We start from the raw sequence: 60,948 nt of genomic DNA, 5'->3' as shown, positions 1-60,948 counted from the left end.
GAAATTCAATTTTATAAGGAATTAAAAAGAATATTTACAGTAATACATTTTGTATTATTATTAAATCTATTACTTTATTCCAGCCAATTAGGCTGTTACCACATCTTCAGAGTGAACTAAATGGTTTTCTACCACAATCCATTTTCTAAGACAGATTGGCTTAAAAAAAAATCCTGCAAGTTTATATGCTTTTAACCAGCTCACTGCTATTTTGCAATTTTGTGTTTACCAAGATGACCACTAACTACTGACCTAATCACAAAACAAAAGAGAAAATAACCGAAGTACAAATATATTGCATCATACACTATTGTGTTGCTCATTTTAAAAACCTGGAAAACTTTGGAAATGCATTTATGAGAAGCATTTCATAAACATAAGTGCAATGTCATTAAAATAATGGCTTTTTTTTTACTGTAATGCTGGTTCTGCTTGGTTAAAGGGATTGTAAAAATACATGATCAGATTGAAAATCAATTTCTACTTATATAGGAACAACTTGTGAGTAGAAATCAAGTTTTTTTTTTTAAAGTTCATTCATCTCATGGATTTATCCACCAACATATAACCAAAACTCATAAAAGAGGAGAAATTCTGAATGAGTGTTAGAGGAGAAACAGGACAGAGTTGCTGCTTATCTGTAAACATCTGGGCTATCTAGTAACTTCACTCCCAATAATTATTCTGGATAGGATCATGCTCTCTCTGAAAGAAGTGGTCTGTGATATTGGGGTTGTCTTGGACTTGCATTTTGCTGGATCCACAGGTGAAAGCTGTGGTGGTGGGGCCTTTGCCTAGCTTCAAAGACTCCAATGTGCACTATTGTAATTGACTGGATTCCTCACTCTCTTATTCTTTTGCTACAAGAGGGGACCTTCTTCAGCACTCTGCCCAAGGTGTGCATCTAATAAATCCTTAACAATCTAATCTTGCTTCCTCTGGATCTGTTGTTCACTTGCTCCAATCTTGAGAGAGTGCTGCTTTTACCAGCTCTCACATCTTCACCCTCCACAAGGCATTATCTGTATCAATTGATCAAAAATCTCTGGCTCTGCTGCTGTCTCTCCCAGCTCTAAAACCCAGTTGTCGCTTGTTCATCAAAGACTGCTTTTTTATGGCCACATTCTCTTACTGTTCTCTTACAACTTTCTGTATAAAAGGTGACACAAATGCAGCTCTGCTACTAATGTTTGGATACTAATGTCAGCATCCAAAGCTTTATTATTCAAACTCTTTCCCAGTTCCAGGTCTGCATCCAATAAGCAACCTCTCCACTGATATAAATATTCCTCTTCCTCCATCCTACTACCTCAACTGCTTCCAACACACTCAATTCCATCTACTCCTACATCAATCCATTTACACCTAACACTTTTGCCATCCACAATCCTTCTCTCACTTTCTACTAACAATCCATTCATCCCTAAAATGAAATCCTGAAATAGCTTCTATAAAACTAACCTTGACAAAACTAGCTATACTAAGCTACCTAACCTGGGCACCACATTAAAGAAATAAAAGAATACATGGATTTTAGGAACCTGCATCATGTGGATAGAAATTCTGCCTGTGGGACATGCACCAAAATGTAAGGCTTTGTTCTTTCCATGGTTATAATCTGTACAAATATTTCAAATTCTGTTTAAGTTATTTTCTTTATGCAAAATAACTGAAAAGGAAGCTGGGGTGGTATCTATAATCATTCAAATCTTACAATTGATTTTGTATGTAAATAATTGAGATTTAAACACATAACACAAGATCCTGACCAAGTGCATTCAAATTGCTACCACGTGTAAGGCAAAATCTCTCAGTGAGATATTTTAATGATTATCAAAAACTATTCAAGTACTGCAGCTCAATTTATAACATCAAATTGCTAGCTTTGAACTGAAAAAAAATGGAAAGATCTTTAAGTTGGCTAAATACAATATAAAACAGATGTTCCATAAATATGCTTTTTATTACTCCTTTACTGTTAAAGAGATCAACTTAATAATCACAGTGCCAATCAAGATAAACTTGTGTCATGACCCAAATACTACCACTTACATTCTTGTGTCAGATGTTAGGATGTAGGCACTAAATGGCAGCATTTGTGTCACGAAGTCTTTAATACATGCCATTTTTGGATCACAGGGGCTTGCTGCAGACACCACTTATCGTGATATTACAGCTATCATATGCTACCTCATTCACTCATGTTTCTGTCTATTTAAATGCACTAAGGACAATTGGAATCAAACAGAGCCAGTTTTTATCGGCCTCGTTCTGATTGATTCTATGATTCAGTAGATAAACTGAAGATGATAAACTCTACAACATTTTCAGATACAAAATTTCAAAGATAATTGGGCTTGGCCATGAACCACATCAGTAAACCAGCTTCTTTCTCATATAACTATACAGTATATATTGCCTCAGCTTCTGAACGAAAAGACTAAGACGGATGGGTGGAAGTTGACCACTTTGCAATGATTTTGAGTCTGCAATGGTCAGTTTGACAACGTAAGAAAGCATACTCTTGGCTCAGGAAGCAAGTCTGATCAACTGGATTTGAAGGAGGAAGTTCTTTGTTATGATTCTTTTCTAGGCATCATTTGCAACACTGTCATTCAAGCAACATATAAAGCCACACAGTTAGAAATATGTTATTTAAAGGCACTGGTATGTGGCTTGTTAATCAGGTTACTTCTTTTGCCACTTGTCAGGGGTGAGCTATGTTGACACTAATCATCAAGCAGATTTATTTCTGTTGAGCTGAAGGAAGAGATTCCATTTTCTGTTCAGCTTCTTCCAAAGCCAGAGATGTCATAGCACTGAGCATCATCAGGGCAGCATTCCAGTTCTGACCTTTTTGGTCTGTTCACCTGATTCATATTGTGAATCTTTCCTCTTATTTTTCTGCTGCTGAAGTCTCTCTTCTTTCTTTTTTAAATAAATGGACATATTATCAAAAGAAGTCTTGTAGAGATTTTGGAAGCAGCTCTCTTTCTCCACAGCACCTGCATAAGGTACAGTAAGTTGGGATTTTAAGTAACAGCTACTCTATAGCACCTGGCAAGTTGGTATACATTAACTTTATAAGCACGACATTTTTTTCATGCCTAAGATGAGGACAGAGACTTAAGTCCTTATAATCTGCATAACATACAAAACTGTCATGAGTACTGATGGTGAGCAGGAGGGGGCCCCTATCCAGGGGGGGAAACGCATGCGTAGTACTGAGGAGTTAAGCAGCCATTCAAAGAGACACAGATCAGACCCGCCTTAACTTTTGGGGTTTATCTGTCTGGGTTTTTCCCACGCTTCTTCAGTTTGTTAGGATTTTCTGTCTAATGTAGCAGTAATAAAACACTAGAGACCTATTCCTTGTCTCAGCGTGGTTCCTGGCTGTTAGGACATCAATCCTAACACACTCTACTACTCCCATTGAAAGAGGGAGGAACAAAAAAAAAAAAAGGAAGAGACATTTGGGAAAATGTCTTCAGAAAACCAGGAAATTCGGCAAGCCATCCAACAACTGGCAGCAGCATTGCAACAACATCAACAACAAGTAGATCTCCAGATCAACACATTACAAGCAGCCATGCTACAGCAGTTACAACAACCAGCTCCGATTAACCCACAACCGGTGCCAGCAGCAGCAGCAGCAGCTCTGCCAGTAGTCTTGAGATCCCAGGGCAGTCTACCAGAGAAGTTTGGAGGAGAAGCAGGACAGTTGAGAACCTTTCTCACACAGTGCACAATGTTTTTCGACAGCAGACCGGCAGAGTTTCCCACAGACAGAACCAGAGTCACCTTCATTTTAAGTCTGCTAAAGGGCCCAGCAGCCAAATGGGCTATTCCCATGGTGGAGAACAACGACCCAATTCTCAACGACTACCAGAATTTTCTGGCAGGGTTCCGAGCACACTTTGACGACCCAATCAGAGAGCTCACTGCCAGCCAGGATATTTGGAAGCTCAAGCAAGACAACAAGAGGGTGGGAATTTACATTGCTGATTTCAAGCTGTTAGCAGGAGATCTGGGCTGGAATGAGAGTGCCTTGAAAGACCAATTCAAACAGGGGCTGGATGAAGAAATTAAAAATGAATTAGTGCGCCAGGGAACACCAGCTACCCTAGAAGGTTTATATCAACTGTCTGTGGTCATAGAGGCCAGGCTAGAAGAGCTCAGACAGATGCAGCTGGGGAGAAACAGGGGCCTCAGAGCACTTCCAGGATTTCCAGCTCTCTCCACAGCATCTCTTTACTCAGGACCAGAGGAGCCGATGCAGATCGGGGTGAGCAGGAGGCTTATTTCCGAGGCTGAGAGACAGAGAAGGAGAGAGAGAGCCCTCTGTTTCTACTGCGGAGTCCAGGGGCACATGGTGAGAGCTTGCCCAGCGAGAAGCCAAGCAAATTCCATAAGAGCCCCAGGGCAAGCAGCAGAACCAAGAGCCACCTCCACTTCGACTTCCAACCAAGGAAACTCTGTTGGTCTCCCTCCACAGAGCTCAGCAGGGAGACCATCAATCAATTAAGAAGGGCTCATTCCGAGGATTCCAGGCAATCCTTTTACTACTTACCAGTCATAATGCACGTAAACCCAGAGCACCAGGTCAAGCTAGAGGCCCTCGTGGATTCCGGAGCTTCCACCAATTTTATTGATGTACAGACCGTACAAGACCTCAACATCCCGACCATAGAATTGCCACGTCCCATAGAAGTGGAGACCATTGATGGCCAGCCCCTCAAGGCAGGCCGATTAGAAGTTTCACAGAATCTTTGCAACTAACAATGGGAGACCACACTGAGTGGATCCAACGTTATGTTACTGCATCACTTAATGTGCCTATAGTCCTGGGCACACCTTGGCTGAAGATCCACAACCCATTGTTGAACTGGACTACGGGAGCAATCTCCTTCCCAGCTAAGGAATGCCAGCACCACAAGATTCAAGCCGCTCTCTCTCCAGCAACCAATGCAGTCACGGAAGCAAGGGGGGTCCAGTTGCCAGCCAAGTATGCAGATTTCACAGATGTTTTCAGCGAACAAGAGGCCACAGCACTACCCCCCCATAGGGACTGTGATTGCACCATTGAGTTGATACCAGGAGCCAAGATTCCAGCAACGAAACAATATCCCATGTCCCCCAAGGAACTAGCCACCTTAAAGGATTACTTGGATTCTAATCTCCAAAAGGGTTTCATCCAACCATCTACTTCCCCAGCGTCTGCTCCTACCTTCTTCGTACCAAAGAAGCCTGACCCATTGGCACCGGCAAACCAGGAGACACCCATGAGAGTGGTGCATGATTTCAATTCCCTCAATAAAGTCATGGTCAAGGAAAATTACCCACTCCCCCTAATATCTGATCTGCTGGATCGCTTACAGAAAGCACACATTTTTACTAGGTTGGACCTCAGGAATGCGTACAATCTGATCCAGATGAAAGAGGAGCATGAATATCTGACTGCCTTCGATACCAGGTTTGGTAAATTTGAGTACCTTGTTTTGCCCTTTGGTTTGTCTAATGCAGAAGCCATATTTTCCTGATTTATGCAACAAATTTTCTCTGATTTACTAGATAAGTATCTGGTCATTTATCTAGATGACATATTAATATTCTCTGAGGATGCTACAACTCATGTAACCCATGCACGTAATGTCTTACAAAGACTGAGAGAGAACAAGCTGATCGCCAAGCTAGAGAAGTGTGCCTTCGATTTAACTGAATTACATTTCCTGGGCTATAAAATATCAAAAGAAGGCATATCCATGGATCCTTCTAAGGTCCAGGCAATTCTGTCGTGGCAACCCCCTGGAAATGTGAAAGAGGTACAAAAATTTCTAGGGTTCTGCAGTTTTTACAGGAGATTCATAAATAAATTTAGTGGCAGGGCTAAACCCCTCACACAGCTTTTGAAGAAAGGATCAAAATTCATTTGGGGGGAGAGAGAGCAAGCAGCCTTCCAAGAATTTAAGCAACTCTTTGCAGCCCAGCCGCTTTTAAAGCACCCTGATCCCACAAAACAATTAATAATTTATTCTGATGCTTCATATTTAGCTATTGCTGCTGTTTTATTGCAATATACAAACAAAACAGAGAATACATTGCTACCTTGTGCATTTTTCTCCCACACGCTCTCACCAGCAGAGAGAAACTATGATGTTTTTAACAAGGAGTTGCTAGCAATTAAAGCAGCATTTCAAGAGTGGAGGCACTGGCTAGAAGGTGCAACCTTTCCTGTGAAAGTTTGCACCGATCACAAGAATTTACAGCTTCTACAAAACACCAGATCCCTCACCCCACGCCAAATCAGATGGTGCCAGTTTTTCACCTGTTTCAATTTTGTTATTTCTTATGTTCCTGGGGTGCAGAACTGTTTGGCAGATGCCCTCTCTCGATCCATTCAGGCAACCCCCGCTACTCACCAGGAGGTACAGGCTACTATATTACAACCTCACAACTTCAGCAGTCTATGAGGGGGAACCAGACAGAGATTTTAGCAGCAGGCAGACAAGCAGAGGACCTATTTACAAGAGTCAGAGCTCAGCAGCAACAGGACCCGTATGCCAGGGCCAGGATGGATGACCTCCAGAGGGGCCTGCAAGACACTGCCTCCCCATTTAATGTGGAGGCAGGATTCTTCTAGCATAGCAGGCGATTATACATTCCCCCTCATTGAGGGAAAAAGTACCAAGACTCTGCCATGACCATCAAACGGCAGGCCACGGAGGTGTTTTCAAAACTCTCCATAGAGCTCTGAGAGACTACTGGTTGCCTAAGATGACAGCAGACATAAAGGGTTACGTTGCTTCTTGTCATACCTGTAGACGAGCCAAGCCTCTCCCAGGGAAGCCCACAAGACTCTTGCAACCCCTACCCATCCCCAGTAGGCTTTGGGATACAATCTCCATCACTGATTTACCCCCGGTCCAGGAGCTGACTTCCATACTAGTGGTGGTGGACCTTTTCACTAAAATGGTGCATTTTATTCCTTGCAAGGGCCTTCCATCTGTGCAAGCCACAGCACAGGACCATGGACCATGTTTTTCGGTATAGAGGCATGATAAATCACTTGGTGAGTGACAGAGTCCCTCAGTTCACTTCCAGGTTCTGGAGGGCCCTCTTCCAGTCATTAGGGGTCCAGATCCACCTTTCATCATCGCATCATCCGGCTAGTAACAGGCAAGCTGAGAAAATTAACCAATGGTTACAGCAGTATCTCAGGTGTTACACCACTTATCAGCAAGACAATTGGCCAGCCCTGCTCCCCATGGCAGAATTTACTTATAACAACTCTGTGCAATCCTCTACCAAGATGTCTCCTTTCCAAGCACTCTACGGGGTTAACCCTTGGGTGTTGCCCACCTCCTCCCAGCAGGGAACTGTTCCAGCCGCAGATGATTTTCTTAAAGAGCAACAAGCCGCACAGGAGTTGTTAAAGGAGCAGCTGAACAGGGCAAAGAGTGCTTACAAGAGAGCTGCAGATGCTCACAGACAAGAGGGGCCAGCGATTGCAGTAGGAGACAAAGTGTGGCTCTCTACCAAGTTTTTGACCTCTACCAGGCCCTCCAAGAAGTTGGACTCTAAGTTTGTGGGCCCTTTCACTGTGGTACAGCAGATAAATCCAGTGGCTTATCGCTTAAAGCTGCCAGCATCCATGAAAATCCATCCAGTCTTTCACAGAGCCTTGCTAGCCAAAGACCCTCCTCCAAGTACCTTACGATTGCAAATGCCCCCCCTCCAATTATTGTGGAGGGGGAGGGGGAATACAAAGTCGAGGAAATTCTGGACTCTAGGAGGAGGGGAAGGGGCATCCAATATTTAATACACTGGAAAGGGTACCCTGAGGAAGAGCGCACGTGGGAGAATGCCAGAGATGTGGTTCAACGATTCCATCAGCTTTTCCCTCACAAACCCAAGCCTCGCACTCTACCAGAGATTCCTCACTTGACTGGGCAAGCAGAGGAATCCCAAGCAGAGGAGTTCGTAAGTTGGCAACCTCCACCCCCGCCTGAGGCTCTGAGGCCAGAGAGAGAGAAGGAGGGAGAGCTGCAGCCCTCCACCTCCGGCTTGCTTTTCCCAAGGGGGAGGGGGGAAGAGTCTTCTAATTATCTAGCTATTTTCCAGCAGCAGCCACCTGGTCCAGAAGCGTTATCAGACCTGGAGAGCAGCACTGATTCGTCCTTGGAGGACTTTTCCTTTGAAGAATTTCCATCGTTGCCCAGTTCCCATGGGAGCTTGGAGGGGGAGATGGACTCTCATGAGACCTCTGGAAGGGAGGGGGCTGAAATGGAATGTGAATCTGGAGGGGAGGGTGATGTCATGAGTACTGATGGTGAGCAGGAGGGGGCCCCTATCCAGGGGGGTGGAACGCATGCGTAGTACTGAGGAGTTAAGCAGCCATTCAAAGAGACACAGATCAGACCCACCTTAACTTTTGGGGTTTATCTGTCTGGGTTTTTCCCACGCTTCTTCAGTTTGTTAGGATTTTCTGTCTAATGTAGCAGTAATAAAGCACTAGAGACCTATTCCTTGTCTCAGCGTGGTTCCTGGCTGTTAGGACAAAAACCTAGACTCCCCAAGTATCATCAGGGAGAGAGAAAAGCTATTCCAACTTCAGCTAGGCAAAGTTGTGGGTCATCTGATACCTAGCAGTAATCATTCTATCAGGTTACCTATGTTGTTTCCATCCCATTGCTTTATGACAAGTATAACTTTAGCCCATCCTGGTTAACGATAAGCACGTCTGAACTATAAGCAAGAGAACAAGTAACCACATTTGGATTAGTCACTCTCCAAATTTATTGTCCTTCTACTTCCTGCAGTGCACTATTAATGTAGCTGATCCTCCCAGTCACTTGTCAAGGAAAGAGGAGGATAGTTAGGATTGGTTAACTAAGGAACACAAAAAGGAGAAGACAAACTCTAGCATACAAAAAATGGGGAGAGATGTCCAGAAGAAGCCACTATGACATTACATGCACCACGATATTGTTGTGTAAAGGACACAAATTATGTAATTTATATCAGTGGGAAATTTCACAGTGTGTGTCATTTGCATAATATGTTATTTACCCTCTGCAAATGCCCATGAGGACAATGGTAAAGGCAGTAGTTATCAGTGGCTATTAACAATCTACTTTAAAAAAAAGCAATAGATCTCTGGTTCCTTTAGAGCAGGGATGATGAGGAATGATTAACCTGCAGTCCCTGGGTAATATGTGCCTAAATATTCCTTCTTTGCAGCTTTGCTGAAAACCAACAAAAATTCATGCCATTTTAAAAAGGGAAGAAATGAAAACTGTAATGCAAACCCTTAAAATAAGCACATCACAGTTTAAAGATCAAAGACATCTCCCAAACTGCCCCCAAACCAAGCTCCACTCATATAAACGTTGTGGACCCCCCACCTGGCTGCCTCAGCCTCTCCTAAAACATTTAAGTGTGGCACTGGACCTCAAAGAGGTTGTTCATCATTGCTTGAGAGAATTATTAATTGCTCAACTATGAAAAATCAGAAACTGATCAATATATGTGGTCATTTTATGACCATTTCTTCTTTGTTCCCATGTTTATTTGTCAGTACACACTATAATTAAGTTGAGAAAAAGAAGCCTCCCAACCGGCGGAAAACTCCAGCCACCTGCTCTAAAAAGCGCCAAAGAGCAGGTGGAAGAAGAGGGGCGCGATCATGTCTCGGTGAGTGGAAATTTCCCAACGTTAACTGTGAGACTTAAGCTCGGTTCCCCTACAAAAACTGTGGAACTATGGGCTATGATTGATTCTGGATGCTCACGTTCCTTAATGCATCCTGATGTAGTAGCTGCTTTGGAGTTACCCACCTTCCCGTTGAAACGTCCCATGATTTTCACCCAATTGGATGGATCTATATCGGGGGGAAAACCAGTCACCCAGTCTACAGCGCTAGTGGCTTTGCAACTGGGTAGCCACTGGGAAAAGTTGCCCTTTGTAGTTGCACCGGTGGGTGGTCCCTTGGTCATTCTGGGGATGCCTTGGTTTGTTCAACAGAACCCTAGTATAAACTGGGTACACCGAACTGTTACTTTTGCAGATGGGTTCTATAAAGCCCCTCCTGGGGATGATGAGGAGGAGGATACCAATGTGGGGAGGGCAGCACTGTCAATGCTGCATACCCTCGCTGTACCATTGGAAGGGCTCCCGGACCAATACCAGGACTTTGCCGATGTGTTCGGGGAGAAGGAGGCAGATCGGCTGCCGCCTCATCGGAAAACTGACTGTGCCATTGAAATTCTTCCCAATGCCAAGTTGCCCAAACCAAGGGTATATGCAATGACCCCAAAGGAATTGGCTACTCTTCGTGAATTCATAGACAAAAACTTACAGCGGGGCTTCATAGAACCAGCCAATTCACCAGTGGGTGCTCCAGTACTCTTTAGATCAAAGAAAGACGGAACTTTAAGACTATGCACGGATTTCCGTGGGTTAAATGCAGTCTCCCTATTAAACAAATCTCCCCTCCCGGTCATCAAGGAAATGTTAGCCCACTTGGCGGGGGGGAAAATCTTCTCTAAATTGGACTTAAGGGAGGCGTATTATCGCATTCGCATTCGGGAGGGGGATGAATGGAAAACAGCTTTTAATTGTGCATTTGGGGCTTTTCAGTATAAAGTGTTACCGTTTGGATTGGCTGGGGCACCTGGGGTTTTTATGCAGTTGATAAATGAGGTCTTGCACGACCACTTGTTCAATGGGGTTTTGGTTTATTTAGATGATGTGTTAATATATTCAAAAACCATGAGGGAACATGTGCAATTGGTTAGGCAAGTGTTAACCAAATTGAGAAAGGCTGACTTGTATGCCAAGCTATCCAAATGTGCATTTCATCAAACACAAATTGATTATTTGGGGTATAGGATTTCAGATAAAGGCATTGAAATGGATCCTGCCAAAATTGAGGCTATTTTAGTATGGGAGCCCCCACGCACACGCAAACAGCTGCAATCGTTTCTCGGATTTGCGAATTTTTATCGTCCATTTTTGGAAAAATTTGCTGAGATTGCCTTACCCCTAACCGAATTACTCAAAACAAAGGGTGTGGGAGACACCCGCAAATCAAAGAATCCAGGGGCACTCCTAAAATGGACGCCTGCTTGTCAACAGGCGTTTGACCAACTCAAGCGACTGTTTACCTCTGAACCAATCTTGCAACACCCCGATCCTGACAAACCATTTGTGGTGCAAGTCGATGCCTCAGACTTTTCTATTGGTGCCCTCTTATTGCAAGGCAATGAGCAAGGACAATTAAAGCCTTGTGCTTATCTGTCACGTAAATTCTCTGAGACAGAGAGACACTGGCATGTTTGGGAGAAGGAGGCTTTTGCGGTGAAAGCCGCTTTGGAGAATTGGAGGCATCTATTGGAGGGGGCGGCACACCCTTTTGAAGTGTGGACTGATCATAAAAACTTGGAGTCCCTTACTGCCTCTCGTAAACTCAGCCCTAAGCAAGTGCGATGGGCTCAGTACTTCAGCCGCTTTGATTTTAAACTCAGATTCATTCCGGGAAAGAAAAACTTTTTAGCTGATGCACTGTCGCGCCAACCCCAGGATTCAGGAACAGCCCCAGATGTGGTGGGAACCCTCTGGACAGATTCCCAAATGGCACTAGCAGCAGTCACTCGCAGTCAGACGCGAGCGCAGCAACCTGACACCCCTGCCGGTCCTAGAGCGATACATGTATCCGTTCCTGCAGATTTGCAACAAAGGTTTCTGGCAGAGTTGAAATCGGATACTTGGTTGCAAAACAATCAGAGCGCGGTTACTTTGAAGCAAGGTTTGGCATGGAAAGATGATCGCCTCTATGTGCCTGTAACCTTGCGCAAAACCGTGCTATTCAGGTCTCATGACGATAAAACAGCTGGGCATTTTGGCTTTACAAAAACTATTCATCTAGTGCGTCGACAGTTCTGGTGGCCAACCCTCCGGCGAGATGTAAAAGCCTATGTCAAGTCTTGCCCTGTCTGTGCTACTGCAAAACGAAAAGGGGGGAAACCCCAGGGCTTTGTGCAGCCAGTGGCCAATCCCTCCCACCCCTGGGAGGAAATCTCTATGGATTTTATTGTGGATCTACCTCCTAGCCAGAGAAAGACTGTCATTTGGGTTGTTAAGGATTTTTTCTCGAAGCAAGCTCATTTCGTCCCTTGTGCGTCTCTACCATCTGCACAACAGCTGGCACGCCTCTTTCTAGTTCACGTGTACAGATTACACGGTAGCCCCGCCCGCTTGGTGACCGACAGAGGAACACAATTTACTTCACGCTTTTGGCGGGAATTTATGAAACTATTGGGCACTAAACAGGCGCTATCCACGGCTTTTCATCCCCAAACAGATGGGAATACTGAGGCAGTTAATGCCACGTTGGAGCAATATTTACGTGCTTTTGTTAATTATCAACAAGACAACTGGGTAGACCTCCTGCCATTTGCTGAAGTTGCTTACAATAATGCTGTGCATCAAAGTACTGGGGCGGTGCCCTTTCGTACTGTATTTGGCCATGACTTTGTCCCTATTCCTGAATTGCCTCCACCGTCTACTTCGCCCACCTCCCCGACCGATTGGGCCTCACAACTGGCAGATTCCTGGCCAAAACTACAGCAAGCTTTAGCCGATGCTCAAGCCACTTATCAACGACATGCCAACGAAAAAAGGGCACCACAACCTCTTTTTCAAATAGGGGATAGAGTATACCTTTCCACCAAATACATCAAATCCCCTCAACCATCCAAAAAACTGGCGCCCAAGTTCATAGGTCCATTTCCTATTGTTGCTCAGATTAATCCTGTTACCTTTAAGTTGGACTTACCTCACAATCTCAAGCGCTTACACCCTGTTTTTCATTGCAGTTTGCTTAAACCATTCGTGGAGTCTACCCATTGGCATCCTGAGCCGCCTGCACCTCCCCCCATAATGATTGATGGTCAACAACATTTCGAAGTCAAGGAAATACTAGACTCTAGACGTTTCCATTCCACTCTGCAATATCTGATTCGCTGGAAGCATTTCTCTCATCCAGAGTGGGTCCCTGCACAACATGTGCGCTCTCCCCACTTGGTTGCTCAGTTTCATGCTGCTTACCCTGATAAACCTGCGCCTTAACAATTAAGTTTTTTTTCTTTGTGGGGGGGCGGTATGTCATGTTCCCGTTCCGATGTTTATGGTTCCTCGTAACGTTTCACATGTCATATCTGCAGTTGCGTGCCTGCCTGGCCACGCTGGTAAATTTCCTTTGTGCTGACTTGTGATCTTCTGGAATGTATGTTTGGGTTATCTCTGCTGTTCAAGGTTACTTTCTCAGGCCGATTCTAACGGTTGCTAGCATCTGGGGTGGGTGGTTGCTATGCTAGCCTGAGGGGAGGGTTCGCAACGGGAGCAAGGCTTTTTAAGTTTGTAATTGGCGCGCTTTTGCTCATTCCCAGCTTTCTTCGTACTTTGCATACTATTCATTCAATAAATTAGTTTTCTCTAGTAATTACTGATGAGACTCCTTTTATTGGAATAGGCAATCATTACATTAGCTCCTTACTGACCAACAATGTCACAGGAGTGCACTTGTCATTCTGGCAAAGATCCTTACCCATTAAAATAGTTAGGAGTTATGGTAAGCATCACACTATACAAATTTAACCAACAAGATGAATTTAAGGATGACATTAGCTGGTATTTTACTCAACTACTATGCAGAAGTAAAAACAGCTATCATTAGGACTGTGTTACTTATCTGACCCAGCAAAGAAGATAATCATCTCTACATATCTATTAGTCTTTTCATCTGACTGCACAAAATTAAGTCTACGGTGGATTTTTGATTCCAGCAACAGTTCTAAAAAATGGTCAAAATATTCATTCCCACCCACCTTGCCCATTTTCAACATGCTACAGCAGAAGAGATACTTTGTTCCTCTGATGAAGGGGAGGGAAAAGAGCTATTAAAATGCTGGCAACAAAAAGATATAGCAACCATCATTTCCATAGGGGTAGACATTAATTAGGCATTAAGAGCAGGACTCATTAACCAGCTCTCTGATGTTAATTATCTGCAATAATCACTGTCGTCTTAATAGTCCCCTTTCCTCATCTGCTGATATAGTTAAGATCTGTGCACAGTATTCTACTTCTTACCAGGGTGGGAGGAGGGAGGAGGGGAGGGGGCTAAGTAAGTAGGAACCATTCCATTGTGTTCTCATGTTATTCTGCTGCTCTTTGTTTAACCCCTGATCCCTATGGGGCTTCCAGATAACTTCTCCCACCTCCAAGAACCAATGCTCATGCAGAAACCAAAGCTAAACCTAAAGTCAGATTTTATGGAACTTCAGGGATGGATTCTCCAAATCCTTGTCTGACTCTCCATGTAAAGCATTTGCTTGACTGAAAAACTCATCTTTCCTACCTTCAAACACTGTCCAATGATCACGTATGTACTTTGACATTTTCACTAATTCTTCCTTGTCAACAACAGGCTGAAAGAAAAAAACAGTAGCTTTTGAAAATGTCATAGGAAGCAGGAGGCTTTTCATACAAGCTGGCTTGTACTGAGAATAGTCCACATAATCTTTTGTTTTGCCTGACCCATTTCCATCTCTTTATGAAGGTATACAGCAACAAAGAAGATATTCCACTTGTACTTTTAGAAGAAAAATAAATAAATTAGGTCAATGCTTCTGTTTCCTTATCAACATGTCTAGTTTTTGAGTTTAGACTGCTGTGTATTGACCCACAATACACTTGGTTTATAACTACGTACCCATACATATAGAGTTCCCAGCTTGAACTGCTATACCCCTCCTCATTTTCTTCTTCCCAAACTTAACTGAGAAATCTTCAAACTAAGGTAGTATATTCTGACAAACCAAAAGCCCAGCTGCCAAGAGAATGGCAGGACAGATGTGAGGAAGAAGTAATATTCACTGTGCTTCTGGTCTTTTTCTGACAATAACAACAAAAAAAGAGCCTTCCTTTGAGTTAGATGGAAGGTAATTTAATCTAATCAGCCTAGGGATTACTCTAAATTTTCCACAAAACTGGGACATGGCAGACAGCTAGCATCCCTTGTGTTTGCAATACAAAAGAATATATATTAAAAGCTACCCCACAACCAAAGAACACTCAATATCACGTACCTATACTTTTTATTATGTGTTGTGATAAACAGATTTAGTGTCTAAAGAAAAAATATTCCTCTGATTAAGGCGCCAATCAAACCAGCTGGTACCGCTTTGGCGGGCAGGTAACGGCGTTCTGTTTAGTCATGCCAGCCACATGACCACGGAAGTGTCTACAGACAAACGCCGGCTCTTCGGCTTTGAAATGGAGATGAGCACTGCCCCCTAGAGTCGGACACGACTGGACTTAATGTCAAGGGAAACCTTTACCTTTACCTATGTATGTCTGTACGTCATATTTAGTTATGTTTAGAACTGAGCTGCTATATCCCACTCAACATAATGCTCAATTACATATTGCCTAACAGTAGTCTAAATTTTAATCTGAGGGAACAATATTGAATTATATTTTCTTAGGAAACATTTAGAACAAGCAAAAACAAAAAAAAAAAAAAAACAACCGGAAAAAACAACACCATAGAAGAATCATGGAAAGCTGAAGAGATGAAGTATTACAATACAGAAATGCACAGTATCCCAACCATAGTAATCAGCAGGGGCTCAGAGTCCTTTGCCAGATACCACAGAATTAAAAATACATGTAGCAAAATGTGATCATAAAAATTCACTCACCTGCCACTGTCCATCCTCAGGTTGGTAGAATAGAAGAGGTATTTTCTGATTCTCCTGCAGTACCCAGAGTCCACCTGTTTCTTCAAATGCAACATCCCAACCTTTGTGGTTCAAGGATATGTGCTGTCTAGAAATTAAGTTCTGCGCATCGGCATCAAGCTGGAAGATGGATACTGCAGGAATACTTTTAAAAGCAACCAACATTAATTGGCATGTTACATTTACCCATCAGGTTTCCTACATCAAAATTACTCTCACAAGGTGAAGAATATGGTACATCAAGTACAGACTGGTTCACACCTAATCAGAAGTAACTCCCACTGAATTTATTAGAGCTTATTCCTAAGTAAATAGGTATTGAACCGAAACTTTAGAAGCTCTGTATAAAAGGCTATCAGATGTTGCCACTCTCCACAAACAGATTAAATTAGATATATTCTCTTGAGTGTAGGCTGGTATGTGCAATATGGCCACCTTAAGGAACTCCCAATTTTTCAGGAAATAATTTCCATTATCTGCCATGAACACACTGGAGCAGAAGTAAGTTCACAATGTCCGCATTTATTAGAAATCTATTATAAACCCTTATTATATTACATTAATTCAAACATGTATCATATAAAACATGTAAAATATCATCACCATGCACAGAGCCGTATCCTAAGACATCAATCAATCAGTTGATTCCACAATAAGTATAAACTTGACAGAAATCAGACATAACTTGTAATGAACGAATCTAACAGTTCGCTGCCTCTACAGTAATTTCATTTTTTCTCCTCTTACCAGTCATATAAAATGGCAGTGTAATTTCCTTCACAGCAATAAGCTATTCTTGAGACTGCATATTTCTGAGGAGGAAAAGAGATTTAATCATATTCTGCAAGAGCTGAAGAGGTAGAAAGAAATAGAAGAACAGTAAGAAAAGCCAGTATGATCTAGTGGTTAAGGCACCAGGCTTGAAACCAGGAGCCTGTGAGTTCTAGTCCTACCTTAGGCATGAAAACCGCCTGGGTGACTTTGGGCCAGTCACTCTCTCTCAGTCCAACTCGTCTCACAGGGTAGTTATTGTGGGGAAAATAGGAGGAGTCAGGAGTATTAGGTATGTTCCCTGTCTTGAGTTATTTATAAAAATAAATAATAAAGGTTGGATAAAAAAATCTAAAAAAAACCCCAAAACCTTTTTTTTAATGGAGTTCAAAGACTTACTCAAAATCAGAGGTGGGGGACAAAAACATACCAGGTTTTCTATAACACAGACAAGCTGTCTCTTATTCAGCCTATCTTCACTTTTGTTCTGAGGAAAGACAGGAAGATAAAAAAAAAAAAACATCTAAGGGGGCAGAAGTTGGATGGATAGTTAGTATGCAAAAAAGAAAATGTCCCTGACTTCCAGAATTGGTGCAACCACTAAGGAATCCCAACTGTTTAGTTACATTTTTTTAGAATATCAGCACACATCTGTCTACATGGTAGAGGTATTCATTATAATGGTCAGTACTGCAGAGAGAGAGGACATGTGTATCTGTCCATGCAAACAAATAGCTCTCAATTTAGTATTACCCAGACAAAACACTGATTATCTTCTCTGGGATCAACCGAACAGAATTCATGTAAAATTAATAGTAAAAAATTAAGGTAAGCCTCCAGTAACATGACGAAGAAACATTTCTAAACAGTTTATTGTTCTAATATTGTGAAGTGATTGCATTCTAAGATAGATACTTCTCAGAGTAACAGAATGTTCTTCACCAAGAGACCTCTATTTTATAGAATCAAAAGGTGATTTTCTGTAGCATAAACTTGCTCTCAACTTTACCGTAGTTCAATAACTGCATTCAAAAAAGCAAGCACAACCAGTGTAAAAAAGCAAGTAAAAATGGAAAGGTACAGACTATATTATGGAAAATGTCCACATAAAAGGCAATTACCTTCTCATTCTTCGTGGCTTCATATATATTCAAATGATTCAATTGAAAGCAATGTAGTTCTTTCCCACTTTTATACTTCCAGAGCCTCAACGTACCATCCTAAGGAAGTTCAAGAGAGGGGATAATTATTATTTTTGCCAAAGAAAAAGAGTCATTAATTTCACTGAGGCCTTCTCTCTCACATATACACACAGACAAGGTTCATATCATATTAAGCTATGATTCCTTTAACTATGATTGGTTAAACAAGCTATAATGGCTGGGTCTACACCTAATTCTAAGCATAAGTCATGGTGTGTATATCACCATGATGTGTATTAACACAATTTGATGAGCAAAAAAACAAACTACAGTATGACTTAGCACAGTCATGAATTCAGCCAAAGGTTTAAAAGCCATCTTAGATACATGTACAACATCTCACATACATACAGCAGTGACTTCTAAGAACACATTGTTATACTTCTTTACTTCAGATTAACTAGATATTAATAATAAATCATATGGTCTAAAACATATGGAATAGTGGTGATTCTCTGCAGTCTAATGATGCTTCATGTGGCAGCCCAAAACATGAGAGAAAGCAACAGAAATTACAACACTTTACTTATTACAAGACAGAAAATACATTTTCATAAGCAACTTATTAAAATTCTAGATTCACAGAGTCCCAGATAATTTACACACCCCAGAAGATAATTTACATACCCCAGAAGCTGATAAAAGAAAATCAGGAAAGTTTGGAATTACCAATATTCTGCTGACAAATCTAGAGAAAGAAAAAATAAATTGAAACAAAAGCAATAAAGAGTAAAATTGTATGTATCTACAACTCTGCAAGAAATCTTGTATCTACACTGATATCTTACTTTGTATATCAAGAAAAACCTGCATATGAAAAAGTTTACCCTAATTAATCTTCCTTTTTTAAAAAAATCAGCTTTAATAAAATAGTCCAGCAATCTATCCAGACTCCTGAAATAAACGATCATCTCCAATTTTTACAAGATGACAGTGAGAAATGAGAGAAAGAACTAATATAAGGGTGATATACATAACTGTAAATTGAATAGCAGACTTCCATTTTATTTCATGGTCATGCTGAACTATTGGATTTCACGTATCATACTAGTGTAGATTTGTATATGACAGCTATAGGTAGCAACCCCTGAGCAAAGTACTTCTTTGAACATGAAGGGTATTAATATATTACCAGCAGAAACTAAGTTGTTACTTCAGATATCAACACCACCCAGATGAATATGACAATAAAGTGAAGTGAGAAACTAAGCGGATTAGAAAAATCAAACCTCTAAGCTATGAAAAAAATGGTGAATGCACTGAAGATATTTTAGAAACAAATGTATATTGCTTACTCTATCATGAATTTACCCAATAAGGGAAGCACATTGGGGATATGTTGACATGAATCATCTTACAAAATCAGCAAGCTTCACTTGAATCTAGGTCCTTTCGGAAAGGATGAGAAGTCTCAATTCTTATCCTTCTTTGGGGACTAAGACCATCTGCTAACCAAAAATTAGCATGTGTGGGGAAAGAAGAATGCACATGCACACACACACACACACATAAGAAACAATAATTCTCTGAAATATTCTTATATTATTATTAACAAGTGCTTTCTTATGTTAGGGAATGTTCTAATGGGTGGCATCTTGGCTACATTTTGAAATAATCTGTGACAATAGCAACATAAGCTTTTCTGAAAATCTGAATTCCCTCAGCATCCAACTCATTTATTTCTTCCAGAGACAGAGCTAGAATGTATTCTTGAAAAACCTCCAAGGAAATGAACATTTATGATTTTTCTTAAGTAATCTATTGCATTTCTGATCCCAAGATAATGATTAGAAAGCTAGCTGTAATGAAGCTTGAGCTTAAATATGGCTTCCTTCTTCTTTCCTTATGTTAGTTTTGCAAAAAGAAGGTGCTTCCTTTTAATCACACTGAAAACAGGTTTTTTGGCAACACTTACTCTCTGTGACCCAGGCAGAAGGACACTATAACATGTGGTGCTTTAGTCAAGCTAACTCGGATCTTCTCATCTCGATCAGCTGTTACGATATACTGGTCATCAGGACTCAGTGCCTAATGATATAATACAGATCAATAGAAATAACCCACAATCACATGTATTCAGGCATAGTCATCTACCCACCAATGACATCATTTGTTTGGCTTCAAATTGATAATCTGGGACAGGGTGGGAAGAATCATCAAAAGTTACTAGTCTACAACATTTTACAAGCCTGCTTACATATATACACATTTGTCTTAATAATTATTAATACACTGAAAAACTTACTTCTAATTTTTTAGTTTTATTTGACAAAATTGAGCTCACTAGGTAACTGTGAAGTACTCACTATCTCTCAGCCCAAACTACTTCATATGGGTGATTCTGAGAGAAAAAAAATTAGGACAAATTACCATGAGTGCTGCCTTGAGATCTCAAGAGAGAAAGCAGATTATAAATGTAATGATAGCCTTTAATCAAATATATTATTGGAAAGAACTATTAAAAAATCATGAGTACCAAATCCAACAGGAGAGACAAGTGTCCAAGCTCAATTGTTCCTGCATTTTTTGGTTCTATTATTGAATAAGAATACACATCTCCAGATTTGTCAGCAACCAGAATCTTGTCTTCTGCAGCTGTTATTATCAGGGAAGTACATCTTCTCATGACAGGTCTGAAAAAAGAATCAACATAATTAAGGTCCAATTATTTTTGAACTTCAGAACCTAAAACGGCTTACTTGTGACAAGATCTTCAGCAAAAACGTAACAAATCTGTAACTCCCATTATCTCCAAGAGTTCTAAAGATGGCCAGGACACATATCCAAAAGATATCAGCTTGGAAGCAACTATATTAGGTTCACAGTAAAGAAAGAACTTACATCAGTTACTCCCCCTGAAAAGAACTGCTTTTCAGGGGGAGATGGGTGGTAATAGAAATTGGAATAATAAATAAATAAATAAAAATCACAAGTATGTGAGGCTTGCGCATGGTTTGTGGTGCTTGCCAATGTCATGGAAAGTAATTTTGAAGCCATTGGCTTGTCCAAAGGAGCTTGCAGAGCAACACAAAAATATTTTTCTTCCGCTGGAGATGATAACAGAAACATAAAGCACAACAATAAAACTAAGAAACAAATCCAAGCAAAATGGTAAATTTAGTATAACAAGGTAAAGAAAGCTTTTTTTTTTAGTGCCTTTGAGTCAGTCTTGACTCCTGGCGACTGCCTGGACTAGTCCCTGCAGTTTTCTTGGCAAGATTTCTGAAGTGGTTTGCCCTTGCCTACTTCCCAGGGCTGAGAGAGAATGACTGGCCCAAGGTCACCCAGCTGGCTTTGTGCCCAAGGCAGGACTAGAATTCAAGGTCTCCCAGTTTCTAGCTTGATGCCTTAACTACTACACCAAACTGGCTCTCTAAAGAAAGCATGCATAATGATAATTTCTGTTACTAATATTTAGATAAAAAATCTTTACTCTAAAGCATTTTCTTCCCCATACCTTATGCTCAGACATTCCCAAGAAGGCTTTGTGCAGAAAAGAATTAGTTGTTTGTTGTCATCTGTCAGAGCAAAGTACTTCCCTGATGAAGAAAATGCACAGGCAAGGATATTATTTGTTTTGCCTGGTGGCTTTCCGTGCTCACTAAAAAGAGAAAAAGAATGTGAAGGATTTGATTCAAAAGTAAATCATTTCAAGCATAACTTTACTTATGCTTTATGAGGTTATATTTTCAATTATTTTGCAGAATATCCTTCCTTTGATCATGTAATAAGTTAAGAAAGGGAAGTATGAAAAGCAATTTCCTACTATTTATTTCAATTATTTGATTTTTCTTTGTATTTAACTGACATCATGGTAGAAAAGACACACTTTAAAAGACTAGCAGAGGTTCTTCCTTCTTATAGGCAATGCTTATCTAAAAGAAGTAAATGCCATATTCCCCAGAAGTATCTCTAGAGATGCTTAACTATAGATCCCATTATCCCCAGTTAGCATAGTTATTTGTTTCTTGATATGAGACTGCAATAGAAGTAATGTTCTATATACCTGGGAATTTAAATAGTCTCACCTTTGGTTTTTTTGAGGTTTTTTGCTTGTAGTAATACAGTCATACATGAAAAGATCATCAATGCTGTCAATTAAATGAATATACATCAAATAAATATTTTCTATGGAAGCAACCTCTCTCATGTTGAACTCTTAAGAAACAGCAATGTTCCAGATAGCTGTAGGTTAGCAACCTATAGCACTACTCTAGTTTTTTTTTTCAAACCAAAACCTAATCTCACTTGTTGGCATTCTCTGCACCTGTTTCAATTTGTCTGAATCTTTCGTAAAATATGATGCCCAGAACAGAAAACAGTACTTCAGGTAGAATATGATCAGTGCAAATAGTGGAACAATATATCTACTGATATAGAGTAAAACTGCATTTGCCTTTTCAGCAACCTTACATTCAACTTGTGGTCAGCTATATTCAAATATTTCAATTGTGGTCAGCTATATGTCAAAATATTTCTTCAGAATGTGGTTATCAATTCAAATATACCCCCATCCTGTTTCTGTGCATTTGATTTTTTTCCTGTTTCTACTAAATTTCATTGTTATTTAACTTTATTTTTCAGTTTATATGCTGCCTCAGTCATGAACTGATTTTTTCACCCCACTTCTGAAAACTATCAGGATCTTTTCGAATTTTGTTTCTGTCTTCTAGAGTACAAGCTATCCCATACAGTTTTGTGTCATCTAAAATATGCTATTTCCTCCATCTTTCAATCTGTCAAGCCCCTAACATTGCTTACAAGTAATTAAATAAAATAGCGAAAAGTATTAGGAATTAATCTTCTAGAATCTAACTTGATACCACATTCCATTTTGATGAGGACTACTGATGAATACTTTCAATATGGCTTTTAAGCAAGCTGTTGAGCTAACAAATATGCCACAGCCTATACTGTTTTACAAATCAGATTACCATAAGGTATTTTGTCAGATTCTGGGGTGAAATTAAGATACATTATATCCACAGGATTCCCATTGTCTATTAAAAAAGTTACTTGATATGACAAAGAAAGTACCTCCCAAAAACCTCATGTAGAAATCTAACAATAAATAAAAACGTCCACAAGTTCCCAGTATTTCCATTTGGTCTATTAAGTCTTCCCTATTGGTTAGATTCTATTCAAATATAGGCAATCTTTTGTGCCTTCCTATACCCTCTAAATGAGAAAGTCTTCTCTTTCAGGTCATTTCCTAGGTAGATCATGCTTGGTAGTTTGTCCCCCAACAGATACTGGGGATAAAGTCTTCCATCACACCCAGTTCATGTCTCTTTGAAAAATCTGTAATTTGATTTTGGAAAGGCCTATTGAAGCACGGTGGAAGATAACTACTATTATTGGAAAGAAACAATAATCCTTTTTTACAAACTTACACTCTCCATATGTGGGGTTTTGTTTTGTTTTTGGTGCCCTTGAATCACTGTTGACTCCTGGCGACTGCCTGGACAAGCCCCTGCAGTTTTCTTAGCAAGTTTGTCAGAAATGGTTTGCCCTTGCCTCCTTCCTAGGGCTGAGAGAGAGGGACCTTCCCGAGGTCAAGCTTTGCGCCTAAGGTGGCACTAGAACCCATAGTCTCTAGCCTAGCGCCTTACCCACTACACCAAACTGGCTCTCTCTCCATGTTAGTAGTGTCATAATCTAAGTATTCACAATTGATAGGAAGATGTAATCAGAAGCTTCATTCTCTCTTTTTCTCTGTACTACCTTACCTTTGCATCTTTGCTAAACTTCCACTGTCATGTCTGTGCATATACAATACCTAAACTAGCCTCCACCAATTTGATTTCTTCAAATATATGGGACTACAATTCCCATCGTACCAATCAGTATCCATCCCGTTAACAATACTGTAATGGAAGTAGTAATCTACAGGCCAGAAGGCTGATGATTTAAACTCCATCTTTTCATTCCCTTTTCACTCACTTGGTCTCTTTATAACGAGCGGCCAAAAACTTCGTACCGCCGCTAACCGCCATCATATCCTCGCAAATTAGTAGCCCCGGAGAAGGACCCACGATTCCACCAGCATCAGCCGTCTCCATAGTCACCCCAATGCCCACGTTGGGGCGCAAGAGAATTGTCACCGGCTGATGATGTCATCCCCCGGCCAACTAATGATGATCTCAGAAAGGCACGGCTTGCCATAGAGACGAGCGTAGTTGTTTGTCACCCGAACCGCTAACGTGATTAAAATTACTGCAAGGCCTTTGTGGGAATGGAGATATCAGATGTAAAATAGCCAACGAACCCGAGCTTTTAAAAACTGCATCCGCTGAGAAAGTATACACTGTCGCAATCTTACGGGCATTTCGCCAGAAAACTGACAAGAGGTTTCCATAATCTCGTGGCAATGAACGCCCCGGGGGAGGCGTCGTCATAGAGAGGAGAACGTATTGAGGGAACGCAACGCTGCATCCAAGAGAATGACCTAAGAACGTTCTTCCAACGTTTTTCGCTGAAGTTCTGTCTGCCTGTCTTTAGAAGTACACGGAGCAGAAGGGCGCCCCTCCGCTCAGTCTCTCGAACTGAAGGGAACCCTCCAGTCCTCCCAACTCCCGCCGCTCCTAAGCAATAGAAACGCCTCCAGCCCACGTGAGCGGTGTACTTAGCTCGGGAAGGCCGTTGAGGAAGGAAGATCGGGTGGGAACCTTTTCTTTGCTGCCAAAGGAAAGCACGGAACAGGTTTTGGGGAACGCCAAGATGGCGGTCTCTTTGGTCCTCGGCTGCGGTCGTGTCGCGGCGTTTAAGGTAACGGAGGGTGAGGCTCATTGAGGAGTTGTTTATGGATTCAGTTTTGGGTTTCCTCCTGTAGCCAGAGGGATGAGCAATTCTGTGCCAATAATTAGGTTTACTGCTGGTCTGGATTTGACCAGAAGTTTCCAGATGGTATAATTTGATTCGAGACATCTACTTGGAATTTATTTGGCTAGTTCCGAAATAAAGAGGTTTTACCCGAGTATCATTTTCCAGTCTGCAGCGCGAGTAATAAACTCTTAGAGCATAAAAACAATCAAGAAAGTTTGTAGTATTCTACGACAAAGATTGTTATCTCATAAGCCGTCGTAAATCTCAATCCACTTCATGGCGGGTAGTTCTGAGAAAAAGTTAAATAAGCATACACTTGGGGCGGGGGAGTTAAGAGAAACGCCGGTGGTGCCTGGAAAGATAGAAACCGAGAAACAGCGTTGTTAGAGAAAATGTTCTTGTTAAGGCTTCATATGCAGTGCGTTGGGATCATGAATTCAATTCTGGCTAGAGTTAATTTTATTTTGGTTTACAGCTCCCTGAAAGATGCCTGAAATAAGAGATTTCAAGCAGCGCCGGTGAGAAGTATATCTCAGCTTGAGATTCTGCGGAGCTGTTGGCAGTCAGAGTAGATAAGACTGACAAAAGAAATCTTTTAATCATTTTAGCTACACCCCTTAATTAGAGCTGGAGTATTTTTACGTTTAGGGGCATCCAAATTTTCTCTCTGACAAGTATTTTACTTCTTATTCAAGGGTGGATCAACTGTAGTTTCTGATGGGATATCAAGATAGTGCTTGATATTGCTCTTGCAAAGAGTTCTGGGCTGGGTGGACTTGAATTTGACTCAAGTCATTTCTTACCATCTTATGTAAAACTATATATCATGGGTAATCTAGTGTACAGATTACCAGGTTTAACTGTAAGACTTCTGAGTACTGTATATGCTATTACTTTATAAACTTGAAGCATGAGGAGTCTGGTGATATCAGAAGGAGCAAAATAAATTATATTAGACTGCATTTGACCAAACTTGTCCTAGAATTCTCCAACAAACATTAGTTGTGGGAAAATGGATTTTGCTCAGATTGCTTATAAGGACATGCTAATTTGATGACCAGGCAGCTATGATGTTTATCTTTCAATTCAATGGTTAAAGCACCAGCTAGAAACTGGGAGACCGTGAGTTCTAGTCCACCTGAGGCATGAAGCCATCTGGGCCAGTCACATTCTCTCAGCCCTAGGAAGCAGGCAATGGCAAGCCACTTCTGAAAAGCCTTGCCAAGAAAACTGCAGGGACTAATCCAGGCAGTCCCTAGGAGTGAAAACAGACTGGAAGGGGTGCACACACACACACATGCATGCATACACACATACAAATTATTAAAGGCCAGTTCCATTATCAAAGGATAATAAATGAACAGAAAAGATATTTGTAGCTAATAGATTAGAAACACGTTAATAAAAGAAGAGTTCATAAAAGATTGCATCAAATTTGAAATCTCATGTCTTACATTGATGAAGAAAAAATCTCTCCCACATTCTTCTGTCAATTATGTCTTGCTTCTTATTTCCTTAATATTCCACCATTATTGGCTGAGAGTTACATCTCTTAAGTGTGTTTTGTCTCTATTTTTGAGCCCTTCAAATGTCTCCTAGCCCTAAACAAGCAGTTAAGAAATCTCTGTGGCTGTCTATAGCAATAGATTATATAGGTAAATAAAATCTCATCTTCCTACCAGCTGTATATATAGCATAATGGCACATGTAGAAGCTTTTTCCTATCCTCACATTCTTTTACCTCCTGTGCTACAGCTTTCCACTTATTATCAAGCAGCTTAGAAATATCTGTTAATAAAATGCAGGGTTTATTGTAGTAGAAATTGTAGACTGCATGAAGAATATGATTCTAAAGAGTGGAGAATCTTTTTTGAAATCTAGTGCTTAGCCCTTTTTAAGTTCTTGCAATAGTTGAAATAATTCTATGAATTGCACAGCTTATTTGAAAATAAGAAACACTTATTTGAAACTAATTTAAGCAAATTACTCTTATTTCTGTATAAAAACAGCCAGAGAAATTGCAGGTAATTAGTTGCCTAGGCATCTAAACTTTCAGTGTAGTTGCCTGGGAATCTGAAAAAAAAATCAAAACCAGAAGTAATTAGATACAGTATTGGAGAGAGAATATTTGTATATTCTGCTTTATTAATGTGTTGTTTATTCGTTTAGTCGCTTCCGACTCTTTGTGACTTCATGGACCAGCCCACGCCAGAACTTCCTGTCGGTCGTCAACACCCCCAGCTCCCCCAGGGACGAGTCCATCACCTCTAGAATATCATCCATCCATCTTGCCCTTGGTTGGCCCCTCTTCCTTTTGCCCTCCACTCTTCCCAGCATCAGCATCTTCTCCAGGGTGTCCTGTCTTCTCATTATGTGGCCAAAGTATTTCAGTTTTGCCTTTAATTTCATTCCCTCAAGTGAGCGGTCTGGCTGTATTTCCTGGACTATGGACTGGTTTGGTCTTGCAGTCCAAGGCACTCCCAGAATTTTCCTCCAACACCACAGTTCAAAAGCATCGATCTTCCTTCTCTCAGCCTTCCTTATGGTCCAGCTCTCGCAGCCATATGTTACTACAGGGAACACCATTGCTTTAACTATGGGGACCTTTGTTGTCAGTGTGATGTCTCTGCTCTTAACTATTTTATCGAGATTTGTCATTGCTCTTCTCCCAAGGATTAAGCATCTTCTGATTTCCTGACTGCAGTCAGCATCTGAGGTAATCTTTGCACCTACAAATACAAAGTCTTTCACTGCTTCTACACTTTCTCCCTCTATTTGCCAGTTATCAATCAAGCTGGTTGCCATAATCTTGGTTTTTTTGAGGTTTAGCTGCAAGCCAGCTTTTGCACTTTCTTCTTTCACCTTGATCATAAGGCTCCTCAGTTACTCATTGCTTTCAGCCATCAAAGTGGTATCATCTGCATATCTGAGATTGTTAATGTTTCTTCCAGCGATTTTCATTCCAGCCTTGGATTCCTCAAGCCCAGCATGTCACATCATGTGTTCTGCGTACAAGTTGAATAGGTAGGGTGAGAGTATACAGCCCTGCCGTACTCCTTTCCCAATCTTAAACCAGTCCGTTGTTCTGTGGTCTGTTCTTACTGTTGCTACTTGGTCGTTATACAGATTCTTCAGGAGGCAGACAAGATGACTTGGTATCCCCATACCGCTAAGAACTTGCCAGAATTTGTTATGGTCCACACAGTCAAAGGCTTTAGAATAGTCAATCAAACAGAAACAGATGTTTTTCTGAAACTCCCTGGCTTTTTCCATTATCCATCAGATATTGGCAATTTGGTCCCTAGTTCCTCTGCCTTTTCTAAACCCAGCTTGTACATCTGGCAATTCTCGCTCCATGAATTGCTGAAGTCTACCTTGCAGGATCTTGAGCATTACCTTACCGGCATGTGAAATGAGTGCCACTGTTCGATAGTTTGAACATTCTTTAGCGTTTCCCTTTTTTGGTATGGGGATATAAGTTGATTTTTTCCAATCTGATGGCCATTCTTGTGTTTTCCAAATTTGCTGGCATATAGCATGCATTACCTTGACAGCATCATCTTGCAAGATTTTGAACAGTTCAGCTGGGATGCCGTCGTCTCCTGCTGCCTTGTTATTAGCAATGCTTCTTAAGGCACACTCAACCTCACTCTTCAGGATGTCTGGCTCTAGCTCACTGACCACACCATCAAAGCTATCCCCGATATTCTTATCCTTCCTATACAGGTCTTCTGTATATTCTTGCCACCTTTTCTTGATCTCTTCTTCTGTTAGGTCCTTGCCATCTTTGTTTTTGATCATACCCATTTTTGCCTGGAATTTACCTCCAATGTTTCTAATTTTCTGGAAGAGATCTCTTGTCCTTCCTATTCTTTTGTCTTCTTCCACTTCCATGCATTGCTTGTTTCAAAATAATTCCTTATCTCTTCTGGCTAACCTCTGGAATTTTGCATTTAGTTGGGCATATCTTCCCCAGTCACTGTTGCCTTTTGCTTTCCTTCTTTCTTGGGCTACTTCTAGTGTCTCAGCAGACAGCCATTTTGCCTTCTTGGTTTTCTCTTCCTTTGGGATGTATTTTGTTGCCGCCTCCTGAACAATGTTGCGAACTTCTGTCCATAGTTCTTCCGGGACCCTACCTACTAAATCCAGTCCCTTAAATCTATTCTTCACGTCCACTGCATATTCCTTAGGAATATTAGTGAGCTCATATCTAGCTGATGTGTGGGTCTTCCCTAATCTCCTGAGTCTGATCCTAAATTGTGCAAGAAGAAGTTCGTGATCTGAACTACAGTCAGCTCCAGGTCTTGTTTTTACTGACTGTATAGATGACCGCCACCTTTGGCTGCAAAGGATGTCAATCTGATTTCGGTGTTGTCCATCTGGTGAAGTCCATGTATAAAGCCGTCTCTTCGGTTATTGGAAGAGAGTGTTTGTTATGCAGAGTGAGTTGTCTTGGCAAAATTCTATCAGCCTATGTCCTGCTTCGTTTTGTTCTCCCAGGCCATGCTTACCTGTAATTCCAGGTGTCATTTGACTGCCCACCTTAGCATTCCAGTCTCCTGTGATGAAAACAATGTCTCTCTTAGGTGTGTTGTCCAGTAGGTGCTGCAGATCCTCACAGAACTGCTCTACTTCAGCTTCTTCAGCATCTGTGGTTGGGGCGTATATTTGGATCACTGTGATGCTAGATGGCTTGCCCTGAATTCGAATTGAGATCATTCTATCGTTTTTTGGATTGTATCCAAGCACTGCTTTAGCCACTTTACTATTAATTATGAAGGCTACTCCATTTCCTCTGTGGTCCTCTTGTCCACAGTAGTAGATCTGGTGGTCATTTGATGTGAAGTGGCCCATTCCAGTCCATTTCAGTTCACTGACACCCAAAATGTCTATCTTTAATCTTGACATCTCACCAATAACCACATCCAATTTGCCCTGGCTCATAGATCTTACATTCCAGGTTCCAATGGTGTGTTGATCCTTAGAACATCGGATTCGCCATTCACCACCAGCACCGTTGGCTGCTAGCTGTCCTTTCGGCTTTGAGCCAGCTGCGTCATGACGTCTGGGGCTAGTTGAACTCATCCTCTGTTCCTCCCCAGTAGCATTTTGACCATCTTCCGACCTGGGGGTCTCATCTTCCGATGGTATACTGACATATCTCTGGTTGTACTGATCCATTTAGTTTTCATGGCAAGAATACTGGGGTGGGTTGCCATTACCTTCCCCAGGGATCGCATTTAGTCTGACCTCTCTGTCATGACCTTCCCGTCTTGGGTGGCCCTTCACGGTTTAGCTCATGGCATCATTGAGGTGCTCAAGCTTCAGCACCACGACAAGGTAATGATCCTTTGCTGAAGGCTTTATTAATAATGCACAACAAATGTATTGTTTATAGCAACAAGCCTTTCTTCTAACAGAAAATAAGATTTCAGGATGTTTCACAAGGAATTCTTATGGGAGCTATTTTATTATCACTCTTGCATGTACGTGTTACTGATCTGTGGTTATATTAATTTTTGCTTTACGTATTCATGAAAAATATATGGCTAATTAAAAAACAAATTGTTCATCAAATATCTTTCCTAATTCTTACAGGCTTTATCACTGCAGGCATGGGGGCTACGAAATCTTCCTTCTATTTATCTCTGCACCAAATCAGTTGATTCTAAAAAAGGCTCCCCAAAAGGTAAGACAATTTACAATAACTATTGCCAAGAAAAACATTAATTATTGAAGCAACATTAATTTAATTGCAATTGCTATTTTAATGTTTTGTAGAATGTCAGGATTCAAAGCTGTTGAGTGGGTTTGTTATAGTGTGAATGTTCTTACTCAGAGGAACAAGAGCAAAAGTAAAATACAATTGCTCTGCCATCCCATAAACTATAATTCTCCTGGGAAAGTCCATTCAATGGACAGGAAAAGAGTTATCCACATTCATTCATATTTCCTCTCTGTCCATCTCTCTCTCTCTCTCTCTCTCTCTCTCTCTCTCTCTCTCTCACACACACACACACACACACACACACACACACACCTTAATTGGCTCATTGTCACATCCTTGCAATTCTACACTCTTACCCTTTTTTCTCCTCCTGCCTGCCACCTCCTGTTCTTAGGACTTACCCTGTACAGGAATTAATCTTTAAGGAAATTTCCCAGTGGCATCAATGAAAGCTTTTAAAAACCCTAATTGACAGAAATGTGTAAATACTTTGTTTTTAAACTAATACTACAACGTCTCATGAGAGCAAAACAATGACAGTAAATAATTTCTATATGTTCAGTAACTATCAGACCATTAAAGTCACATAATAAGAACACAAGCTATGAATCTCTGATACCATACATATGAAAACTAACCAAAATCTTCACATTTCATAAGCCTTTAAACTGCTTTTCCCAATGTGATGACCTCCAGTTGTGTTGGGATTGCAATTCCATGCTAATTGTGAATGCTAAGAGTTACATCCCCAACATGTATGGAGAGGTACTTAATTTTTTTTAAAGGTAAGTACACAGATGGACACCAACTGGTAAGTGAAGTGCAAGAAAATTGATTTGCTGGACATAGCTTAAATTTGTTACTATAATCTTTAATCCCTTTTAGCTTTATTGTAAACCACCCGGAGTCCCTCTTTTGAGGGAGATGGGCTGTGACGAAATTTGATAAATAAATAATGGCACTGTATAGCTGTATACAGATCCAGATTTGAAGGGTAACATGTGATTCAGAATATACATGGGTGCCCACTTAGCATCTATCGGGAATACCTTATCTGACCGTCCCACTAGATCAGATAGGATAGGCATGTTCCAGATCCATTTCCTGAAATATTGCCATCTAGTAGGACCTAGAAAGTGTGCCTTTTCCGTGGCTGTCCCTACCTTATGGAACATCCTCCCCCTGGCAATCTGGCAGGCCCACACCCTGTTAGCCTTCCAGAAGGCCATTAAAACCTGGCTCTTTACCCAGGCACTGCAGAGAGTTGTTGGGGCACCCTGGGAGGCTGATTGAGGTGCCAGGTTTCTAGTTCTTTATGTTTTTATGGTTTTTTATAATTTTGTTGTGAGCCGCCCAGAGTTGTTTTTAAGATGGGTGGCCATGCACATCTTTTAAAATAAATAAATTAGGGAATATATAATACTTTAATTTGATTCTATATGAAGTCATAGAGACTTTGGAAGAAACTTACTTTACTGCATGCTACAGATGAATGTATGCTACCCGGTGGAAATGACAATCTCTGAAAAAGCTATAACCAGAATGACCTTTAAAATATTTTTAGGCATGTATGCTAGCATTTTTCCTTAAGCAGCCTAATAAAGCTTCTTATTTTGTGCAGCACGAACTATAACTTTCTATATAACAATTTCTAACAACTTTAATATATATATTTCAAGAAGAAAATATTCATAACAGGGTTACAAAAACTTTTCTGTTTATAAATCAGTACTTGAGAACTTAAGTAGCTATGACCTTGAAATGAAAATGTTTGGAGTAAAACATGATTTAATACTGTATTCAGTTTTCAAAAAGTGCAGTATAATTGGTTTTCATGTAATATGCTTTAAAATGTTTATTCTCTATTTATTATAGTTTGATCATTAATACAACATAACATTCATGGCATTATGTCCTATACCTCTATTTTATCTACCAGTCTTCTAACAGAATTATTAAAACCTCATACTGCCTGTATCAAACCAAGTTTGTCAGTTTGGTTTGAGCCAAACTGAAGGCAGAGAGTGACCTAAAAAGCATTAGAACCTAGTCTTCTTGTGGTTCTCCAGTGCTGTAAATTGGAAATAAAGAGGCAAAATTGTATTGTGCTAATAAAACGTGTTGTAAGCGTCACTAATATGCACAGATTCTGCTTTCCCAATACATTAAAAAGGCTCTACTAGTTTATCATCTATTTTCTGAAAAAAAATTAATATCTTTACTATTTTTTTCATTCTTACGCTTTGCATCACTAAACAGCCTTGAAAACAATTTCTCTGCATACCTGCCATCTCAGATGAGAAACATTATTCAGTCAGAGCCACTTTAATTGCCCTTGAGTGTTATGGAGAGGGTTAAGTAGATAAAATTAAGTAGAGCCCTCTGCTGAGATGTAACCATTGTCTTTTAATAACTAATTATTTCCTGGTAAGTTATTTGGTAAAGAAATTGAATAATCCTGCTGAGGTAGTTTGAAATACTATCCTCCTAATAATGGCCAGTGCTAATATTTCACAATGATAACTTCATCCCTTTGTACAAGTATGCACTTACAGTATCTGGCTTAGCACCAGGATTGGATGATTTGTTTATTAAATATCTTTGAGCACTGTAGCTTGAGACTCCTGTTTAATGCACTTGGTACAAGTCAGAAAAGAATGTATTTTCCTAGATCTAAAACAACCATATGACTCCTTGCTTTATGATCACATTTTCATAATCTCAGTTGATTTAAAGCAGGCTGACATGAATAGTTTGAACTTATCAAGTGAGCTTGACAACAACCCAAGGAATGCACTCAGTACTCTGTACAGGAGGAAACTAAGACTAAAGAGGACAATGTTGAGGAAACAGCATTGATTCAAGTAGTGTTTTAGCTCAAGGCTAAAGTAAGAGCTCTGCTTGGAAGATGTCAGGCAATTAACCAAGTGCAAGTTGGTGTAGACCAACAGCCAAAGAGGAACAAAAGTAGTATTGGTTGCATGGCTGTTTCCAGTAAAAGCTATATGATGCTCTCTAAAATCATAAGTCTGATTCCTTTTTTCCCATACAAACTAAAACCAAATTCTCACACCTAGCAGATGAGGTAGCTGGTATCCATTAGGAATGGATTGATTGAAATTGCAGATGGGTATTCACTTACTGAATAGTTTTATATGTATAAGAACTAAAACATATAGAAAACTAATATTTTGGGGAAAACCTGAGCTAGAACTACTTTCCCTGATCGCTAGATTTCTATATGCAGGAAATTTGTTTATAAAAATTAATCTAAAGGAACCCTGAACCACTATGATGACAAAATCCTGAGGAGTGACTAGTGATCAACAAACATTTGAACATCCCAGTTTGGCTAATTTCTGGTTCATGAACTTTTACTTGGATAGGCAACAATTTATTGCTTTTAATACACTTTTCCAAAAGAAGCAAAAAAATTCCCAGAATAACTGATTAATATAAGATAAGTAGAAGGTTTTGCTTTCATTTTTGGAGCTTTCAGCTGGGTTTTATTTCACTGTTGAAATACTCCTTTTAGCAAAATAAGATACACTGAAACCATGAAATATTAGTGCAAACATGTAGTGAAAAACTTTTCGACAAAACATTACAGGACACCTATATTTGAAAATGCTTTTTGAGTCTTCTGCAGGATTAGCCTAACTGGACAAGAAATTGCTTGGGTAGCAGTGTTTTTAAATATATCAATGAAACAGCATGCTGTTATTCCAATATTCAAGGAATTATAGGTACTTCTTCTAAAATAATACAGTCTGCAAAACATCTTGTACTGATCCATGCAAGGATACTGATCCATGCTGCATACACCTAATCCTTCTCATTCTTGAAAATTTAGCTTAGAGCTAGTTTTCTTGCTTTGGGAAAGATGCATATTTATTATTAAATTTGTATGCTGCCCTACTCTTAATGATGCTGGGTGGATCACAAGTAAAAAGATATTTTTAAATACAATCAAAAACAAAAATACGAAATAAAAGATAGCAAGATGATAGCACTGGATTGAAACAGAAAAAAAGAACCCAAGGGGGCTTCGCTCACCCTCGCAAAAGGCCTGGAGAAAAGCCAGATCTTCAAGCCCCTACAAAACACCAGTAGGGTGGGGACCATCCACATCTTGGAGAGAACCTCATTCTTGAGGGCACATGTTGCTACAGAGAAGACTTACTTCTGGGGTCCTGATAGATGCCATTGTTTAATTGAAAGAACCTGGAGTGCACCAATCCTGCCAGATCAAATTGGCCTGGCAGATATATGGGAGATAGGTAGTCCCTCAAGTAACCAGGCCTATGCCTATATAATGAACACAGAATTTGCAGTCTCAGAGTGTGTGAATGCTAGTAGCGGTTGTCTTTTTTAAAAGTCTAGATGCATTCCTGAAGGATGTGTTTTTCAACGGCAGTTGGAAGATTCTCAATATAAACAGGCAGTCTTTCTTGTGTGCCTACTGCTGGCATTTGGACAGATGCTGCCTTCATCCCTGCTTCTCAGTGCTCAGAGGCATAAAATTAGTTACCATTGCAACAGACATCTTGACTTTCAGGATTGGTTTAACTGAACTAGACAACTCTTTACATTCAGAGGAGGCAAAAGCATTACAACTGGCACTCCTCATGGGCATATGCTTTTGGGAAAGACAGTACAGCTTGTGTGGATTAAAGAAAACTCCTAAATTTTTGCATGGTCTGAACTTAGAAGAGCAAGTAGTATCTTTTAAAGATCATCTATAACTCTATATATTACATATATATAGTATTGAAAAAACTTTTTTTATTTTCATGTAAAGATATTTGTTATATATGATAATTAGACTTGCAATAGATGATATTGTTGTTGCTTACTGCAATTGAGGTAGTTGGATATTGCAACATGAAATATGTATGTCAGTATGCCGTTGAGATAATAGGGAAGTGTTCATTCAATTGTGGAGACTGGATCAGAGTAGGTCTGACACAATTTATAAGCAGCCCAGCATATGAAACTGATAATATGCTAATGTTCCTAGAAGAAATATTTGTAACTGAAGGATATATTTAAAAAACGTTTTATATTGATATGAAATCTAGCAGATTTTTTTCCAAAGAGAGTGAATTTTATACCAGTTAATTTAACAAACCTGCTATACCAGAGTTACATATTATAGTAATAGCTGTGAAAGTATCTTTCCAGAAATTATAACCCCTTCTTTGCCAGCTGAGAAATTGAAATTAGCTAGCTGAAATTAGCACTGCAAGAGCGCATCCAACTATTATCCTACCAAAATGGAGGTTGGCTTTCCTTTAAAAGCTGTTTCCTAATTCTTTCCCACAATTTACAGATAAGAGTGAGGTCATAACTGACAGTAAACCTGATGCAGCTGTAAAATTAACAGATGAAGATCTGAGAAAATTCTTGGCAAAGAAAACTTTGGTAATGTTTCCTCAGAAAGCACAGTTTCTTTTTGAGAGAGAGACAGTTTTCTCTTCAACAGAAGGCTTAGGAAAGAAGTCAGCAGATGAAGAATCTTTCTCTTCATCAAGCTCTGGGTCAGATTCTAGCTCTGATTCTGAAGATGATGACTTCAGAGAGAAGCCACACAGACAAAAGGAACTCTACTGGACAACTGATAACAAGCAGTTAGAATCAGATATTATGAAAACTGCTTCAAAACAAAGGCCTAAAGAAATATATTTAAAGAAGAAGAACTTGGGAATAGTGATTACAGAGAGTCAAAAGCCGACAGAAGTTTTATCTGAACGCCTGGAAGCATCTCTCTCTGACTCTGATCCACAGAGAACTCGGCTGGTGCCTCCACAAAATATATCACAAAATCTGAAACAGGATGAAATCATAACAAAGGAAGTGCAAAAAACTGAGATGCAGGACAGAATTTCTGAAGAGCCAGGGGCAGACGTTTCAAGGGAAAATATGCCAGTGGTAGAAAGCACCCTGAAGGAGGAGATCATCCCAGAAGCAGGAGCTCAAGTTGAAGAACAAAGCACTCCACAGGGTATCACTTTATCTTCTTCTGCATTAGTCCTATTGATTGAAAGAGTTTATATAAGCAAATGTTTTATACTCTGACTTTCCCATTATTTGAAAAATATCTTGAAATGTTTCTTTCTGCTTCCCTAATGTATTTTCCCAAGAAGGCTTTTTCACATTATTGATGAACTATTACAAGTTTTTGCAGTTATATTCTCTGATTCTCCCATTAAGCTTTAAGGATGCTAATGGAAGATGGGGGGGACAACGTTCTATTTCTACTTTCTCTTGTTTGAAGTATTAAAGGAACTTAGAATATTTAAAATTGAGATGACCAAGTAAAAATGTCTTCATAAAGGAAATGAGAATTTTGTCCCTGCTTGCTAAAGCATGAACTATAGACTTTTGAGTGACCTGTTTTTTCAGGCTTTTCTTCTACCTATCTACATTTGCTCATAGCCTTAATGTTGCTTTTCTGTTGGGACTCGCTGTTTATGTGGTGCTTTTCACTCTTTTTCACTTCTTGCAACCCTACAGTTCTGTAAGGAAACATTTGACCTTGTTGGGGTATCAAGAAAATCAGTGTGATAGGTTAGCAAAGGTGTCACTTTTAGTGAATTAGTCATTAAGATGCAGCATTTGCACCAGAGGCCTTTCCTTTTGGCTCTCTTGGTATCTGCATTTTCATTCTCTTTCACTTTAATGTTCTTTAAATATTATCTTTAATCTCAAAATACACCAAAAATCCCTAAAGCAAACATCATTTCCCACATATTCTAAACACTTCCTCATAAAGCTTTTCCTGTCCAGACCATGTTCTTCATTCTATATTTTTAATTCTGTAGTATGTATTCTTTAAAAATCAATATGCTTTTTAAGATCTCTTGTTTTCAATAATCCATCCATTTACAAATGCAGAGAAAATAGTAGACACCAGTTGAAATATGAATTGACAAATAAGAAACTTAAAATTCAACGTGCGTGTCAAGCTGATAAATATCTTCAGACTAATACATAGAGAAAAAAATCCCCAATTATTTGAGTTACAGAAGGGGGCAGCAGTGCCTGGAAAATTAATGACAGAAAAGACATTCAGTTTAGTTTGGCTGGTCTAGAAAATTGGAACAGGAGATTAGAGGAGGTAAAATTTGAAACTTCTAAAGGTGACTATACATAATAGTCTATTAAGGTATAATTGTATACAGGTTAGGTTACTGATAGCTTTGCTAATGGAACTAAAAGCCATAGATAAATATTAGTAAGCCAAGATCCAGCTGGAATTAAGCACTTTCAATTATTTCAGTGGAAGAGGCTTAAACAATTACTAAATATTGCTATAGAAATATGTTAGACACCAAGGGGTAGCATATTCAATATTTCCTGAATATTTATGTTTATCTAAAATATTTTAAAACACCTGTTAAGGGCAGAAATTATTGCAAAATAAATCCATTGTACTGCAAAAATAGCAATTAGTAAAAGCAGATAACATTCACTCCAGACATTAAAATCTCCTGCCCAGCCAATATTACAATTCTATCTGAGTACTTAGTCTATCAGGGAAAGTGTAACTTCAGCTAAGAATAATTGTAAGTTTCCATCCAGAACATTCTGTTCCCTAACCCATAATAACTCTGCCTAATTACTCTTAAGCCCAAAATGGGGTGACTTCACTCAGCAATTTCATATAGATCTTCAAAAAGCATGGGGAGTAAAAGGGAACCATGCAACACTGCACCAGAAGTCCCCTAGCATCAGTCTTATGAAACCAGTTACCTAAAGATGACCACCATCACCACCAAAACTCCTTCTCAGTTTTGGACAAAAACACACCTAAGATCAGATGAAATAACTAGTTCAGAAGATGCCATGGTCAATCATACTGAAAACCACTGAGTCCAGAAGATCTAATAGGAACAAGCTGCCCAAATCCATCCTCCTCAAAGTACATCATCCACCCAAATAACAAAAGCTGTTTCCATCCAATAACCAGGAATGAAGCCTGATTGGAGTGAACCTAAATAATCTGCAATATCTGAATTAATATTAATCTCTCCAGTACTGTTTAATGTTTTTGGCTTATGTTCTCTTTGATTCTCTTTCACTTTATAAATTCTGGATTATTATCCAGACCTTTGAGCTTTGAGGTGCTATGATAGACTTTAAAATTATTGATTAATTTTAAAGCACCACTCCCTTGATAATTTATGATGAGGCAGAGAGGTAGAGAGGACTAACATGTTGAGTGAAACACAGCCATATAAATTAATGGTAAATGTGTTCTACTTTTGAAAGTTGGAGATCCTTATTTAGTAGTTTCATGTTACAACCAATGGAATGCCAATCAGTGACTGAATTCATACCATGCAAAGTAATTATGTGGTTCGCTTGGTTTTAGCGTTCAACAATGTGTGAATGTATCACTGTGGTTTTCTAGCAGTGGTTTATGCCTGAGTCATGTCCTGCCTTTTTATTCCAGCAAATATTCAAGGTGGCTAACAAAAATAATAATAATACCAATTAAAAAGATAATAGTCTTCTCAATCTCCATAGATGGAATGATGGATAAACCTTTATGGTTTGTTCAGCAAACAGCAGCTAAACAAATTATGGCTGTGATATACAACTCAGCAAATGTTTCATGTCAATCCCAAGGGGTTTTTAAATAAAATTCCATTGAAGGCTGGACATATTTGTAGCTTTTGTGAAGTTAGAGGACAATTGGGGTGATAAATACTGTTTTTTTGTCTGATGTAATAAACTCCATTGGAAAGATATGGTTCTGGATTCATAAACAGAATATGCATGTTTTGACTAATGTAACACAAACATTGAAGGTTCAGTTGCATGCACATCTTGTTTGGAAATGCTCCTCCCATGTATTCTGACTTATTCCTGATTTTAAAAAACCTAATGTACTTGTAATCAATTGCCATTTAATACTGTATATTCAAATTCTTTTTAATATCGTTATGTTCTTGACTTTGTGTAAAATATAGGTACCATGTACTTTTTACTGAAATATAGCTTGCTTTGTGAGGAGAAGCCATATCTTTCCTATACTCAAACCTCCCTCAGAGAAACCTTATTCCATTTTGAAAACTGCCCTGTTCATTGACCAAATTTCACAGTCATAAGCCTATTTGATACTTGTTCTATGTCACTGTGTTTTCCAGTTATAGTTTCCAGTTATGTACTTTCTGGACAACTTTTACCTCTGAAACTGTTTGGTATTATTCTGTCGTTCCTTTAAGCTGTCCTTCCTGATCACTTTTATTGTAGCAGCTCAGGTCCCAGCACTGCCATCATGTGTTATGTACCATATCTGTTGTGGGTGCCCTTTTCTTATTATGTTTTTCTTCAAAATTAAAGTGAAATCCCATTAATTCTGGGAGGTTTTTTAAAGGATCTACTTTTTGCTTCAACCACCAACCCCCTCTGTGGTTTACAAATTCTTCTTTAATTTTCTGAGGTAATATGACTAGATAGAATATGGCAGACACTTAGGATTTTACAGCTACTTTTTTAACATTTCAAGAAAAATTATTTTTTATTAAATAACTTAAAATGGGCTATAAAGATACTGATTTAACATTACAGTGTTTCTACAGTCTGTCAATATTTACTTTCCCCGGCACTACTGTATTCATAACCCTGTCTGTATGACGCATAGAAGTTTCCCTAGGCAAGGGCTCTGAGTGTTCTTCACACCTGTCCTTCCACTTACACCTCCCAAATCCCCCTCTCCTCAATTACTCCTCCCTCCAAATTGGGAGGAGGTACCCTGCAATACTTCACTTTGATTGACAGTTCCAGTCATCACATATCTACCCTACTTACCCAAGCTTAGCATCATTCACAACTGGATGATATGTGTAAGCCTTGAAAGTAGTTTTTTGTTTCTTTTACAACTCACCAAGTGCCACCACCAATTATCAGTTGATAGTAATAATTTTCAGTGTTAGTAATAAATCTCCATTTGAATCAAAATCTGATTTAGCTAGGAATATTGTTTCTCTTCCCTGGGTTTACACATATTTCTTTTCTCCCTGTAGAGGCCAAGCCATCACTTGAAACTGCTCAAGAAACATATGACATTTCTACCTACAAGAACCTGCAGCATCATGAATATCAACCATTCACTTTTGTGGATTTTGATGTCTTCTTGTCAAAATTCAGGCTGCCTCAGCCATCTTCTGGGCGGTTATCTCCAAGACACTGAACTAATTGTGGAAACCAAATAAATTCTGGCAAAGTATTTTGCTTGTGAGTGTTATAAATTAATTTTAGCATTGACTCCTCTTGCTAATATGAATTCAAAATAATTACAGTTATTGCTGATTGTATGCCAAATTAGTTCTAATATTAATTATAACTTGATAATTTTCCCTGTTTATGCTACCGTGTAGTGTCATAGCACACTGGTACTACATATTATCTATGTAATTCTAGTTTATAAAATGTATGCAGAGTACAAATTAGTTTGTATTGAATCTGATGAAGTATTTTTAATCAGGTTATAGTGTATATATTATTTTTACTAAAGATGCAGCTTTAGAAACCTGGTGCTTCTTGCTGAAAAATGTTATTTTAACCTGAAGTAATACATAATGAATAATGTTACTGTAAGAGGTATAGAAATAATTGGGTTTATGTGAAAGCCTAATTCTAAGTATGGATGAATGAGGATGGGTGGCTTGCACTAAGGTCAAGAGAATTAGCATGTAAATACTGTCCCCTTAATTTATATATGAGACTTGGCTTGATATAGAAAACTATTTTAGAGATGAATACCCAAAGTAAAGGTTTGAATAGAGAGTGTATTGACCACAGCCAGTTCTTTCCAAAATTTGCAGCAAATGGAGCAGCTCTTGCTAGGCATTTCTAGGAAGAGTTGGTTAGGTTTCCACTTTCCTAGATCAGGTAGAAATGAGTAAGACAAGAAGAAATCATATTTGACAGATAGTTGATGAATATATGTGAAAAAAAGAGGGATGTATCTACTTTTGTCTCTTAGCACTGCTGGTATATCTCCTTAACATGCTGCCATTATGGCCCTAATTTTCCTACCCTTAACTTAGAGTAAACATAATTATGGACTATTGAGATTAATTTTCAAACATGCTTCATAACTAGTTTTTTTTAAAATAATTTTCTCTGCAGCAAACATAAATGCATTTTGTTTTGTGTGAGACAAGTGTGATTTTAGAGCTGTGTTCATTCTCATGCTAAAATCTTAGCTCTGACTTTTTTTTCTTTTTTGCTTAATTTCATCTTCCTTGAAATAACTAAAATAGCGATTATTGAAATTATGACAAATTTAAGATCCTGAGCTTGCACTTCAAAGTATACCAGTTTATAATCCAGTTACCATTATAATACTTTCTTTTTAAATGCTGATCAGCTTCAACTAGATTACATAGTTAATTTGAACTGCTGAAGTTATATGTATTCCTGCTGTTCTTATTCTTGTGTTTATCAATTTTTAAAAAAAACTGGGCAGCTGGGTCACATCAGAGGTCTGAAGACAAACATAGGTAATTGCCAATGTTAGGATCTAAAATCTGAATTATCTAGCAGTTCACTTTAAACCAGAAGAAAGGTTTAAGGAGGTAAAATATTGCAAGAAGTGTAGAGTACAGAAACATTTCCCCCCTTAAGAACATGATCTGGAAGAATGATCTTGATCACACATTCTTCATTGGTCAAAGAATGGATCAATCCTTGTGAGAACCCAAGGAAGTAGTTTGGAAGGTACGTCTATTTTGTTTAATTCTATCTCATTTCTTTGAGTTAAAACCAAATAAATACAAAGCATGACCAATCAACCCCACCCCCCATACTATTATGTTTGGACAAGAGTGTACTTAGTATTGAAACTTTATTTTAACTTGTGTTTTGTTCCAACTGGGAGAAAAAAATACACTAATAAGCAAAATCTAATACCAGATTTCAAAGTGTGTTTCACAACTACATTTTTGGGAGAGATTGCTTGTGAATATTCACGTTATCTAATCCTGATTTCAGAGCTGCTTCATACTATTCCTGAAATAAAGACTTGGTCTACTTGATACCACACGTTTCCCTCCAACAGTGAGTTTTCTCTTATTCATTCTGTCAAATAGTCACTTCAACAATAAAAGGAAAATAACCTTTTGGATTTTTATTTATTTCCATTTTTTTATGCATTCGTACAATAGCTTACATTTGTAAGAGAAAACGTCTAATCTGAATCATTGGAGTAATAAATGGATTGTATTTATGGAAGCACATATCAATAATATTTATTCGGTCAAAGACCAGCAAAATTTAAAAGGAGAAAAACAAGGTAATACAAAGTATACTACATATACTACCAACCAATAAAGCATATATAAGGCACCCTTTTTCAAATGGTTAAAGCAGCCGTGTATTTTTCCAGATTTGTGCAACTGCTTCAGAAGCTGCTCCAATCTGTATGTGCAAAGCCTGGAAAAAACAGGACTGCTCTAATAATATGAAAATAGACACGGTTTGTACGTATTCATCCATGTTCTGAAGCATCTCCTGAAGGCCCTAAAATGGGTCTTCTCAAACATCAAAGAGTTGCTGCTCAAATCCAGAAATAACTGGAGTATGCAAATCTGCTAGTGATTAATTATATCCAAAACTGTGCATGCATGTGTGATGGTTGCCCTTATTCCAATAAACACACAGACTCACTAGCTGGGGCTAAGGATTTCTGGTTTATTAGGAATAGAATGCATACACTGAGAAAGATGGGAATGAGCACATGGCATGCAAGGTAGCCGGTAAATACCCGCGGTGCGGACCTGATCTTTCCCCACCCCCCATTGTCCCGAAGTCTTGCCCGATGGTGAACCCGGAGTCTCGATGGGTGATCAGTGGGCTATTCCAGAGTCTCGATGGGCGATCAGGGGGATTAGCACTGATTGCCTCTGTCCTCTTCCTGTGTCCGGAGCAGGTGTGTCCCCCGTGGTAATGCAGAGATGTCAGGGAGATAGGATGATGGCTTCTTGGGTCAGGGCAAAGGTATGCTCCTTTGTCCTTTATTTGTTTTTGTCTTTCAGTGCTTATAAGATTAGCCCTGATTCCTTCCTTCCCCTTCCCCTTCATCGGAAAGGCATGTTCCCTGTTGTGATGTATGTATACATCGCAACGGGGGACATGACATCATGTCATACTTGTCACAGTGTTTCATCTCCTTTTCGGGTAGCATACTGTACATTCATTATAGCAACACATGGAAATCTTTGTATTTGTTTTGATTTACATTATAGGTACCTAAGCCTACTTAAGTCTGAAGGAGAAAGAGGAAGAGTTCCTTTTAAGTAACTCACTCTAATCTAAAGTCAAAGACTGGTAAAGTGGGAAGAAAACTTGGCTAACAAGTTTTATAATAAATTTTTATGCTATAGACAATGAGGAATTGTTCCTCCGCTTTTAACTGCTACAAATGGCATGAGCCGCTCCTTCATGGCCACAGAGAGCATTGGAACTGGTAATAGTAGAATTCAAAAGGCAGAGATGAAGTTGGAAACCTAAACTAGAAATAGCTGAAGGAGCGTTATTTAAAAGTAATTTAAGATTCAAAGGTATAACAGGATTTTCAGAAAGAATACTTAGAAAATTCACATATCTTAAGACAAAAGAATTTGAAAAGATTATATTAGATTTAAAAAGGAGTTATATTTCCTTAAAATATGGAGATGCAATAATTGAGAATCTTCCAGATGTACCTCAGGATATATTTAGAAGGAAGAGAAACCTAAGATTTTGAGCAAATGTTCTTCAAGAAAGAAAGATCAGACATAGGAGAGCTACTGCATTCCAGTTAGGTCTTCGTGGCTGGTGGTAAAAGTTTTGAATATTCCCCTGATAATGATCAAATCATTGGCTGTGGCAAGGGGGGCGGGATTAAGACTGAGAACAGACAGAAGATTAAAACTTGGGTCAAGCAACAGCTATTTCTCCATAAATTAACTTGATAACTGACATCATGGACCAAATTAAAATATTCTCAACTATTACAGCCCATTGAAAAGGAAAAAAAGCTAAAAATGGAATAATGCATATAATATATGTCTCCAAGAAACACATTGAGAAAAATAACGCAAACCTGTTGGAATGCCAATATCTCAGTGAAAAATGTGTGGCCGCAGGCAGATTGGAAAAAAATTGAGTAGCTACAAATGTGAAAAAATTATGGAATTTGGAATGAAGATGAAGAAGGGAGATTTATAATATTACATTTTCAGAGTGAATTTAAGAAAATAACAATTGCTTTAATTTATGACTCAATGACAACAAAATTATCCAAAATGCTTTTTTTCCATCACTTTCTGAAATTACAGCTCAACAATTTTGGAAGACAATTTATAATAGAATGAAAAAAAATCTAAAAGTTGAATTTCTTTTCCAATCTGTTTTTTATTAAATATTACTAAGCTTTGCATTCCCACAAAGTATACCAAACTAGCTTTGTACTTGGCAACTGCTGTAGGCATATTCTGTGCTTTCTATTGGGAAGTATGTACAGTCCCTTCTGCAGAGGAGTGGCTAATTGAATTGTGGGAGTATACTATGATATTCAAAATAACCTTGTATTTCAAAAGTAAAATCTCACAAAATATTAATTTGGAAACCATATTTTGGTTATAATTCAATATATCAGCTTGTAACTGAAATTTGGGTTTCTTTTAATATAAAGTCAATCTGTTGAATGAGGATAGATCTTCAACTGCTTGGATAGAAATTACTGTAATTCCTAATTTTATTATTTATACTGTGCTGATTATTGCTGTTATGAGAGGGAGACGGGAAGAGAGAGGGGAAGGACGGACGGACTTGGATGTTAACAATGATCTGTAGTTTTTTTAAATGATATAATATATTCACTTATTTAAAACTGATTAAAGAGATATTGAAACATTTACCTAATTTTATGATGCTTGTAAATTCCCTGTTTATGGGCAGGGGTGGTATCTTTTTTTACTTTCTTTTTCCCCCCTTTTTCTCAAAAACGATTAAGACAAATATTAAAATAATTTAAAAAGGAACTGGTAGTAGGAGCGGCAGATCCATTGTAGCCTACCCGAGGATGCCATTTCCATGAAATCTGGCCATTATAAGAATCATAAACTATTGAAAATGAAAGCCTGAATTTTCTAGTTTTCCTTTTTCCTCTCCTTCATCTTTTCCTTCTGAGTTGTATCTAGATTGTATGTCAGTCTATTTTTTTTTATTCTGTAAGCTGTTCTGGGTGCCCTTAATAATAGACAAGGCTGAGGAAGTTATCAAGAATTTGGTTAATCTTTGGAACTGTACACCTTTTTTACCAAATGTGGCAATGTATTCTAGATCTATACTCTATACTCTAGAGCTATACAGCAATCTCTTTGGCTGTTGTTCTAATCTGTAATATCTGACTGTGTCCAGCATTTGTAATTAAAAAAAAGAGTTTGCATTTGTATAGCAGATCAGAAGTGGGATACCATCCAAGATCTGGGGAGGAAAAGTTCTCCCTCTTTTGCTCAAGCCTGAACCGTGTGCCCCCAGGCAGTCCTTTGCTTTTGTTTGCAAGGGGGCGTAGAGAAAAAGAATGGAGACGTGGATGAGCCATAGCTGAGGCAAAGATTTCCCACTTTAGAGACATCCCTATAGAGCAGAACTGGTTAAGGCAAAAACGAACAAAACATACTATGCTCTACCATAACGTGAAAATTGGCCTTCATCTTGAAATTCCTCAGAGTTTGATGAAGTCAATCAATTTTATTCAAACTGGGTTCAACCCTTATAATTCCCCAGAAAATATGTTTGGTGTATGTTGGAATTCTTTATGTTGGATGTATATATTGAGAGAGATTTATGAAGAGAGGAGGAGAGGAGAGGAGAGAGACTAGAAGAAGATAAGCATGGTTTTGAAATTGGGGGAAGAAAAATCAATAACCTGCACTATCTTGTTGACACTACTCTGATAGCTGAAAATGCAAACAATATGCAAGATCTAGTTATGAAAGTCAAGCCCAGTGAAAAAAATGGGACTAAGATTTATGTCTAATCACAACCTCATCAAATTCCAAAGACAACTGATCTTGCAGCTGTTAAAATGACAATTTGGGTTCCTTCTCCATCTTTTCTTCCCATCTATTGTTTCTTGCATATCCACTGAATGTAAACTCTTTGGGTTGGATTTTTTTCTTACTTATTTAGTCCCGTTATGAAAAACTTACTAGGAAATGTTTGAAACTTCTATAGATGAATGTAATTTATACAGACACAACTGTTTATACTTCACTGAGATACCAACAGAAAGATATTTCTGTATTTCCTACAGAGAAGTAAAACTTGGAATACTGAGATTATTATTTTGACATTTTAATACTGTACTGTGAAACAAAGATTGGATTCACACCTTCTGCTACCATAGTTTGCACAGCCATGATTTATTGAACAAGCCACAACCACAACCACAGGTTACAAACTACAGTCAATCCACACAAGTTGCTAAGCCAAAACTGAAGAAATCAGATGGCTTCACAATATGGTTTAACTGGCATTTTGCCCAGAACAAGTTACAGAGATAGTAAGTGTTCCAAGTGCTATCATACAGAATTAGGAATGTAGAACGCAGCCTTATACTGAGTAGAACATGGCTCATTTAGCTCAGAACAGCTTACATGATTGGCAGCAGATTATAGTCTTGGAAGGGCAGATACTGAAGCTGAAGCACAAATATTTTGGCCACCTAATGCGAAGAGGACTCATTGGAGAAGACCCTGATGCTGGGAAAGACTGCAGGCAAAAGGAGAAGGGGACAGCAGAGGATGAGATGGTTAGATAGCATCACCGATGCAGTGAACATGAATTTGAGTAAACTCCAGGAGACAGTGGAGGACAGGACGGCCTGGTGTGCTATGGTCCATGGGGTCACGAAGAGTTGGACACGACTTAACAACTGAACAAGTTTGTCTGCAAGTCAAGATACATTAATGAAAAACTTCCCTAAGTCACAGATCGGTTAGGTATTTGTTACTTATTTCACAATGCTGCATATGTTGACATAATACAAACCAAATTTATTTTATTTTATTTTATTTATCTAATTTATCCCCGCCCATCTCCTCCCGTCGGAGTAATATCTGAAGTCCAATGAAATTTGTGGAGCTCATCCTTGTATATTAATTGCCTTTTCAAACAGGAGGATTTTTTAGTAGCAGTGAGTGATGTGATTACAGACTGAACTAAATGTAACAGTAACATGACTTGTAACGATTTCCTTAAATTGGATGCCAAAATGGATGGCAAGTTGATACTAAGCATTCCAGTTTAGATAATGCAGAACTTTTGTTCTCCCTATGCTTTTGTCCCTTAAAGTACTCATCACCAAAGTTTTGTCCAGGCAAGAGTTATTCCCTGTTTGGAGGTCTTCCTACAGAAGGAACAGTTGCAAAGCAATTCCAAGATGAAAAGCACTGATGCATGAGCTCATTCTTTCCACCATCATATTTCACATAACACTTGGTTTTTAATGTCTGCATGTTCTACATAGGAAATGGCAAGGACTGCTTTGAAACCCAAGACCCAATTTGAATTGTCAATAAATTTGATTATAAATCTTTGATTATGCAGAAAGCATGTTTGTGCAAGCATGTTTGTGGATCTGCAAACACATCAACTCAGTTTGGAAACACTGGATTTGGTGTAGTGTATTGATTGGCTGAAATGATAATTCAACTTCAGGGGATAATTCAGTTGAAAAGTCTTCATAACTAATCTTCAAATATTTGCATAGTCCTAATTGTAACATACAGTTCTTACATATCACTCAAGTTGGAGAAGATAAACTATCCCAAAGAACGTGTCTCAAAAAATGGAGAGCACATGAGCTTATGGCATTGCATAGAAATCACCTTTATTGCTAGACTGCGAACACTGAAACTACTCTTGTATCTTATAAAACAAAACTAATTTAACTCTGCATATTCTTGATTGTCTTACAGAAAAGTTGAATATGGCACCAAAAGGGACTACTTTGGGGAAATGGCAAGTAATTTAATATTCCTGGTAGAAGAATGGGATTGGTCAGTGACTGGTATAGGAAAGCATTTCTTTTGATGAGTTCTTTCATAGAAGGTGTAAAGACTTCACCATTTGATCGTGAACAATTAAGTTCAGCATTCCATTGTCATGATCGCCGTTGCGATGTTTGCGACATCGCAACAGCTCGCATGACAAAGCGCAGAGGCTTGTCAATGACTGAAGAGGGACGGGCGATAAACAAGACAAAGAAGATAATGGGTTTGGGAGATCTACAAGCTCTCATCGCCCGGTAATCAACTATTAACACCAGTATCAAGGAAATGATCAGGGCAAGGTTCAGAAGGGTGCGTCCGGGCGCTTTCGAGGAATTCCGAAGCCTAATCGCCTGGTAATGAACCATTACTCCGCAAAAGGATAAACGGGGCAATGCCCGAGGCGAATGGGGCTGGACGACCTCTCACCTAATGATGGCCTGTCACTCCGTGGAATTTGTGGGGCACACCTGGGGAGTGTGGGGGTGGACCGCTGTTTGGCGCGAGACTATTTAATTCAACTTTTGGCGCGCTTCCCTCACTCTCAGCTTTCTACTGGTGTGCATTCTATTCTGAATAAAAGCCAGAACTTAAACTTGCTTTAGAGTCTGAGTCTTTTATTTAGTCTTAGGCATTCCTCACATAAAGCTGAGAGTCATTCAAGAATGAACCTTGCCAGCCTCTACCAGAAAATTTTTTTTGCGAGAGAAGCAGCTGGCGATGACTGAACCGGGGACGATCCTGGAATCAGCGCTTCAGAGCGGAGACACGAAGGACTCAACGCGAGGGGGGGAGGTGACCAGACAGCATCTGGAATCGGCGCTCCCGAGATGGGACACGAGCCCCACCCCTACCCACACCGCACCCCAGTTGGGAGCCTGGAGCCCCAGCATGGAGTGGAGGGCCCCGATGGAAGAGGGAGGCATGAGTCAACAACACTTCAGGTGGGACATCGTTGCGGACCCCCGGCCGGGGACATCCCACACCACCTGGAGACTTCAATACCCCCAGACGCCCGAGAGGGAATTCGCAGGACTGCCGATCAGACCACAACCGGCAGCACCGAGGATGGACGATCCCGTCACACCAGACAGGATCAGGGCTCTGGAATCCAGGGTGCTATCATTAGAGCATCTGCTGCAATCCCTGTCAACTGCGTGAGTGAACTCACGAAGAGTACGGCCGCGCAGGGAGGGGTCTCGGCATCCCACCCACCCTATCGCCGACCCCGAGAGGAAGGGGCCAGACGTGGGACTTACTCTCAGGGCCCCGTGGTTTTATTCCAGTGGGGGTCACCCCTACTCACACGCACGTGGGGGTTTCTCCAGTCAGTGGGATCGCTAAAGACTTTCCAGTCAAATTTGATGGCAACCCCACAAACCTATCATTCTTCTTAACAAACGCGACAAACTATATCCAACTATACGGACATTGTTTCACGTTGGAAGGGGCTAAAATCTCAGCTGTTGCCACTAAACTGAAGGGCAGAGCTACGGACTGGTACGTTCAAATGTCAGAGTCCGGAGCCCCAGCCCTAGCTACCTTCCACACCTTCCTGGCCACCTTGAAGCGGTACTTTGAAGACCCCTTGATGAAGGAGAGGGCTAAAAGCGCACTGAAAGAACTTAACCAGGGACAGAAATCGGTTGCGGATTACGCCCTAGAATTTAAGGTCTTAGCGGGGAAGATCCCTGAATGGTCGGAGGCCACCCTGATTGACATGTTTAAAGATGGCCTCAATCGAGAGGTGTTACAATGGGCGCTGTACAGAGACGATCCAGACTCACTACATGACTGGATCTGTCTTGCCGGGAAGGCTGAACACGCCCAGCGCACCTTCATGCTGGAGGCTAAGAGGGACAGGCTTTCTCCCAGCGGGAAAGGACCAGCGCCACAGTCGGGCCCAACATGGGACGCCGAAAGACAACGTCGCTTTGCCCGTGGGCAATGCATCAGGTGCGGGAAGGCGGGTCACCGTGCGGCGGAATGCCACAAGGCTAGGACGGCGGATCGCCCATCTAGACCAACGCAGAAGGCTCCACAGAAACCACCTAACCCCCCCCCTGACGGCTGACAGCGGCACTAGCGACCCAGGACGAAGAAGAGGACGTCTACCTCACGGAGGACGGGTTGGCCGCCCTGAAGCAGCTGGCGGAAAACGCCTTCCACCTGTCCTAAACAGCGCTGCTGGACAGGTGGTGGTGAATGGGCGCGATGACACCAGGGTGAATGCAGACTGTCCCATCCTGGCCGTAACAATTGAACTGAGCTACTGCTCCAAGACCATCGAAGTCGGGGCTTGGGTGGACTCCGGGTGTTCCAGATGCCTGATCCACCCCAACCTAGTTGCTGCGCTAAAGTTACCCTGTTTCCCGCTCCGGAAGCCGCTGCTCTTCCAGCAACTTGATGGTTCCACAGCAGGGGGTGGGCCGGCCACCCAGGGTACAGGGAACATTACCCTACAAATGGGCACACACAGGGAAACCATAGAATTCGTGGTCACCCCGGTGGGCAAGCCTATAGTGGTTCTGGGAATCCCCTGGCTAACTCGCCACAATCCCTACATTAACTGGAGGACCTGTACGATAACTTTTGAGGATGGGTTCTACCAAGCACCTGACAAGGGGAAACCCCTCACTTTGACGGTAGGGAGGGCAGAGATTGTCGAGCCTCAGGTTCATGCTTCCCCCATGGAGGGGTTGCCGGAACAATATGCGGACTTTGAGGACGTCTTCGGGGAGGAGGCGGACCAGTTACCCCCCCATCGCAAGACGGACTGTGCCATCAAACTACTCCCTCATGTCCCGTTGCCTAAGCCAAAGATTTACCCAATGACACCGAAGGAGTTGGCAGCATTGCGGGACTTCCTCGATAAAAACCTCGCACGGGGCTTCATCGAACCGGCAAACCCGCCGGTTGGAGCGCCCGTTCTGTTCCGTGAAAAGAAGGATGGTACCCTAAGACTGTGTACAGACTTATCGCGGGTTAAATTCAGCTTCCTTGTCAAACAAGTACCCCCTCCCTCTCATGAAAGACATGCTGGCACACTTGTCGACTGGAAAGGTCTTTTCCAAACTTGTCCTCCGTGAGGCGTATTATCGCATTCGCATCAGGGAGGGGGACGAATGGAAAACAGCTTTTAACTGTCCCTTGGGCACCTTCCAGTATAAGGTACTGCCGTTTGGTTTTGCGGGGGCCCCGGGGGTTTTCATGCAACTAATTAATGAGGTTCTGTATGACCATTTGTTTAAAGGGGTACTGGTTTATTTGGACGATATCCTGATATACTCCAAAACTGAGAAAGAACACAAAGATTGGTAAAACAGGTTCTCACCAAGCTCCAGCACGCTAAACTTTATGCTAAGTTCTCCAAGTGCGAATTCCACAAGTCACGCCTGGATTACTTAGGCTACAGGATTTCAGATAAGGGCATCAAAATGGATCCCGCTAAGGTCCAGGCTGTTTTGAGCTGGGAGCGCCCACGCACCCGGCGCCAACTCCAAAGTTTCCTGGGATTCACAAATTTCTACAGATCCTTCGCAAAAGGGTTCGCAGAAATTGCCCTGCCCTTGACTGACTTGTTGCGGACCAAAGGCGTCAGGGAGACGCGCAAGGTAAAAAACCCAGGGGCCGTACTCAATTGGACTCCCGCCTGTCAGGCTGCTTTCGACCGGTTGAAATCTCTCTTTACAGCGGAGCCAATTATATCCCATCCCTACCCAGAACGGCCTTTTGTCGTGCAGGCTGATGCCTCTGATTTTTCCATTGGGGCTATCCTATTGCAAAAGGATCCTGCTGGACTCTTGAAGCCCTGTGCCTACCTCTCCCGGAAATTTTCCGAGACGGAAAGGCGCTGGCATGTCTGGGAAAAAGAGGCATTTGCAGTAAAAGCGGCACTGGAGGCTTGGCGTCACCTGTTAGAAGGGGCGACTTGCCCTTTTGAGGTCTGGACAGACCACCGCAACCTCGAGGCGCTTCGCATGCCCAGGCGCCTCAGCCCTAAGCAGATTCGCTGGGCTCAATTTTTCAGCCGTTTAAACTTTCAGCTGAAGTTTATCCCAGGGAAGAACTTTTTGGCAGATGCACTTTCCCCAGACGTGGAACCTGCCTCCGACGTGGTAGGGACTGTGCTCTCTGAATCTCAATTGGGTTTGGCCACTGTCACCCGGAGCCGCGCTCGGGAACAGCCCTCCCCCCCTTGCGAACGACTCCAGCACAGCCTGCCCTGGGCCGCCGGCAACCACAGATGCCGGGTGGGTTGCATGCAGATTTTGCACTCGCCTTAAAATCTGATCCCTGGCTCCTTGCTAACCTTGACAAGGTTTCCATGGAACAAGACCTTGCCTGGGTGGAGGGTCGTTTATACGTCCCTGACTCACAACGGTCAACTATCCTCAGCCGGTCCCATGACAGCAAACAGGCTGGTCATTTCGGGTTCCTCAAATCCCTCCACTTGACCCGACGCCAATTTTGGTGGCCCTCGCTGAGGAAGGATCTCAAAACGTATGTAGCATCCTGCCCTGTTTGTGCAATGTCTAAGCGACTGTCCGGTAAACTCCAGGGGCTGCTGCAGCCCGTGGCTAACCCTTCACGCCCTTGAGAAGAAATCTCTATGGATTTTATCGTGGATTTACCGCCCAGTCAGAAGAAAACAGTCATTTGGGTAGTCAAAGACTACTTTTCCAAACAAGCTCATTTTGTCCCCTGTGCCTCTATCCTGTTGGCACAACAGCTGGCGAAGCTCTTTTTGGTGCACGTGTACCGCCTTCACGGCTGCCCCTCTCGCTTGGTGACCGATAGGGGCACACAATTTACCTCACGGTTTTGGCGGGCTTTTTTGAAATTGGCACCGAGCAAGCATTGTCAACCTCCTGGCATCCCCAGATGGACGGATCTACTGAGATTCTCAATGCCACCCTGGAACAATTCCTCCGCTCATACATCAACTATCACCAGGACGACTGGGTGGATTTGTTCCCTTTCGCGGAGGTTGCATACAACACTGTGCATCAAAGCACGGGACAAACCCCCTTCGGGGTGGTGTTGGGTCGGGACTTCGTCCCCATTCCCGAGCTTCCACAGCCCCTGTCTCCAGCAGTGGCGGCCTGTGATTGGGGTCCTAAACTCGCAGACTCCTGGCCAGTCATTAAGGACGCTCTCAAGGAGGCACAGAGCGCATGCAAACTTCAGGCTGACAGGCACAGGCGCCAACAGCCGCCTTTTCGAGTAGGGGACATGGTTTACCTCTCCACTAAATTTATCAAGTCGTCTCAGCCGTCCAAGAAACTGGCCCCCAAATTTATTGGCCCCTTTCAGGTTACACAAATTGTGAACCCAGTCACGGTGCGTTTGGATCTACCTCATAATTTGAAGTGGCTGCACCCTGTGTTCCACTGCAGCTTACTCAAGCCGGCCAGTGACCCCTCCCGGTGGCATCCACGCACCTCCCCTCACCCGTCATGATCGACGGACAGCAGCACTTCGAAGTCAAGGAGATTCTCGACTCCCGCAAGCTTCGTAGCTCCCTCCAATACTTAGTGCACTGGAAACACTTCCCCCACCCTGAGTGGGTCACTGCCCGCGACATTCAGGCCCCCGAGCTAATCCACAACTTCCATATGGCATATCCCTCCAAGCCCTCGGCTTGATTTTCTTTAGAGGGGCGGTATGTCATGATCACCGTTGCGATGTTTGCGACATCACGGCTCGCATGACAAAGCGCAGAGGCTTGTCAATGACTGAAGAGGGACGGGCGATAAACAAGACAAAAAAGATAATGGGTTTGGGAGATCTACAAGCTCTCATCGCCCAGTAATCAACCATTAACACCAGTATCAAGGAAATGATCAGGGCGAGGTTCGGAAGGGCGCATCCAGGCGCTTTCGAGGAATTCCGAAGCCTGATCGCCCAGTAATGAACCATTACTCCGCAAAAGGATAAACGGGGCAATGCCCGAGGCGAATGTGGCTGGACGACCTCTCACCTAATGATGGCCTGTCACTCCATGGAACTCGGGCACACCCGGGGAGTGTGGGGGTGGACCGCTGTTTGGCGCGAGACTATTCAACTTTTGGCGTGCTTCCCTCACTCTCAGCTTTCTACTGGTGTGCATTCTATTCTGAATAAAAGCCAGAACTTAAACTTGCTTTAGAGTCTGAGTCTTTTATTTAGTCTTAGGCATTCCTCACATCCATGAGCAGAGTTCTGCTCCCCATGGCTGTCCAAAGTTTTGCCCCAAAGGCTTGGGACAATCCTGCAGAACCTAATTTAAGTATGTAGACGGCATTTGCTAGAATAATAAACACATTCCACTAGTTCCGATGGATCTTCAGAAACATCCATCTTCTTTTAGCAAAAGCACCAAATTAATTTCACCCAGTAATCCCAAATGTGTGGCCAACTTCTAAAATTTGTAATTACAGCTATTGAAAACTAAAGATGTGTAATGATTATTAAAAACTGGATTTAGATATTTCAAATGCATGTAATTTAAGAAAAAAGGCAGAAGGGTCTATTTGCACAATTACTGGGATACTGCTAGTGGTTGTGCACTCATATCTGATACAGTTCTGTGCATTGGATACTTTCTGTCCTACTTTCAAATGACTTGCAGATGTATTACTGTTGCAGCTGTTGCTGGTCTTGTAATAGCAGTAGGCTTTGATTCAAGACAGTTAGTGCCAATGAATTCTGGCAGCATAATGTGTTTTGATATTCCCAAGGAGGAAACCTCAGGCCTCTAAGAGAAGCAGATGAGGAGAAGCTAAAACAAGAATTATAAGCAAAGAATTATGAATCCAGTCATGAAAAAAGCCTTATAAATTGTAAACATTTCTGTGTGTCTGTATGTGTGTTTATCAATCAAATACTGTTTCAGTTAAGTTTACTTTTGGAAGACCCACTTAGAAGTATACATTGACCTGTAGAGTATTTTTAGTTTGTATTTCTAATCCTGTCTCCCATCTGATCATCAGCTTGATGCATTTGCCACATTGCACTAAAGCAACTTGCTGCCTGTGCCACATTAGGTTGGCTTTATATAAGACAAACATGTCAGCTTCTCCTTCCTCATTAATGTATGATTAGGAAGATAATCAGCAGCTGAGCAAAATGCTTATTGTTATTTTAAAATCAATTCACTTGATATTTGTCATTCAAAAAAACATCACAGCCAAACCAATAATGCCACTTTGAACTGATAGGCCTAAAAATAATGGCAACAGCTACTTCTAAAATAGCATTGGGTGAAAAAAAGAAAGACAAAATCTTGCTAAACAAAAAGGCAGGGAAAATATTTGTAAGAAAAGAATGATTTCACATTTAACTCTAAGTGTTCCCATACATAGAATTACACCAGGAAGCAAAAATGCACTGATTTTTATGAACAGAAACCTTCTAGATGTGAGCAACTAGAACCCCCCAAAAAACACTGTTTTCACTTACAGTATGTTGCTCATAAAGCAGAATTATGTGAAAGAAACCCTAGACAGACAAGCAGTATAACAAAATTTTGATTTGTCTACTGTGTGCAGCATTAGAAAGCACACAAGAAGTATTTTTTTATTACAACAACTGTAGATTCTTTGGAACATTCCTAGAACATGTTTGTTTGTTTGTTTGTTGTATCTGTATAGCCACCCATCTCACATAGTGACGCTGGGCAGCGAACATAATAAAAATACATAAGAGTAAAATACATAAAAACCAATAAAACCACAATTTAAATTAAAAAGTAAAAAACAAAATGGCGGCCAGCATACAGAGAGTACATCAGTTAACAATCATATAACCATCCAACAGGCTCCACTGTACCATGGGATCCCCAGGTTCATTGACAAAATCATGTTTTGAGGGCCTTCTGGAAGGCCAACAGGGTTTGGGCCAGCTTCACCTTGGGGGGAATGATATTCCACAGGGCGGGGGCTATGGCAGAAAAGGCTTTCCTCCTAGGACCTGCCAGATGAAGCTGTATTGCTTTAAGTTGTCAGAAATGAACCACGTTTATACCTGTTCAGATAATTCATGCAGTGTAAAAGCACACGAACCACCTCAGATTTTGGCATTTCTCCAGTGTACCACTAGCATTTTATTAAAATCTACATTGCAAAACCTGCATTAAAAATGCAATTTTTAAATCCACCTTTACATTCCCAAAGGACTTTTTGCTATCTATAAGGAATTTTCAAATTTCAAATTAAGGTTTAGCAGTATGATTTAAATGTTTTCAGATTAAATTTTGACTTTAGTAAGTTTGCATCTCATGGCTCTCCACGTTCATAAAACAAAGCACAACAGACATATGACAGCACCTTTGCCTTTGGTGTGCCTGTCTTCTGTTTCTGTTACATAAGGCTGCTAGGCTTTCAAGGCTGCTCTGTAGAAAAAGGAAATGGACATCCTAAGCAAGAAAGTATGCACTGGTGTTTTGTCTGCTGCAGCCTTCCCTTTCCCAATCCTCTTAGGCAGCAGTAACTGCTTTCACTGGAAGGGGGGTGGATTCTTGCATTCTTTCAGGATTTAGAATGTAATATATCTTTCCCAGATTTGTGAACAATCATTAAAATGTAAGCAAACCTTTTCAGATATCACCATTTGACTAATTAAGGCCACAAAGTGGTACATAAGAAATGGCCTTGAAATACTATTTTGTTGGAAATACGATTTGGAAATACGATTTCCAAAGTGTCAGCACTGTGCCATGATCCCTGACTTAACATCAGGGACTGACAATAGGGCTGGCTCCAGAATCAGCGGGACCTTAGAGACCCAGGAACCTTCTACTAATAGGACTCACCACTGGATACACCCTTCCTCTTCCTCTTGGCAGCAGGGGAAAGATTTGAAAATTCACCTTCAGCCAACCGTATTCTTGAGGCTAAAGGTACAGTCCCTTAAGGCTTAAAAGCATCCAAGGCTATACTGTTGGGTACTCTTGAAGTACAGTATTGAAGCAACCTTTTGCCAGATGTGGTCTCTGGGTCTTCAGGCAATGACCTTATGAACTGCTTCCTGGTTTCTGAGCCTTACTGCCAGTTTCCAAGTTTGATATTTTTTTGAATTATGGATTATTATCTGTAGTCCAGGTATGATGCATTGTTTGCTAGCAGCTGTGTCCCAAAAAGTGACTTGAATCCAAAATCTTTTTCATACAATTGTGATCCGTCAAGAGCTGTGGTCCTATGTAAAGTTCTTAGTTTACCTCCGTCACTCTGAAATAATCTCTACTGTCAATTTCTATTAGCAACATGAAGCTGAATAGATTTTCCAGTATGTTAAGATTGTCTTTGAGAACCATAATCTCATATAGTGGTTGTGCATAGACATGCTTAACCAGGGCTATGCTTTATTAGAAATGATTTGGAATAAATGCTGTGGACCTTGCCCAAGCACCACACCTCTCTGCTACTCATTGAAGCAGCCATATTTTCAGGCTTTGTAATAATTTTCCAAGCATGCTGAGTCCTTATACTTACTCATGGTTAACTGGTTTACTGAATTAACCTAATTTTCTGGATTTGTACAAAATGCTAGGCTCAAATGTGGTAAGCTTAGTAAAATATATGAACCCAGCCATTCCATTTTCTTTAGCTTCTAAAAACAACCCTTTCTTTGGAGCTCCAGGTCAATTTCTCCATTCAACATGTCACGAAAATTACTATCACATTCAGCACTTTTTAAAAATATATGTGTGAAAAGTTAGTCATTCTTAAAATCAGAGTATAGTATAGCAGTTATAGTAACACATGAAGACCTTTATGTTTTTTTTTAAATCCGTTCAATTGTGTCCAATTCTTGGAGACTGCCTGGACTAGTCCCTGCAGTTTTCTTGGCAAGTTTTTTCAGAAGTGGTTTGCCATTGCCTCTGTGAGGTTCCAGCCAGCCTCTGACTCAGAAAATGAAACTCTTTCTGAGTCAGAGGGGGAAACAGAAACTTACCAGGCAGAAACTGGGAAAGCAAAACCCAGAAATGACTCAGCAGTGTGGGAGAATTCACAGATGCTGGTTGGTCAGTCTTCAGAGGAGGATTTGAATCCTCCAATCAGCACAGACAAAAGATATGCCGAAAAGTGAGCAAGGGAAAAGGCAGCCCGATTGGCTGCAGAAGGAAATAGGCACGCAAAGGGTCGGCATAAAAGGCAGATGCGTGAAGAGCAAGCTGCCGGAGACAACCGATCCTTCAAGCTCACAGTTCCAGCAGAAGAGTCCTTACCCACGTCAGAAACATTGTCTGTAGCTGGAGGGGAATCAGCGCCAGTGTTTCCTATCAGAGAGGACTTGGATCCTGCAACCACTGCCACAGAGGATCTTCTCCCTGCCGAACCCAGCAACCTCAACCTTGCGTCCAGCTTTGGACCTCTTCATCTTCATTGTGCATGTTCTAGATGCCCTTCCAGCCTTCCTTTGAGTTTCCAGCCATGTCCAGAGTCTCCAGTCCAGCTTCATCGTGCTTCAAGTCCTCAGCCTTACCCAGAATCTCCAGTTCAGCCTTGCTGTACTTCCAGCTCCAAGCCTTGTCCAGAGTATCCAGTACAGCTTTGTTGTGCTTTTGACCTTCAGCCTTGCCTTGGATCTCTAGCCCAGCCTAGCTGGGCCTGGTTGCCCAACATTGTTCAGGAACTTCAGATCTATCTTGTTGTAAATCAGGTTTTCAATCTAGTCTACAACCTGTGGTCCAGTCCAGCCATGTTTCAAGCTCTTCACCTGGTCAAGAACCTCCAGTCCAGCCTAACTGAGTGCCAAGCTTCCAGCTGAGCCCGGAATCTCCAGCCAAGTCCAGCCTTGCTTCAAGTTATCAGCCTTATTCTGAGTCTCCAGCCCAGTGTACTCAGTCCAGTCTGAGTTGCCTAGTTCAGTCCAGTCCTGCCTCTAGAGCCAAGCCTTGCCCAGTGGTTCCAGTTCAGTCTCCCCCAGTTCTTCAGTGCCAGCCTAGTTTGAGTGGTGCTTTAGATTGCATCCAGTCATCTACAGTTCCAGTGGTGCCACGTGCCCTAGCTTCTTCCAGTCTTCCAGCTACTGTCAGCGAATCCTGCTCCACTGTTTTACCACAGTCTTCTCCTGCAACCTTGCCTGTTTCCTTGCTGTTACCCAGTTGGTCTTGATCAGAACCAGCCTACCTCTTGACCATAAGGACTTATTTGCATCTACAAAGAACCAGTGATGATTAAGTGCTTTCTACTGTGAATCTACCTGTATCCAGATCTACTTAATAAAAGTAAGCTATCTCTATTTTTCTTCATCTAACTACAGTGTGAAGATTGAATTTATTTCTTAACATAATTATGCTTAATATGCAAGTTCCTTTTTTGGTTCACACTTCTACTCTGCAAGCAGGAGCTGCTGCAGGTCTGCCAGAAGGTTAATGGAGATTGTTAATCCCCAAACCCAAGGAGGAGGAGAAAGTGGAAATCAGGTGACCCACGTGACATCCCATAAGCACAACAGAGATACATCTACCAGAGAAACCCCCTTACTAGGCTTGTGAGACAATGCTGAGTTGACCCCTGATAATTTGTTACCCAGTTGGTCTTGATCAGAATCAGCCTACCTCTTGACCATAAGGACTTATTTATTGTAAATAGTTATTTAATAAAGAGTGGTTTTGATAATAAACCTGCCTGGCTGCCTCATAGTCTGAACAGGACAGCCTCCTTCCTAGGGCTGAGAGAAGGTGACTGGCCCAAGGTCACCCAGCTGGCTTCATGCCTTAGACGGGACCAGAACACACGGTCTCCTGGTTTCTAGCTTGATGCCTTAACCACTGCACCAAACTGGCTAAGTATGTATTTACTTGCCTAAAACTGCAATGTATTCTGCCCATGTCTGAAAACTGGGTCTAGAATAGGAATGGGCAATGCAATATTACATTTCTATGTGTTTTGATGTATATTTGTCCAAGCACTGTCATTCCAGTTGCAGTTTTGTATAATGTATTGTACATTTTGCAAGTAATTTTCCCTAATAGGCTTTTGTTTATTATGGTAATCTGTCGCGTCGCGCGACCAGTCCTTCGCCCTTCGGTCTATGGGATTCCCTGGGGGGGAATGAGCCAACGATTCCCTCGCGAGGGTGAGGTCGAAAAAACAACGGTAGGTACAGGATTCTTTTGTGGTGAGAGACGCCACATCTCAGGAGGTTGCTGGTACTGCCTCCTGGTGCCACGCCCCCACCTCCTTTTATTCAGCAGTTCTATCAGGGCGGGGGAGTGAGTACAAAGAGAATAGGGAAATACAAGTCATGCCCTTATAAGGGAATATACAGCATTCTGAGGCTACGTGAGAGACATGCAATCTAGCTGTGCAGTAATGGAGTCAGGTTCGTCACATTTCCACCTTTTTTATTTAATTTTGTCCTCCCCCCAGAGGGTCTGAGTCGGGGAGCCAGGGACTCTTCAGTCCAAGGAGACCCATCCCAGCGTCCTCTCTCGGGGGGTAGTGTGACTGGGGGTCCTTGTCCATTTCCGATTCACTATCAGAGGACCATCCCAAGAGTGGTGTTTTCTCCATACCTACAGCAGTGACCAGGTGTTGAACAGCAAGCTTTGTCTCGGATACCTCTGAGTCCAATGT

At 40.8% G+C, this 60,948-nt stretch overlaps 2 protein-coding genes across 4 annotated transcripts; one reads left to right on the top strand and one right to left on the bottom strand.

The window, feature by feature from the left end:
* Window positions 1-1,796: 1,796 nt before the first annotated feature.
* Window positions 1,797-23,898, bottom strand: WDR4 (WD repeat domain 4). Of its 3 annotated transcripts, XM_063305303.1 has the most exons (12): window positions 23,720-23,898; window positions 21,805-21,867; window positions 21,234-21,377; window positions 20,253-20,409; window positions 19,692-19,804; window positions 18,404-18,464; window positions 17,696-17,794; window positions 16,551-16,615; window positions 15,765-15,948; window positions 14,420-14,489; window positions 9,405-9,498; window positions 2,894-3,005 (listed from the first exon to the last, which is right to left on the bottom strand). In XM_063305303.1, exons 1-11 carry the CDS (start codon window positions 23,836-23,838, stop codon window positions 9,452-9,454), a joined length of 1,122 nt encoding a protein of 373 aa, XP_063161373.1. In that variant the 5' UTR covers window positions 23,839-23,898; the 3' UTR covers window positions 2,894-3,005; window positions 9,405-9,451. The 3 variants fall into 3 exon arrangements, with proteins under 3 accessions (XP_063161372.1, XP_063161374.1, XP_063161373.1); XM_063305302.1 differs by lacking the exon at window positions 9,405-9,498 and having other exon boundaries at window positions 1,797-3,005; window positions 23,720-23,892; XM_063305304.1 differs by lacking the exon at window positions 9,405-9,498 and having other exon boundaries at window positions 1,797-3,005; window positions 21,234-21,315; window positions 23,720-23,779.
* Window positions 23,899-24,054: 156 nt separating this feature from the next.
* Window positions 24,055-42,456, top strand: NDUFV3 (NADH:ubiquinone oxidoreductase subunit V3). Its single transcript, XM_063305301.1, has 4 exons — window positions 24,055-24,544; window positions 30,200-30,290; window positions 35,662-36,333; window positions 40,364-42,456. Exons 1-4 carry the CDS (start codon window positions 24,497-24,499, stop codon window positions 40,528-40,530), a joined length of 978 nt encoding a protein of 325 aa, XP_063161371.1. The 5' UTR covers window positions 24,055-24,496; the 3' UTR covers window positions 40,531-42,456.
* The last annotated feature ends 18,492 nt before the right edge of the window (window positions 42,457-60,948 follow it).

The sequence above is a fragment of the Candoia aspera genome, chromosome 5, assembly GCF_035149785.1.
Source record: "Candoia aspera isolate rCanAsp1 chromosome 5, rCanAsp1.hap2, whole genome shotgun sequence".
Taxonomy (NCBI): Eukaryota; Metazoa; Chordata; class Lepidosauria; order Squamata; family Boidae; genus Candoia; species Candoia aspera.
The sequence above is the reverse complement of the archived record's forward strand: the minus strand, read 5'-3'. Positions and strand labels throughout refer to the sequence as shown.

What these genes read in the sequence shown, in the direction of transcription:
- WDR4 (XM_063305302.1), bottom strand. Translation starts at nt 23,838, where the DNA reads ATGGAGACGGCTGATGCTGGTGGAATCGTGGGTCCTTCTCCGGGGCTA. An exon ending in GCTCGTTATAAAGAGACCAA is followed by an intron (nt 21,868 to 23,719) that starts GTGAGTGAAAAG and finishes TTTAATTGACAG; the next exon opens with CATTGATGATCTTTTCATGT. An exon ending in AAGCCACGAAGAATGAGAAG is followed by an intron (nt 16,616 to 17,695) that starts GTAATTGCCTTT and finishes TTTCCTCCTCAG; the next exon opens with AAATATGCAGTCTCAAGAAT.
- NDUFV3 (XM_063305301.1), top strand. Translation starts at nt 24,497, where the DNA reads ATGGCGGTCTCTTTGGTCCTCGGCTGCGGTCGTGTCGCGGCGTTTAAG. An exon ending in GTCGTGTCGCGGCGTTTAAG is followed by an intron (nt 24,545 to 30,199) that starts GTAACGGAGGGT and finishes TAATTCTTACAG; the next exon opens with GCTTTATCACTGCAGGCATG. An exon ending in AGAACAAAGCACTCCACAGG is followed by an intron (nt 36,334 to 40,363) that starts GTATCACTTTAT and finishes TTCTCCCTGTAG; the next exon opens with AGGCCAAGCCATCACTTGAA.